Source organism: Erinaceus europaeus, chromosome 15 (assembly GCF_950295315.1).
Source record: "Erinaceus europaeus chromosome 15, mEriEur2.1, whole genome shotgun sequence".
Classification (NCBI taxonomy): Eukaryota; Metazoa; Chordata; class Mammalia; order Eulipotyphla; family Erinaceidae; genus Erinaceus; species Erinaceus europaeus.
The window spans coordinates 39,224,180-39,296,268 of record NC_080176.1 but is presented as its reverse complement, the minus strand read 5'-3'; the positions used below and the strand labels follow the sequence as shown (position 1 = coordinate 39,296,268).

The following is a 72,089-nucleotide window of genomic DNA, read 5'->3' as shown; positions in this document are numbered from 1 at the left end:
GCATGCGTTTTCCCTCAAAATTTCTCTAAACCTGTCTGGGTTCCTGCCCGCCATGTCCGACAATACCCGCAGGATGGCGCTGTTATTCCTGAAGAACAAGAAATACTACAAGAGGACCAGATGCAGGATACATCCAGGACCCATAATACGACATGGCAGAATCTACAAAATCTGGCTTACAGAGACCTCTCTCCTACCCTTTCCCTGTATGTCTTATGTTATAACTGGCCAGTTGTTTTTGTGAGTGAGTGTGTTGAATGACAAAAAAAAAAAATTTTGCATGACCCATCTGCTCGGAGTACTCTAAAAGGTAATTGGCTTTATATAAAAATGCTGGACGCAGCCAAAGTTTCTGGAGACGTCCAGAAACATTCCAATTTTTTTTTTCTTTCTCCCTCTTTTGATTTTTATATATAGTTTTGGTATATATGTAAGTGTTTAGTCTTAAACTGTGTGACTAATGATAGATATAAATTTGTTTTTAAATAATATGTTTTCATAACAAAAGTTCTTTTTCCTCCAGTTTGCTATAACTAAATGTTTATGGGTATGTCTCAAGTTTGGTAACACTAACTTAATGGTCAAAAGTGTAACCCTACAGCTACACTATTACCAGACAAGGTAAAAATTAATTTGTTAAGGTAACTAACTATTTAGGTAAAAGTCTAAATGTTTAACGTGACTATTCATTTCCAAAACTAAACAATATAAATTTTATATACAGGACACCTTTGAAGGGCCCCCAAAGGTGCCCTGTAAACTATCTTGTGGAAATTAATCCACAACAGATCTGGCATCAATCTGGCACTGTAAACGTTATAATCATTGTCACGAATATGCGTTAACTCTCTAAGCAATCAAGATCCTGCGGTAGAGGCTGCTACAGGAGGTCACATTAGATGACCTTTAAATAAAATCATAAAGAGATTTTAAACCAATTATTATCATCGAGGTATCAACTATAACAAACCTATAACTTGTTACAAGTTCAAATTAATCACAAGAAGCAGATTGTTTGTGTTTCTTTCACAGGAATCCCAGAAAAACCATCTGAACCCCTGCACACCCTGACGTCACCCACTAGATGGCACGACTACAGTGGCACACCCCCCGAAACCCTAGATGTCACTCAACGTGATCTGAAGAACCTGATACACAGACTCCAAGGACAGAACTTTCTTAATGCCTGGTTGCCGTACCTGCTTCTGACCTGCCTGTCACGTGTTGGCGGTTCCAGCTGGCTATCTACAGAAAAGCAAAATTCCAGCGGCTGACCTCCCTCATGCAGCATCACATCCCCTGCCAATTCTTCCCCTAGCCATCTACTTCGGACTGAGACTTGTATCGGATTTTCTGACATACCCTATATACATTTTACACAATTTTGAAGCAGCTTATTTCCCTTCACGCTGCTGGCTTTTCATAGACTGATCCTGAGTAATTCATAGACTTTACAGACTGTTGCCTTGAGGACTATACAATGCCAAATAGCCCCTCTGTTTGGTGGGTCATGCCTCCTGCCTCCCCCTCATTATGTACCCTTGCCCTTCCCCCACCCCAAGCAGGGAATGTTCCTTTACACACCAATCCTTCCCTTCACACCACACTGGCTTTTACTACTCCCCTACTTGTCCCTTCCTGTTTTGTTATATCATTTAGGTTTATGCCCAAAAGGTTTCTGCTCCATGATAGTCTTTTACAGACTTTGAACATCTTATGCTATTACTAGATAGAAAGATAGAAAAGATGTAGAGATATTGTGAAGAGATGGTTGATCAGGCTGTGCTTAAAACTATGAGATGAGTCTCTCCAGGTAAGTCTCTCTCTCTAAAGAGGGGTTGAGCAAAGGAGGACGCATAAATCTCACAAGGTTGGCAGCCATTTAAGCCTTCCCTCCTCCACAGAAAGTCCTACATCTTACCACCTGAGCACAGCATTCCTTAAAACATTTAAGCCTGCTCCATTCCATTTTTTTTTTACTGTGCCCATTTAGATATAAAGGGATAGGAGGAGATGTTGCTGAGGAATTATTCTGATGCAGTCTCCGCCCCCAGGTTTTACTACGCCCCACAAAATCCTAGCAGTGCCCCTTCAACCAATCCTGGCCCCACACGTCACCCCTGGTTGTCGCTCAATAAAAAGCCCCCTCACCCCCCCTCTGAGCTCTCAGCTCCCCCTCTCTCAGATCTCACCCCCTTCTCTCCCCCAGTGGTCAGGTAGTGGGGACGGCCATTGCCGGCTGGCTCCACGTGGTCTGAACCAACCCCCCCATCCTATAATAAAGATTTGTGTACCCCTTTGCTCTGGATGTCCACTCTCTTCTCCGCAGTGCAGCCCGACACCAGACCACCACAACAACACAAGATAATGCTGAATTAAATGGAAAATACATTTAATTTTAAAAGCAAACAAGATAGACCATTTGAAAAAGCTACATCATCATCTTCGCTTTGATTATTGTGAACAGAGTATCTCCTATTGTCTATAGAGATTAGACTAGTTTTCAGATAAATTTTTTTTTACATTTTCTTCTTTTCTTTTCTTTTTTTTTTTTTTACATTACCAGGTCCTTTTTAAGGACACACTATTGTTTCATCATACATCAATTTTTACGTTGTTGTTATTAACATGAATTAACAGTTTCTCGGTTTATTTTATGCTAGAGGAAATCAAAGACATAATTGTCATACATATTGATTTTCATACAGCAATTTCCAGTTTTTGAGGTGTTCCATATGTAGGTACTTGCAGTTACTTTCAGGTTTTTTCCGAAGTCATTATTTGGATCCTCCCAATAAGGTTTTTCTCCTACTTGTCAGCAGATAAACACACATTCATCCTTTTTTTTTTGAATTATCTTTTTATTTTTTATTTTTTGTTTATAAAAAGGAAACACTGACGAAACCATAGGATAAGAGGGGTACAACTTTGCACAATTCCCGCCACTAGACCTCCATATACTATCCTCTCCACTGATACCTTTCCTATTCTTTAACCCTCTGGGAGTATGGACCCAAGGTCATTGTGGGATGCAGAAGGTGGAAGGTCTGGCTTCTGTAATTGCTTCCCTGCTGAACAGGTTGATCTATACTCCCAGCCTGCCTCTCTCTTTCCCTAGTGGGGAAGGGCTCTGGGGAGGTGGAGCTCCAAGTCACTTTGGTGGGGTTGTCTGTCCAGGGAAATCTGGTCACATCCTGCTAGCATCTGGAACCTGGTTGCTGAAAAGAATAGTTAACATACAAAGCCAAACAAATTGTTGAACAATCATGCACCTAAAGGCTGGATTAGTGCAGATGAAGTGTTGGGGGGTCCTTCATTTTGTAGATAACTAGTAGGCATATTTTAGCTATATTTCAAAGGGCCTGTAGCCATACTACTGTTGTTTGTTTTTGTTTGTTTGTTTGTTTTGTCTGAAATCTGATATGCAGGTGGATCCTAATTATTGTCTGGGGAGATTATATCATGGCTGGAAAAAGGATAAGAAAGCTGGATCAGGGAAAAGAGTAGCTCCCTAATATGGGAAAGGGGTATAAATATTGTTGACTGTAAACCCATTCTTTCTTAATATGCTTCAGTCCCTCTCACAGGGCCGGGTCAGCCTGTAGGAGGCCCTTGGAAGACCAGGCAGCAAATGCAGGCAAGTGTGCTTCCTCCAGCCCAAGGCTCTTGTTTTCTTTCCTAAAGTCTTTTATTTTATTTTATTTATCTTGAATAGAGGTACAGAGAAGTTGAGGGGGAAGAGGGATAGAGAGAGGGATGGAGATGTACCTACAGCACTGTTTTACCATTTATGAAGCTTCCCCCCAGCAAATGGGAACCAGGGTCTTGGTCCAGGTCCTCATGCATTGTAATGTGTGCACGTACTCAAGTTAGCCAGCACCCAGGTCTCTGATTAACTTTTAGAATGATGGCATTGTCCACAGTTCATTAAATTCACAAGAGAGTATTGGAAGTGACATAGGATCTGTAAGTGTCATAACTGGAACATGGAGGTCAGCACAAAATCCAGCAAAATTAGGAGAATGACAATGCCCAGGCTTTTGTTTAGACCACTAAGAAAAGTCTCTAAAATAATTTACATGCCTTTTATAGCTCAATAAAAGCAATTCTTTTATTTATTTATTATTTATTTATTTATTCCCTTTTGTTGACCTTGTTGTTTTATTGTTATAGTTATTATTGTTGTTGTTATTGATGTCGCTGTTGTTGGTTAGGACAGAGAGAAATGGAGAGAGGAGAGGAAGACAGAGGGGGGAGAGAAAGACACCTGCAGACCTGCTTCACCGCTTGTGAAGCGACTCCCCTGCAGGTAGGGAGCCAGGGGCTCAAACATGGATTCTTGTGCCGGTCATTGCACTTTGTGTACAAAAGCAATTCTTGAGAACATCTCTCTCTGTTCTAACTGTAGGTTCAATCATGTGCTTTTTTTCCACGGTGTCATAATTGTGATGGAAATCTGTGTGCATGTGTTCTAAGGTATCAACATATGGACTATGCAGTATGTGCAAGTATTAGATGTGAATTTTTTAGATTATTTGTTCATGTATAGGTAAAGAAACAAAGTCAAAATCACCTATACAGTGATCCTGCACTACCTTAGAGGGGAAACACTAATAGACTATATTAAATTTTCAGATAACTATAATATGATTTTCTAGTACAGCATAAATCTATATTTTCATGCATTTTTCTATCTGCCCAATGGATTTCTACAGCTCAATTTCTTGTATCACATTAGTTCCATAACACATGGGAGTTTCTATCTTTTTTTAACTCCTGAACAGGCAGAAAAATTGCCTAAAGAATATGAAATTGCCGACAGTTATACATACTGAGGCATCAAGAGGCATTTGACTAAGACTCGTGTGAGCAAAGAAACTCAGAGTTAAGGTTAAAATTCATTACTTAACTCACCTGAGGTGCCCTGCAGAGATCTCAGAGCAGTGGGTGGTCTTTCCTTCCATATGTGCAGAAACACTTAAGCTGTGAAAGCAGAAATGGAGAAGGAGTTTGGGGCTTCATACTGACTAAAAGTAATTTTGAGCAAATGTAGAGCTTCAGGTCAATGCTGAGTTCAAAGGGTGTTGTCAGTGGATGTAACTGCTCCTCTGCTCTCTATCCCTCCCTCCCTCCCTCCCTCCCTCCCCCCTCTCCTTTCCTTTCCTCCTCTTCCTTTCAGTCCTTTCTTCTTTTCTTCTTTCCTTTTTCACCTTTTACATAGTTTAACAAGCTTTTGATTTAGCTTCTGGGAAAACTAATGGAGTTGCCTTAGGGACTTGAACAACACTCCAGTGTATTTCTTTTACCTGTAGGTGAACCAAAAGTTATGTTAAGTGAGAAAGAAAAGGTAACAGCTGCTGAATTCTTTTTTGCTAGCCCAAAGAGACTTCATACTGTAAGTTACAAGCTGATTGGTAAAGTCTTATCCTCCTATGACCTGTAAATATAAGAAGAAAAAAAAATCCTCAGCCTTTTTTTTTTTTCCAGGAATACCATTCGTTACATAGCTGTTGTTATTGTTTTTAAGTGGAAGATGATTTATCAGTATTATTATTATCTATTTATTTGTCAAAAAGAATGGTCTGGTAGTAAAATAATAAATTGAAAAGAACTCAGGTAGAAAAGGCCTGAGTGCTGGGAATGTAATTTTACAAGACTCGTTTCCTTTACTCTGTTTTTCTCCTTGAAGGAGATAACTCGATTTTATACTTTACTGTCTTATTAACAGAATGCATTTTGGAACTCTGCCACTGCTAACAGTATCAGAAGGATTTAGAGCTGCTGAAATACACTGGAAGATTTAATTCTGCTGACTTCAGCTTGGATCTGGAGTAAAATCTAACCATAGATTAAATGTTTAGCACTGTATATTGCCATTGGTGCTCCTGGTCATAAATACTCATGTCTATTTCAGTTTCAGACAGCTCTCCATAGTTTTCCCACTCAGTACGGTACACAATACTTGCTTCCCAAATGAGGTTATTCTCTATAAGGGTAGCCTTTCTATAACTCTTTTTATAGACTCAAGCCTCTGCTCTGTTGTGCAATTCATTATAAACTCCCTCATGCGCTTTGTGATCACAAACACTGAGCTACTGAGAAGAGCCTTCTAGAGAGGGAAGCCTGTATTTCCTTCCAGACAATATTTAATCTCATAGCAGCACTGACTAATAAAAGCAAAAGATCAATACAGAGCTGTATTGCTGGGATGAAAATTTACTAACATAGTCATTCATATCACAGGAACATCTGGTTAAAGCTTCAGGGCTCCCTTACTTTCTTAGTTATGATTTTATGGGTCTCTCCAGACTCTTTTTTAGGATTTTAGCAGGCATTTATAGCAGGCTGGACACTTTAATCTTTTGAATGTGGTTATCTGATCTCCGCTTGGCTTTCTCAAACTGACTGGTCATCTTCTCCACTTCTCGCTATTGCACTTGAATCAAGTTATGATAAGCTCACACTGTAATATCCCCTAGTCCTAAACAGGTCTAACTTCATGTAAGTGGCCTCCTGAGCTGCTGTTTATGGTCATTTCAGTGAGACACTGTCTTTAAAATCTTGGCATTTAGTACCTTCATCCTATCCCCATGACTTGGAATACATAAAGACTATTATAAATCATACAGCAGCCTGTAGATATACTCTTAGCTATACTAGATTTCTGAGGCCTGAGGGGCAAGCCAAATTGTTCTGGTTTATGGCCCTAAACCAGACAGACACATATGAAGTTTTCTGAATGACTTGGGGCCCATGAGAGCCGTCTTCACACATGAACTTCAATATGGTGGCTAAGTAAGGAGTTTATTTCTGATTGAATTTGCTTGTTTGATGTAAATGAATCATAAGTTGGTCTCTTTAGGAGGCACACTGGCCTAAAAGTGGTAAATAGCATGCAAAATACACAAAAGATAATTCAGTGAAATAGCATAAAGGGTAGCAAGTAAATATAAGAGTAATCTTATATCTAATAGTTTAACAAATCAACCACCATGCTATTGAAGAGAAGAAAGGACTAATAACACAACATCACCTATGTACAAGCCCTTTAACAGACTGACGTATTTAATTTTAGTATTATCTGAGGTAGATATTATCTGAACCAGTATTTGGTTACTGAAATATATAATTATAAATCAATCACTGGGTCGGGTACTTAAAATATGATTTCCTTGGTTTTTTGTAACTATCAAGTGGGCTAGGTGGTGTTATTACTGTCATTTGGTAAATGAAAAAAATTGAGTCTTGGATTAAATAACCTAGTTGGGTCTGAAAGCAAATGGCAGGGTAAGAGCTCAAACCAGGTGTGCCTAATTGGCCTGCTTTTCCACCCAATGAGTGGCATGATCTCATCAACTATAAAGCTACATAAACAAGTGCAGACTATCCTCATCTAATTTTACAGAACGTCTTTCTTTTATTGGATAGAGGCAGAAATTGTGAGGGAGGTGGGAAGTAGAAAGAGAGAGAGAGAGAAAGAGAAAAAGAGAGAGAGAGAGACAGAGAGAGAGAGAGGCCTCTATCACTACTTCACAGCTTGTGACGCTTTTCTCCTATAGGTGGGGCCCAGGAGCTTGAACCTATGTCCTTGCATAGTGCAATGTGTACACATAACCAAAGGTACCACCATTCAGTCCCCTCAAAATGTCTTGCTAGTTGTTAATAATGCCAGGTCATCTGCTTCTGTTGAAAGGAAGAACATTAGGCTTGTTTCTGGAGATATGAGTTACCACAGATCTTCAGATAAGATAAATGAAGCAGTAATTCACTTATGCAGATAGGGAAACTGAAATACAGCTTTTAGTTACTTCATTCTCTCTTCCCTAGGCAGGTAGAGTAGTCACATATGCCCTGTACAGATCAGACAGGTCCACATTCTCTCTCTTTCTTCAAGGATGCCTCCTTGGATAGGTTGTAAACACACCTTTCCATTTCCACAGGTCAAGCAGGATAAAGAGACAGGGGGATCTGGACACAGTCCTTTGGTGGTGGGAAGCGTGTTGGTATACACTCCATAAAAAGAGAGAGAGATAAATAAAAATAAAAAAGAGAGAATAATCGCTGCATGTGGGGTAGGTTTGTCATGCATCCTTTCTTAAAATTGACTGCCTGGCACAAAAGATGATTTAAATAAAACTGAAGTAATTTTCAAAACTGAAACTTAAGCAGGTTAGCAATAGGAGCCAAGTCATTTGTCTTGGGCTCCCAGCACTTTCTTGGCGTCCATCAGTAGCTCAGCTACTGATGTAACCAAAGCAGAGCTGAGTTATCCTCAACATGAAGGAGGAAAGAAGGGCATAAGACTCAGCAGTTCAGTCTGTAGTCCATCTCAATACCAAGAGTCACTCCTGGCTTCTGTAGGATTAGGGCTGGTAACCTACCCAGCACACTTGTTTTCCCCCCAGTAGAGTGATGGAGCACTCAATCCTGACAACGTTTTGAGGGCAAAGAAGAAAGAGAAACATACTAGAAACTAGGTAGGCAGAGCTCCTGAACAAAAATGTTGGAGCTGTCAGTGCAAGGAGAGCTCTCGAGAATGGTTCTCTCTGAGATCTAAACTATATCCACCACCACCACAACCACCACCACCACCACCCCTTAGTCACTGTCCAGGCAGTTGAGTGTGACACACTCCCTCAGATCAGTGCCCAATCTTCTCAACAGCTGTCCTCAGAAGACCATCAGCTCTAGGTTCTAGCACCCGTGCAAGCTCCTGTTCAGTGAGTTCTTGCTTTGAAGTGCCTTTGAGTCCACATAGCATAGAGTTTCTAAGTGTCTCGGAAGACTGACTCACAAGGATATGCATATCACAGAGAAGAATTTTCTTCTTATTCAATGGACATAACTGCCCCTATGCCTTTTGTATTTGAAGAAATAAAGAAGAAAAGCTAGCTTTGAGGAGTTTCATTTCAGACTAGGAAGAAGTATTCCACTCAGGTTCCATGGTCTGAAGTCATGCTCAGGAAATCCATCAAGATTATAAAGTTCAGATTAACAATGGTAATGAGAGATGTTCTCTACTCAGCTCTTTATCCTGGAGTGGGGGAGGGGGTCATTGTGGTGGGCAGCATAAGATGAACATCTCTCAGAGGGCTGTACCACTGACCAGTTATAGCAGGCTTTTTCTATAGCAATGCAAGTGATGTATGATAGAATCAAGTCTTGCCAAACCAAAGTTACAAGAGATTTTTCTTATGATTTCTGTTATTTCTCAGGGTTTGGAAGATGGGTTTGGAGTCACAGGGTCTGGATCATAACATTAATGAGGACTTTTGACAGTGAGAATTTTGGCAGCAAGTAAACTGTATTCTCTTAGCTTAAATTGACTCACCTGTGAAATGGGGATACTGGTCAACTCCGTAGGCTTGTCATGCAAAGTTATAAATAATAAAATCTAGGTAACATTCCTAGCATAGGGTATATATTCCCTTGGGAAAGTGGTATACTTAATAAGATTAGGGTTTCTGGGGGAAAAAAACTTACAGCAGTAGACCACACACTTTACTATGAGCAAGGAACCAAAGTTGAGCCCCTGGACACCTCAAGGGTACAGTTCTACAAGAAAAGTTTCTTGAGCACTGATGTGTTGTCTCTCCTTCTCTCCCCATCTCCCATTTATAACTTATTATTATTTATTTATTGTCAGAAATTCAGAGAAAGAAGGAGATAGAGAGGGAGAGAGACAGAGAGACACCTGCGGCCCTGCTTCACCACTCATGAAGCTTTCCCCCAGCAGGTGGGGACCAGGCGCTTGAACCTGGGTTCTTGTGCATTGTAACATGTGTGCTCAACCAGGGTGTGCTACCACCCAGCTCCTCTCCCTGTCTCTCTCCCACTTTGCCTCTCACCTTATATCTAAAAATAAGGAGGAAAGAGAAAGAGGCAGAGAGGGGGGTGTTGTCTGCTGGGACCCTAAGTGAAACACTGGTGGAAAAATAATGAGATTAACACGGTACATTCACAACCATAATCCATTAGAAACTTCTCATCTTATGGGATGATCCCACTCATCAACAGAAGTTGAGTAAGAAGATCTGAAAGGGAAACTAAAAGCAGGACCTGACCAAATTGTAAGTAGGGCACCAAAGTAAAAACCCTGTGGTGAGGGGTAGACATGCAGCTTCCTGGGCCAGTGGGGGGTGGGAGGGATGGGTCACAGTCTTTTGGTGGTGGGAATGGTGTTTATGTACACTCCTAGTAAAATGTAGTCATATAAATCACTGGTTAATTAATATGAGAGGGGGGAAATCAATTGTATGTCTCAAAGTTTTTCAAAACACAAACTGAATCTTCTTAATATATAGGCTGTGTAACTGATAGATATGCAGACTCTCTCAAAAGCCTAGACCAAGTAGATCAGAAGCAACCAATAGCACAGCTATATACAAGATACTGGGTACTGTACAGCAAACCCTAACAAAAGGACTTTTCAAAATTAACCCAATTACCAATTAATGTGATGATAACATTAACTATCGATTGTCTTTTTGAACCCTAAGACAGCAGGAACCTCACATCTCCACTATAGAGCCTCTACTTCCCCCAGTCCTAGAACCATTGTATAGGGCTCACTTTCCCATATGCCTCTCCCAATCCATATCAAATAATATGGCATCTGCCGATCACAACCTTACCAACACAACGATTGCCACCTCAACATGCTTCACTTCAGACTGTATCCAGAGACTTCACATGTGGAATGACAACCCTTCAGCTTCATTACTCGGGTGAGACCTTTCCTTTCATAGTATACTCTAATTCCATCTCAGGTGGTTCACTTTCTAACAAAGTCCCAAAACCTAGATATACACCAGTTTCTGTGTGAGAGAGCATATGTTCACACATATCTGTAAACTACTGCAAAATATATACCTGAAAGCAGAAGTACACTAGAGTTTGCAGTGAGTACCCCCCTAACACTTCCTCTCCACTATTCCAAGCTTTGGGTCCATGATTGCTCAACAATTTGTTTGGCTTTGTATGTTAACTCTCTTTTCAGTCATCAGGTTCCAGATGTCATCAGGATGCTGGCCAGGCTTCCCTGGACTGAAGACCCCACCAATGTGTCCTGGAGCTCCGCTTCCCCAGAGACCCATCCTACTAGGGAAAGAGAGAGGCAGAGTGGGAGTATGGACCGACCAGTCAATGCCCATGTTCAGTGGGGAAGCAATTGCAGAAGCCAGACCTTCTACCTTCTGCAACCCACAATGACCCTGGGTCCATGCTCCCAGAGGGATAGAGAATGGGAAAGCTACCAGGGGAGGGGGTGGGATATGGAGATTGGGTGGTGGGAATTGTGAGGAATTGTACCCCTCCTACCCTATGGTTTTGTTAATTAATCCTTTCTTAAAAAAGAAAAAAAAAAGAAAGAAAGAAACTTCTCATCTTTTCCTACTAAAGGAAAGTTCCTGTTAAGGTGGCCCTGGAAGTCCCTAGTTCTGAGCATCACACTGAAAGGCTCCTTCTCATTTCCCAAACTCCATGGACTCCTAGGTGCCCAGCCAGAAACATCTGGCCCCTTTGTCCTCAGGTGTTCCCTAGGCTATTAAACAAAACCCCCATCATGAGGTTCTTCCTGTTAACCTAAACATTTTTTTTGTTATTATTTACCTTAATACTTCAAAATGATTAGAGTTGAAAGGGCAAGAACCTTTGTGCTTTTTTTTTTTTCTTCAGCAGCTACTTTGATTCCAACAGCACATGGAAAAAAAAAAACCCTCTAATGTTGTGTTTTTACATTAAGAATGAAGAAAGCACTATTTTTTTTAAGTTCTCTTCTCAGTCTGACAGTCAAGAATTTAATATAAGAAGGTGGGTTTCTGGCAATATGTTCTTTGTGAACAAATATGGTTGTTCCTTTGCCTAAAATATACATTATCCCATCAAACTCCCATTCATTAATCATCTTGTTAGAAGAACAGAGAGGTTTGTTGGGAATTCTTGGTGCTCCTGCAAAAGTTTGTTACTTTCTTCCCCACAGACAACCCAGTGGTTCCTCTAAAATAAATTACTTGAGGTAAAATGCTCAGCAAAGAGTTTGCCTGAATAGGGAACCGAAAAACTTCTTGAGCTTTTCTTTTTCTTTTCTTTTTTCTTTTTTTCTTTTTTTTTTTTTTTTTTTTTTTGGTCTATACTATCCTTGGCTGTGGATTAGGCCACTGCTGCTTATTACAAATTCAATCCTATCTATATATTGTTCATGGTTCCTTTGTGTCATCAGGAAATTAAAGTTTGCAGCTGGCCCCTTCATCTTAGCTAATCATGCGGACATAAAGTCCTTAAAGACCCTCATAGTGGCCCCTGCACCCCCCACCCCCCACTCAACACTTCTTTTCGGCAGGACATTGTTCTTCAGCTGTGTTTTCATCCTCTTCCCCCTTTTGGTATTAAGCTCCTGCTGCTTTAAGCCCCAGCATCAGACTGTCATGCATCATTTTATCACAGCCAGGCCACTACTCATAGGAAACTATGTCCTCCTGGTGCTGAGCCCTGCCACCAGCCAGGATTGTTTTCATGGTAGCCAGGGCTTTCTCCGGTGTCTTGGGATGGCACTTTGTCCTGATGATGCACACAGGTAATCAGGTCCCTCACTGCTTGTGCTGGGTGAGGGGTTGCCAGCTTCACTTGCTCAAAGCCCAAAGCTGAGAATCATTTGAACCCATGAAGGAAAGCCAGGGCTACCACAGGGCAGCTGCCAATTTGCCAGCTCCTTGAAAATTGATGTGCCACTAGGAAACCTTAAGTCTTCTCTCAAGGACCTTTTAATATCCGGCAGAGTTTACACCTGGTTTCTGAGATTCCTCCAATTAATTGAATTCTCATTAGAATGCTTCCTGCCGTCCCCTTCCAACCTTAACTGTCTGACCCAAAGTTCACAGTGGAGTGACAGGGCTAACCAAATCAGTGTCCCTGGAGTCTTCGATTTCATTTCCCAATCTGCTGTATGCTTTCCTTCCTCCCAGTGGGAACAACTCTGCCATTCTTAGGAACTTAGAAGACGTCCACTCACCTCTTTTCTGGAAATTACATTTATCACATTTTGAGAGAGAGAAGGGGGGGAGGGAGAGGGAGAGGGAGAGAGAGAAGGAGGGAGAGCTATTTTGCACAGGGTGTGGAGTCTAATGTTTTTTATTTTCTTTTGCATATTTAGTAATACATTTTGCTTTCTTTTCCAATGATTTCACTTTCCTATGACATCTCACTGATCTTGAAACCCTGTCACCTTTATTTTTCACTTATTATTTTTTATAGGAACAGAAAGGCAGAAAGACAGAGAGAAAGAGACTGCTATACCAAAGCTTCCTTCAGTGTTATGGGGACAAGGCTTGAGCATGGGGCTGCACATGGCCAAGCAGCACACTATCCAAGTGAGCTACTTTGCTGCCCCCCTCCCCACCCATCCTGTAACCTTTTTATACACTGAAGTTGTGGCTACATTCAAGTTGCCCATTGTCAGGAGCATTCATTGTCCAGGAAACCATAAGATGTTAGGCTTTTAAAAGCCAGTTCCAAACATATGCATCTTACATTTGTAACCCTAGCCACTATACATCCATTTACAGATACTATCTTTCCATATGTTTAGCATCTGGGATAGTTAAGAATGATGTAAACCATTTTACATATCTCCCATAGAATTGTAACTATTTTATTATGTTGAGATTAATTTGTTCTTCTTCAAGAGATCTCATTTCAGTTCTGATCTGCCTTGGAACCTACCCCACTTACGGCAGATATATTCTCATATTGACACCACTCATGCTAGTAAATGGAAGGAGGGAGGTTTATAGCAAAATAATACTGTAGTGACATGAGGGGCCTTTAACAGATCCCTCTCGCCACTGTCATTGTGTCATTGGTCATCTCCATCAGGAACAACATAATGGACCCCTTTATGGGCCCCTATATGACCTTTCCCTTAATGTGGATCAATAATGGTAGGGAATATTCCACTCTCTGAATAGAGGTTGGATAACATACTCTACCTATCACCTGAGGATGATGGGTCCTGAAATTAGTGTAGCCTGGAATGTTCCTAGTTGTGACCACAGACCGCGAGCTCAGACCTGCAGAGATGTAGAGGTTACATGGGCTCCTTTCCTGAATATGGGCCCTAGATCAAACTGGTGGGGTTTACAGTTAATAATATTTTTATACTTTCCCCATATTTGGTAGATACTCTCTTCCCTGATGCAGATTTCTACTCCTTTTTCCAACTGTAACACCATCTCCCCAGACAATAACCTAGGTCCACGTGAATATTAGATGTCAGGCTCAGGCAAAAACTAGTAAAGTCATGGGCCCTCTGGAATATACCTAAAACAGACCTACTAGCTTTATCCAAAATGGAGATCCCAATTTTCATCTACAATATTCAGTCTTTATGTTCATGATTAGTCAACAATTTGTTCTGCATTATGTCTTTTTATTCTCACTCTTTTTAAAAAAATTTTATTTACAAAAAGGAAACACTGACAAAAAACATAGGATAAGAGGGGTACAACTCCACACAATTCCCACTATTATAAATCCATATCCCACCCTTGATAGCTTTCCTATTCTTTATCCCTCTGGGAGTATGGACCCAGAGTCATTATGAGATGCAGAAGGTGGTAGTTCTGGCTTCTGTAATTGCTTCCCCGCTGAACATGGAAGTTGACAGGTTGATCCATACTCCCAGCCTGTCTCTCTCTTTCCCTAGTGAAGCAGAGCTCTGGGGAGGTGGGACTCCAGGACACATTGGTGGGGTCATCTGCCCAGGGAAGTCCCACTGGCATCATGTTTGCATCTGGAACCTGGTGGCTGAAAGAAGAGTAAACATATAAAGCCAAAGATTGTTTACTAATTATGAATCTAAGGGCTGGAATAGTGCAGAAGAAGATTTGGGAGTCTCCATTTTGTACATAGATAATAAGCCTACTTTAGTTATATTCCAAAGGGCCCATTACTATACTATTTTTTTTCCTGAACCTGACATCTGATATGCAGGTGAACCCAAGTTATTGTCTGGTGAGATGATGTCATGGCTGGAAAAAGGGCTAGAAAGCTGGATCAGGGAAGACAGTAGCTCCCAAATATTGGAAAGGTGTATTAATATTGTTGATTGTAAACCCTATTGATTTGATATCTTAACTCTTTTTCATCCACCAGGTTCCAGATGATACCATGATGCCAACCCAACTTCCTTTGGCAGAGGAACTCACCATGTGTCTTGGTGTCCCACCTCCCAGATTCCTGCCCAACTAGGGAAAGAGAAAGACAGGCTGGGAGTATGGACCAAACTGCCAACACCCATGTTGAGTGGAGAATAAATTATAGAAGCCAGACCTTCCACCTTCTGCACCCCAAAATGATCCTGGGCCTATACTCCCAGAGGGATAAAAAATAGTAAAGCTATCAAGGGAAGGGGTTGGAGATGGAGCTCTGGGGGTGGGCAATGTGTGTAAATGTACCCCTTTTATCCTACAGTCTTGTCAATGTTTCCATTTTGTAAAATAATAAATAAATATTTAAGGTATTAAAAAATAATACTGTAGTATATAATCAGCAAAATGGCTAAGGATTCAGGAATTGAAATACTAAAAATGGACATAAGATTTTTTTTTAACCAAGGTTATTGGTGGGGTTAAAACAAATCCAGTAGCCATCTTTTCCATTTTTTTCTCCTATTTTTATTGGATAGAACACAGAGAAATTGAAAAGGGAGGGGGAAATACAGAGGGAGAGTAAAGAGACTGCTGATTTGAAATATAAACTCAAGCCAGAGAGATATTTTGCTAAGTAGGGTACATGCATTGCTTTCTTCCTTGTTATTAGACCTCTGTTTTTTACACACTTGGAGGCAATCTGCCCTGTTGGAAGATGCCCTATTGGAAGACTGAGGTCTTTCCAATCCAATGGAGTAAATTTCAGATGAGCTAAATCCTTTGGGGTTTATAGTAAACAACTGTGATGAAATCTCTCTGAAGATCTATTAGGTTTTCTGAAAAAGGAATATAAGAGAAGTTCCCATTTTTAGTTCTGGCATTGTCATATATGAAACCTATGGCAGTTATGATGGACTCATGAGAAAAACTCTCTAAGAAGGAAAGCATAATTGTGCTGAGGATGGCAGAAGAGAATGAAGGAGTCTGGAAGGGTTTTATTTGTTTTGTTTTGTTTTGTTTTTTTTGTTTTCAGTCTAGAAATTTGATCTGGAAGGGTTTTGTTTGTTTTGTTTTGTTTTTTGTTTTCAGTCTAGAAGTTTGAACTGATCAACCCTGAATGTATGTTGCATCTGATCTTCTAATTTATTGATTCTATGTCTACTTGATTTATCTAGTGCTTATACATTAGAGATATGGTATGAGAAGCCATCTGGTACAACCTTTCTATTTTAAAGAAACTGAGATCCCAAGGGGTGGGAATAAGATCTATCATTGGCCCTAGCAATAGAGCCACAAATAGAATTCTTGAACTTTATGTCCAGACTGTATTTCACCTCATTATGCCATGTCTAATTCTGTGATGGGTGGTTGTTGCTTTTTTAGGTCTCTGAGGAAAAAAAAATATCCACAAGGACTGATGGCAATCCACTAAATTTATGACAAAGAAACAAGATAAGATCACAGGAAAGATAATTTTCAGATAATTCAGCTATCTATCAATAGTATATGGAAATGTTTATTTGCCTACTTTTTTAGAATTATTAGTGACTTAATGGTGATTAACCTTATAAGATAATAGATGTGTAATTCCATACTTTTTCCACCACCAGATTTCTATGACCCCATACCCCTCCAGCAGAAACTGCAATAGTTCCCCTAGGTCATAGATATGGGTTGACTTTATCTCTATCTCTATCTATATCTATATCTTTTGTTCATTTTTTCCCCAGTGGTCCTGCCTTTGCTTCCTTTCTAAGTCATAGCTATACCTATTACTACTTCTGAGTGTTCTTCCTTTTTTCTTCTTCTCTCTCAGATAAATGAGAGTGCCTGACTTCATCTGATGGTTTCCAGATTCACTCCCTTTTCAGTGATGGAGTAAAAACAAAAGGTCTTGGTCCCAGTGGAATTGGGGTCCAGTGTCCTCTGGTCATTTTCCCATTACTTTTCCCTACTCTGGGAGTGTGGATCAAAATTATTTTGGGGATGCAGAAGAAGGAGTTCTGGCTTCTGTAATTGCTTCTCCACTGGACATGGGCATTGGCATATCTGCCTACTCTTTAGGTGATAAATTTATCTCCTAACACTGTTCTGCTCAGCACTAGAGATAACAATAGGTGAAAACAAACTTTATTTTGGCATCATAAACCTAAATTTAAAACATCACCATATTCTTCCTGTGGAAGTTGAACTCCTGTGTAGTTGAACCTTCCTCCCATCAAGTGGGTGGGAGTTCAAGATCAGTAAGCTGAAATAAAGGAGGGGAAAAACAACAGCTAAGGAATGGGGACAAAATCTATTTGATATGAACCAGAAAGTTGAGTGGCTAGAGAGTTTCCCCCTGTGATGTGGCTTTGTCCCCAAGGGATCACATAAAGAGGGGATTTGAAAGTTGTCTTTCCTGGCTAGGGTTTGTTTGTTCCTCTGAGACACAGAAAATTTGACTAAATTATTTGTTTTGAACAGTTTGGGAAATATTGCAATTTTAATCATAGCTGCAAAGCTACATGCCCAAAACCTTAGAAGAGGAGAATAGTATGAGGGTCAGTGGCAGAATCCCAAAGGAGACTATTGTAATAGTTTCCAAGTTTAAGGTAAACAAGTTGGAACTTGTATTTGGAAACTGATTCCCTTGAGATTTCAAATTGCCTTGGTTGGAATGTATTCTAAAGCATCTGAGAAACTCAGACCCCATTTTCTCTACTAGTCTAGTGGACTGAGTACTACCAGAACACAGCTTGAGAGCAGCTAAGTTTCAAGATCAATCAAAAAAAATTTAAATGTCTCTTTTTGAAAATGACAGTGTTTTCTTTGGACTGAGACTTATTACAGTTTTCTTAGACTCCTCTACCGAGAAATAAGAGGAGATATCTACCCAGTAACATATTGTTTCAGTTCCAATATGCTGTAAAAGCAATATACAGAACTTTCTGGTCCTAAGGTAACATTTTAATGATGATGATAATAATACAATACACCTATTTTATGGATCAAATGAAAGCAGTTAGATATGTATGGCACCATGACATATTACAGAGATACAGAGTGCATGTTCTGGGAGCAGAATACTAGGGCATTGACCAAGTTTGTGACCCAAAGATGGTCTATAATATCAGTATCTTTCAGTTTCATCACCTCTAATGATGTGTGAAGATTAACTCTGTCTCATAGACAAGCTATGAGGATTAAGTGAGTTAGCACACAAGTACTTAAACAATGCCAGGCACAGCATAAGAATATCATAACTATTAGTGTTAAGGAATAATATCTGGATGTCAATCAGCAGATGATCATCTCTTTTTACTGCTGTCTCTCTAAGTCAATTTCCTTCTGAGGCAATGTGCAGATCTCCCTTCAGAAGAGTGGGATCCAGAACTCACTTCAAGTTACTGCTATCTCCAACAGCTTTGGTCTGGTCTCTGGAGAAGACAGTGTCAGTCAGTTTGGAAGCAGCAATCTTCCTGACCCCTCAGAGGTACTCAGTACATATTTGCTGAGTAAATCCAGGCACCACGCTGAAGAAATAATACTGGGAATTGCTGAAACTATAACCACAAAAGAAAAATGACTTGAAGCTTATATCTTGAAAGTCAAGATAACTGATGATCTTCCTCAAAACTTTCAAAGTCATAGCTATAATTTATTCACTTACAAAAAGACCTAACGGGAGAATGATAAGCAGAGTAGAGGAGCAAGGCCAAGATCATCTAAGAACACCTAATATAGTGTTCTTATCATTGAATGCCCATCATGGGCTAGGCAGTGTGTTAAACATATATTGCTTTATTGTATGATGATTATGACGATGATTATTATTGTATGATTATATGATGATTATGTCTGCAGTGATGGAGGAATCACATGTGTGTGATTTCATGCCAGCCTTTTCATTATTTTTTATTTGGGGGGGGTGCTTTCGGTTAGAAAGGAGACAGGGAATCATCACATCTCAGCTTCACCAGTTGTGAAGTTTCTTCCAAGTCATGGTGCTCTGAAATGGTGTTGGGTAGTTTAAACCTCTTGCATGGTAAATAAAGCTCACACTTTACTGGGTGGCACTATCGTCCACCTCACATTTTACTTAATTCTGACACCAATCCTAGTAGGTAAGCATTATTGTCCACACTGTATAGAAGTTAAATATATATCTAAAGTCACTTTTGGGTGAGCTGTAGACTTCACCTGTGTGTTAGACTTCAAAGTCTTTCAACATTTCACTGTAACTTGCAAATAATCTTCTCTCGATTCTTCAGTATAAGCAGGAGTATTGAATGGAGGTTCTGAATGTTAAGCAGCTACAACGAATGGCCCTTTTCCTTAAATGATGAACCAATACATATTCTAACTTTGGTTTTCAAGCACCAATTTCTACAAACATTTCTACAAACATTTCAAATATACAAAAAAATTCTACTTCTCAGCCTTTAGAAATCCACATGCTCCCATTCAACTAGTGGTGCTGGTAATTATGCTCCTATAACTTGTGAGAAAAACAAACACTGAGAAGAGCCCTAAAAGGTGTCACTGAGTTCCAAGGTGTGTTCATAATTTCCTCTGGATTGTGATAGCCTTATCATAACTGTTGATGAATACCATCACCCTTCCTTGTACCATGATTTCACCCTCCACAGTGCTACTGAACAGAAAACTGGGGTAAACTTAAAAATCTAGTTTATCTTTTTTTTTTTTTTTTTTTTTTTTTTGCCAAGAAATGCCATGTCAGTTAGGAAGGGTAAAATTTCCTGAAAATACAGTAATTGGACTTTTTTTTTTTTGCCTCCAGGTTTATTGCTGGGATTCTGTGCCTGCACTATGAATCTACTGCTCCTGGAGGTTATTTTTCCCTTTTGTTGCCTTTGTTGTTTATCGTGGCTGTCACTGTTGTTGGATAAGAGAGAAGTGGAGAGAGGATGGGAAGACAGAGAGGGGGAGAGAAAGACAGACACCTGCAGACCTGCCTCACGGCTTGTGAACCAACCCCCCTGCAGGTGGGGAGCTGGGTGCTGCTTAACCAGGCGCATTACCCCCCCACATACACACTCTCATTTCTTTTTAAAGAATGAGAGAGACAGATAAAATGAGGATTTTGATTTTATGTCAGAAGGCAAGGTTCAGTATTTCTACCATGTGATGAGATTACTTAACAGTCCAAGTATTAGGGGCTGGGCGGTAGCACACAGGGTGATGGCATGAAGAGCAAGGACTGGTGTAAGGATCCCAGTTAGAGCCCCTGGCTCCCCACCTGCCAGGCGGTCACTTCACAAGCTGTGAGACAGGTCTGTATGTGTCTGTCTTTCTCTCCCCCTCTCTATCTCCCTCTCCTCTCTCCATTTCTCTCTGTTATATATAATAAAAAATAGAGAAAAATGGATTCCAGGAGAAGTGGATTCTTAGAGCTTGCACTGAGCCCCAGTGATAATCCTGGAAACAAAAAAAAAAAGTCATTGGTCATTTAGAAGTCTTTCTTTTGAAATCTCCTAAATGCTGTTCAGATATCAAGTGACCTAAAACCCTATATGAACAAGTGCTGTCCTTGGGCATACAAGTCCCTTGTCTGAGATAAGTTTGCTACACAAAAATGACAGAGGCATCACCCACACTGTAAGCAGCAGCATGACCTTGAAAAGCTTCCCTACCACCTGCTTTATGTACTAATGGACCTTATCTTGCCTTCCTATTGCAATCCGTGTATGTGAACTAGGTATGTAAATGAAAATGCCATGTCAACTTCATGTGTTGGGTATGGAGTAATTTGGTCAATCTATTTTCAGGTTCAAATTGTTCTGCCTGTATGATCCCTATAGTAAAAATATTGCAATCACTGTTTGCCTGTGTGTGTTTTTCAATCTCATAACACAGTAATGAACATGGTACTCTGTCTCTCACCACGAGTCACAGTAAACATCCAGCAATGGCATCTGCCTGGATCTCTTGTTCTGTATATCACCACCAGACTTCTGAATGCCAGATTCCATGTTATTCACATCTATGTTCTTTTTCTTTCTTTCTCTTTTCCTCAAGGGTTAACGCTGGGGTTCAGTGCTGGCACTAAGACTCCTCTGCTTCTGGAGGCCTTTTTTCCCCCCAATTTATTGAATAGGACAGATAGAAATCGAGAGAGAAGGGGAGGGGAGATAGGATAGGGATAAGGAAAGACAAGCACCTGCAGATCTTCACCATATACTGAGGAGTCCCGCCTCCCAGCCTGGCAGGTAGAGAGCTAGGGGGGGGGGGGGTTGAACCCACATCTTTGCTTCTGTCTTTGTGCTTTTGTATTATGTGCCCTTAACCTGGTTCGCCACCTCCCGGCTCCCAACCACCACCCCGCCCCTGCCCACACTGAAGTTTCTCCATCTCATTTCCTCACTTCTTTCTATTTTTCCAAGCACATGCTTATACTGCCTTTGTGGGAGTGTTTCAGTGTAATATGTAGAATGCTGCAGCATCAAGAACTGTGCTGGCAACTCTACATAGTGTGGAGAAAATTTATCCTATTACATCAAAATTGTGGTTATTTTACACACTGTCAACACCAATGTTTGATTTCTAATGGGGGCTTTTCTCCATTCAAGCTGGGATAAACTCTCCAAAATTCTCATGGGGGAACCATCCCTTTCCTTTCCCTTCCTTTTATAGACTCTCCTGCTTCACTTTGGGGCTGATAGCAGAAAAAGACTCATCTCCTCATTTTAGATCACTGCATAATGCCCTTTACATTTTATCTTTTCTTTTCTTTCCTTTTTTTTCCTTTTTACAAGTTCAGCCTAAGAGTGTCACCCCACAACAAAGCCATGACAGGCTACCTTTCTATTGCTTCCCAAGCAAAGGCTATTGAATTTGGCCTTGTGTGGTATCTCTTCACTTTTGCCCTTGGCATCTAGACAGCTCTTCGATTCTCAGGATGCTTGCTGCTGAACTTCCTGTCTATATAAATGCACTTGGGGAGTCTCTTGCTCTTCTAGCCTGCTTCTTCCTCCTCCCAGAGCTTCCCATTCCCTTTGCATGCCGAGCAATTATTCTTATTAATTATTCCAGCTAGCAGTAATTATCAGCAGTACATGCCCCAAGCCACATTAATAACAGAAATCTCTAGGACGCTGAGGAATCAGCTGGGAGGCCCTCTCCATCTTTTGATTTTCCAGCCCCTGCAAGTTATGCTTTCTGCTACTACCCAAGCCCCTCCTACCATGCTGCTATTTTTCTCTACCAGTCCCCAGTTGCTATGTTCTCCAGCCCTGTTTGATAGAGTGATAAAACAAGGGCAGCATAATCTGGGCCTAAAGAATACAAACTACATGTAACTACAGTGGCATATGAGGTATCTGAACTCTGACCCAGTTGAAAGCTATTCTTAAGCAGCTTTCAAAGTCTAACCCTGGACATTCTATTAATCCTCTGACCCTTATTTGCAATAGATTTTAATTTGTATGTGTACTTACCCTTCACTCATTTGTCTTGACTGTCATATATAAATAGTTTAAGATCTCAACAGCATGACATTGGTGTATTTAAAGTAATGTTCTTGTTTTATGGGAACATAAAGAAAATTTCACCTAGTTTGTATAAAAACCCAGGAAAACTAGAAGATTAAGAAAGCACTTTCATTTCTACATAGAAAGATACATTAACGATACCATTCTGAAAACTAGTGAACTGGTCCAATTCACAGGATATTTTGAAATAAAAATAAATGAATGGGGGAGTCGGGCGGTAGCACAGCGGGTTAAGCGCATGGCAAGGACCAGCATAAGGATCCTGGTTCAAGCCCCCTGCTCTCCACCTGCAGGGGAGTCGCTTCATAGGTGGTGAAGCAGGTCTGCAGGTTTCTATATTTCTCTCCCCCTCTCTGTCTTCCCCTCCTCTCTCCATTTCTCTCTGTCCTAACAACAACGACATCAATTACAACAATGATGAAAAAACAAGGGCAACAAATGGGAAAATAAATAAGTAAATATAAAAAAAATTGAAAATGAAAAGGAGAAAAAGAGGCAGAGAGAAAAGGAGTCAGAATTAATAGTGCATATTCCCTCCCACAGTAACTTTGTATACTAGGATGAAGACATGTGCTTGAGAAATAAAGTCTATGTTTTTCTAACATAGCTCCTAACAGTGAGCTGGAAACCATCTGCCCATTGGAGCCTTCTTTTTTTAGTCGAAAACTACAAAGTTTGAAACACTTGGTTATGGTGTCAATGCTGACTTACTACAATTGCAAACCATCAGCAAGTTTCCAGAGAGGTTGCAATGCAAGGTGCTAATTTGCAGATGTTATAAGCAAAGATCTTATTACTAAACCACCATAGACCACATGTGGAAATGGTAAGAATCAGGTGGAGAAGAGAAAATTTCAGGATTGTCAAAGCAGCTTCCACGAGTTGTTGCCAAGAAAACGCAAAAGAGATAAGCTGAGAGGAGTATTTGTCCTTTTTTTGTTTTTCCTTTCTTTTTCTCTTTTTTTAACACATATGTTTTACCAGGTGTGCCACTGCCTGGTTCCCTGTTTTTTTGACAGGGCAGAACAAGGAAGGAGTATGTGAAGCTACCTGGAAAAGATAAAATTTTGAACGATGTTATTTCACTTAAAGATGCTTTGAAGTGTTTGTTTCATTCTGACAGGGTTCCTACTTTCAGCACAAAATAGCGATGCATAATTGTAGAGGCCAGTGGTAAAAATTCAGTCCTTTGCAAATTTATTTAATTTAAATAAGCTTCCCCAACATTGGGGGAATATGTTCTCTCAGTGTGCTTCATTAGTGTAGCTTACACCACAAAACTAGCTGTATTGAGAAAGATTGCACCATTATCAAATAATTAGGAATGCCTTAGCAGGTGCATACACTTACCTTAGTAATTAAACCCTTGTTAAAACACCAAAATCCAGAGACTTTAAATGGTTACGGCTTCCCAAAGGAGGTAGCCCAGAAAGTGATTCTATAAGGTAGTGTCATTTGGGAACAGAGATATTGAGCAGAGTCTCTTTTCCTCTTGGGATGCTTACCAAGCACATCTGTGCACATCATGAGATGCAATAAAAATTGCAACGACGATGCTAGACAAACATCTACTGCACAAGACACTGGGCAGAACCAATGCCATTCTACTCGGAAGCAGATACTATGTAAGTGGGCTCCGGGCTGCCATTGTTTCAAGCAAGGATCATGAGACAAAGAGGAAATAAAAATTTGAATCTCTAAAATGCTCATCTTACTTCCTTCACTTTAGGGGAAAAGGGGGCAGCTGAAAAAATTTCTCATTAAAGGCCTTCCTAAAGCTCAATTCTGGAATTCTTCTTTGACGAAATGCAAAGATTGGAGAGATTTTCTCTCCCCGTCAGCTTTTGAGGTATGGACCCATGTCAATATGACAAGCAGCCACCAGATAAGTCAACATTTAAAAGCAGTTTCCTAAGATCTTGCTGCCGGCAGTGTTAGAGTTATCCACATAGCTACAAATTAGATCTATTTACTGGAGTCTGGCTGCCTATGCAAGCTCTTACCTCCCATATATAAATATAATTGTGATAAATCTGGACTCAACAGCCATGGGGCATTCTGAAGATGATATCTATGGGTTGCCATGACAACTACCTAGAATTCCTGCTGTCTTTTCATGGTGGAGTTCTTGGGTAAAGCCTGGAAGGTATCTGAAATAAATCATCAAAAGGTAGGACAGCTGGAATTGGTCCATGGAAGAAATCCAAGAATACAAGTCCATAAGTCCTTTGGTAAGGAGGTTGTCACTTGAGGACAAATTTGAAGGGATTTAGGCTGAGTATCTAGCAATAGAATTTTTATGAAGCTGAGTGTTCCTGACACTTGAGTACTTATTGTATGGATACCAATAGTCTCAGTGAACCATAGATGTAGAACTTTGTAAGTGGGTTCAAAACTTTCTATATTCCTCAGGTATGCACACACCTCAGGAGCTCTGTGAACCCAGTGCTGTGGCAAAGGGTGTTGTCAAGCCCACAAATGACCATCTTATGACTGGTCTGGAAGCTCTTAAGACACCAGCAAAAGGGTTAGAATGATATCTATCTTGCTAGTTCTCTGAGTTTTATGGAGCTCTGAGACTTTGCAAAAGTGATTATAGTCATTTTCCCAGATTTATACAAAGGGGATAAAATCCCAAATTAAATATTTAATTGTGAGATTTTACTAACATAACTAACATAACACAATGAACACAAACATTCAACAGTAAGTTTCTGTTCTTTTATTCCTCCCACTCAAATAATGAAACAGAATACAAACGTAAGATACAATGCACCATAACTCAGTTCTAGAATATTCAGACTAACAGGTATTTCGTTGAGACCTGATTATTTGAGCAGGTCAGAAGTCCCATTCCAATTTACACTGCTCATACCAACACATTTCAAAGGGTCAGAGGAAGTGGCAGTTATTTTATCAGTATTTTCAGCAGACACAGAGTACTCATGTGATATTCTAAATGATAAACAGCTGAGAGGACCAGATTATTTTACTCACCCCATTTTCATGCTATAAATTTTAGTTGTGTTCTTTACCCTAAAGTAAAGTTCAAAGTAACAAAAAGGAGGTTTCACTTTTTGAAACCATGTCCTAAGTCCGGACATGCAGCAGATATTCTAATGTTACTCAGTCAACCAAAACATTACTTTTATCCATAAAATAACACATTTACTAGAGCAAACAAACTTGTCTTGAATATATTCTAAAAGAGCATAAGTCAGAAGTATATAGATAGATGAGTTTTCACAGATACTAATGATATTATATTCCAATGTCATTTAGATATGTTCTGTTATTTATAATGTGACAATATAATTTGCCTTTGTTATAAAAAAAATCTTAGAATTTTGTCTATTTTTTCCTTTTTTAATATTTGAAGTAGACATAGCAATATGGAACTTTTTAGTGTGCCACTCTACAATTTTTTAACATATACATGAATATGCACAACTGCTACCACAATCAGGGAAGATGTGAAAAAGTTCCATCTCATTAAGTACTTCCTCAGTACAACCTCTTCGTTGCTGGCTGCTGTCAAGAGTTAAACTATTATCTGTCTTTGGATTGTCTTTTCTTTCTTTTTAAAAAAATAGTTATTTACTTATTTATTTTCCCTTTTTTGTTGTCCTTGTTGTTTAATATTTCTGTGGTTATTGATGTTGTTGTTGTTGGATAGGACAGAGAGAAATGGAGAGAGGAGGGGAAGACAGAGAGGGGGAGAGAAAGACAGACACTTGCAGACCTGCTTCACTGGCTCCTCCCTGCAGGTGGGGAGACAGGAGCTCGAACCGGGATGCTTACCTGGGTCCTTGCTTGCGCCACGTGTGCTTAACCCGCTGCGCCACCACCCAGCTCCCTGGATTGTCTTTTCAAGAATGTCAAACTATAAACAGAATGGTGTAGCATGTAACATTTTAAGTCTGACTCTTTTTCACTTTTGTTTTAGTTATCTTTTCATTTTTATTTTAATGTCAGTTTTATTAGTGATTTAATAATAATTTGTAAGATTGTAAGATAATAGGGATATCATTCTCTATATTCCACAAGTGAATAAAATCATCCCATAGCTGTCCTTCTCTTTCTTGCCTATTTCACTAAGCATAATCACTGCCAGTTCCACTCATTTTGTCCCAAGGGACATAATATGGTCTTCTTAACTGCTGTTAACTGAGTGTATGTCCCATCACTTTTTTTTTTTTTTTTTGCATTTATGAGAATCAAATGACTGGTTTCTATTCCATTGTTAAAGGAATTTTTCCCTGATAAATCTACCTAATTATTTTTCATAGGGTTCTTTTCTTTTCCTCCCAATACTTTACTTTTATTTTTTCCTTCAGGGTTATCGCCAGTGCTCAGTGCTGGCACTATGAATCCTCAGCTCCCAGTAGGCATTTTTTCCCCTTTTTTATTGGATAAGGCAGAGATAAATTGAGAGAGGAGGGGAAGGTAGATAGAAAAGGAAGGAGGAGCGAGAGAGAAAGACCTGCTTCATCATTTGTGAAGTTCCCAACCCCACCCCCCACAGGTAGGGACTGGGGTTGGAACCTAGGTCCTTGCACTTACTACTATGTGTGCTTAACTGGGTGTACCACCTTCCAGCCCCAATATTTCATACTTTTAATAAAGCAGATGAAAAGGCACTTACCAGAGAAGCGTATATACCATTTTAAAATGCACCTACTCCTGTTAAATTTCGAAGTGCCTCTCTTTTATATTTTTTCCTCTCAGGTAATGGAGATAGGTCCTAATTTCTTCAGATGTTCTCAAATTCTCTTCCCTTCCAGTGACAGGGGGGAAAAAGAGGACCAGGAGCAGTCCTGGTCACAAAATTTCTGGATCCCTGTGACTCTGAGGAACAGAAACCTTTGGTCATCTTCCCTAAAGTTACCCACCTCTGAACATATGGACCCAAATTATTTTAGGGGTGCAGAAGGAAGGAGTTCTGACTTTTGTAATTACTCCTCCACTGGTTATGGATATAGGCTAGTCAATCCATACCACCAGAATGTCTCCTTCCCCAGTAGAGTTGAGTTCCAGTGAGTTAAAGCTCCAGGACATGTTGGCCAGGAAGATCAGATTGGGATAATAGAATGTAGGATCAGATTGGATAAACTAGAACATGGTGGCTGAAAGGCCTTCTTTTACCTTGTACAATGATTTTGCAATTCACCTGTCTAACTGCATGTATAACTTTTGTTTTTTGAGTAGTGCACCATTGCATGAGACTTATATAGTCCTTTTTTTTTATTTCATCTATGAAATGACTCTTGTGATGTAGCTACTTAGCAATAACTATAAAGAAAGTAAACATTTGTGTGCATGACTGTTTAACCTTGTGGAATTTTATTCTGATGTGTAGTTTTTTTTTAATTGATGTAGTCCCATTTATTTAGTATTATTTTAGATTATTTGGGCTTAGCCTCCAAATAAATCTTCAACTATTTTTTAATTTGCTTTGATATATGGCAAGTATTTGGGGGATGTTCTTGTTTATAAGAGGTCTTTTAGAACCTCTTTCAGGGCAATCTTGCTGATAGTTGCCTCCTTTAACTGTTGCTTGTCTGAGAAGGTTTTTATCCCTCCATCTAGACTGAATGAAAGTATAGCAGGTTTATCATCCTTGATTGAAACCCTTTTTCATTGAGGGCTCGATAGATATCTTGCTATTCTCTTCTGGCTTTTAGAGTTTGAGTGGAGAAGTCTGCTGATAGTCTTATGGGTTTTCCCCTATATGTGACTTTTTGTTTTTCTCTTGCAGCCTTAAGGATCCTTTCTTTATCCTTACTTCTTTTCTTGTAACTATGATGTGTCTTGGTGTCTTCAGGTCTGGGTTGATTCTGTTTGGGACTCTCTGGGCCTCTTGAATCTTAATGTCCTTTTTAGGTCTGGGACGTTTTCTTCTATTATTTCCTCTAGAATGTCTACTTCCCCTTCCTCTCTTTCTTCCTCTGGTAGGCCAATTATACAAATGTTAGTTCTTCTGAGATCATTCCGTATGTCTCTGTTGTTTTCAGGGTCTCTCAATCCCTTTTTTTAGCTCTTTTACCTCCTTCTTAATTTTCTCTAGTTCATCCTCTGTCTGGCTAATTCTGTTTCCTGTTTCTGTTAATCTGCTTTCCCTTCCCTCAGCTTCCTTATTCAGTTCATCTATTTTTTACCTTGCTCAGTTACAGTATTAGCTTGTTCTACTAACTGTCCTTTTAGCTCAGCTATTTCAGCTTTCAGTTCTCTAATTACCTCAAGGTAGCTAATATTTTCCTTGAGGGTCTCATCTGTTGTTTCCCTATTTCTGATAGCCTTTTCCTCAATAGCTAGCCTTATTTCTGTGACTAGTAGGTCAATTATTGTTTGGATATCTTCTTTATTTATAGTTCCTTCTGGCTTACTTGGAATTTTTTCTGAGCTTCTGTCCTGATTCATTGCCATAGTTGATGTAGCTGCTTTCGATTTGACCATATTTTTTATTGGTGTGTTTTGTATTTTTGTGCCTTGGCTATTTACATTCAGCTGTGTTGAGTGAGGAAAGGCCTCACTAAGCTGAAGGCTTCTTTCAGCTGAGGTTACAAACCTCAGAAAATACAGCAATAACAACTAAAGCAATGGTTAATTCAGTTCAACCAAAGCCTGTTAGCTACAGAAATTCTCCCCACCAAAGATAAAATAAACCAAAAGAAAAAATAAAACAACAATATCAGCAGAAAAAAATACAAAGCAAAAACAGACTATTACAAATATCGACTGTCAAGCACAAATTTAAGAGATTGTGGAGAGGGAGCAATAATAACAGAAGTGAGAGAGGGGGTTAAAAAAGACAAAAGACTTTCTACATCACACTTCTTACACAAGATAGATTAAAAAATAAGCATAAGTGAATACAGCATATACAAGAGTAAAAATTAAGATTTTTCAAATCAGAGAGGAGGAAAGAAAACAAGAAAGGAGACAAGAAAAAAATCAAAACAAACAGACAAAAAAGAAGAAAATATACAAGCAAACACCTTCCTAAACAATTTTAAAAAAACAAACATTAACTAAACATTAACTAAAGAGCAAGAGGGAGGCAAAAAAGAAAGCTAGAGTGGTAGAGACAGATACTGGTCAAGGAAGTTGACCAGTAAGAGATAGTTCCCACCCTCCTAAAGAGAAAAAAAAGAAGAAGAAGAAGCACCTCCTACTAATGACTCCCTATGGATCTAGGAATCAGCTCCCTTTGTAATTTGTTCCCTTACCCCTCTGCTGGTTGGTGGGGGGGTGGCACAGTACAAAGTGGGAGTTGTAATTCACAGGGCTCTGGCTTTGTGGCTCAGTATCTCGTATGTGCTATATCCTTTCTGTAGCCTGTCCCAGCTTATATGTGATCTGTGTCTTTCCTTTTTGGCTCAGCTTTGACTCTTCCTATATGCTTCCTCAACCACGGGCCTGGAAATCCTTTCCTCGCTCTATATCCCCAGCATTTGAGCAGCTGCTTTGCAGAGAGAAAATCAGGCTCTGCCCTTCCAAATACATCTTCAATGATAAGGTTCTGAAATATTTTAATGACTTTTTAAAATATATTTTATAGTTTCAGGTCTAATATCCATGTCTTTGATCCATTTTGAGTTAATTTTGGTGTGTCATGTTAAGTGGTGGTCTATTTAGTTTTCTACATGTGACTGTCCAGTTCTCTTAGCAACATTTGTTAAAGAGACTTTCTTTTCCCTGCTGGTCATTGTTGGACTCCTTGTTGTGTATTAGGTGTCTATATTTTTTGAGGTTTATGTATGGATTCTCTGTCCTAGTCAGTTGGTCCAAGTGACCATTTTTGTTCCAGATCAACACTGTTTTAGATACTTTCGTTTTGTTGTGTAAACTGAAGCCTCCCCACCCAGCTTGTTAATTTAAATGTTCTTCTATACATTTAAACTAAAGTTTACAGCATTACTGTGCAACATCCCCACCCCATTTTGGCATCTTGTAAAATCTTTAAATTCTCTAACTACTATACCATTATGCAATCCAAGAAACAGGGAGTCAGGCTGTAGTGCAGTGGGTTAAGCGTAGGTGGCACAAAGCGCAAGGATCCCTGCAGGGGAGTTGCTTCACAGGTCTGTAGGTGTCTCTCTTTCTCTCACCCCTCTGTCTTCCTCTCCTCTCTCCATTTCTCTTTGTCCTATGCAACAACAAGGACATCAATAACAATAACAATAATAACTACAACAATAAAACAACAAGGGCAACAAAAGGGAATAAATAAATATTTTTTAAAAAAGAAATCCAAGAAACATAAACTAGATTTAAGGTGTTTTAATTTTTTTCTTTCATTTTAATATTTTATTCTGCTCCTCTTATTTGCCTTGTTTATGAGAAAAAAGCCAGGTGTAATTCTTACCTTGCTACTCAAGGAAAGGCATTTTTTCCCTTTGGATCCTTTCTTTTAAAGACCTTTGGTTTCCTGTAGTTTGAAAATGACATGCCTAGGAAAGTTACTGGCCATTTACCACACTTTCCATGCTTCCTGAACTTGTGGTTGGTGTTTAATATTAATTGGGAGAAATTCCCAGCCAATAATCTTCAAATATTTCTTCTATTCTTTCCTCTCTTCTTCTGATATCCTCATACTATGGTAAAGACCTTTTGTTGTCTCACAGTTGCTGAGTATTTTGTTTTGTTGTTTGTTTTTGTAATCTTTGTTCTCTTTGTTTCTAAGGTTTTTGATGATTCTGTCAATATATTCTTGACCTGAAAGATTACTTCCTCAAAGGAAGGAAATTAAATTTGGAAGCAGCAATAGGTGTGGATATGACTTAAAAAGGAAAAGAAGGCAGGACCATAGAAAAAATTGGGGATATATATATATATATATATATATATATATATATATATATACATATATAGTTATAAAATAGTAGTCAAGTCTTATCTGTGACCTTGTGAGACTATTGCAGTTTCCAACTGAGAGGAAGGGGACACAGAACTCTGGTGGTGGGAACAGTGTGAAATTATATCTCCATTATCTCATAATTTTGTAAATCACTAACAAATTTTAAAAAGTAAAAATGAAAAAAAGAAAGATTGTTTCCTCAACTCTGTCCACTCTACTAATCAGCACACCAAAGGTATTCTTCATTTTTATCTCAGCATTTTTTATAGCTAGCTCTTTCCTAAAATTATGCTTAGAATTTCCACATTCTGCTTACATTTTCCATCTGTTCTTGTATGCTTTCTACTTTATCAATTTGCCATATGAATTAGAGTTGTTTTAAATCACATATTTGACAATGCCAATATCCTAGCCATAGGTTTAGTTTTTATACCCACTCCATCTCTTTAACTGTGTTTTTTTTTTTTTTGCTTTTTTAACATATCTTACACATTTTTCTCGATAGCTAGACATGATTAGTGGATTAGAGAAGCTTCTGTACATGGGCCTTTTGTAGTATAGTGATGTAGGGTGGGGACAGAGATTAAAATCAAAATCCACCATACTGTAGAATATTTTATGTCCTAGGTTTATTTTATGTTCAGACCTATATTAAGAATAAAGTGACATTGTATATTTTCTATTGTAATCACACAAGGAGGAATATACTGATCAATTTGTCCTTGCAAAATTCTGCACTTGATGTCTACAAGTGCTCTCAATTTTAAAAACGTATTTCCATGGTTCTTAGGTACTGTGTAGTGATATGTAAATCTATCTGAGTATTTTGTTCCCCTACAGCCATTCATTCAGTGGCTTAGGACCCTTTGGTGCCTGTCTAAAGTTTCTTATTGCACTAGGTATTCTAACTTCTTCTTCTAGCGTTTGCCCTTCTTCTAACTAATGACTCTTTAATTATATCACTCTTCTATATTTATTGTAAAGAATAACTTTTCCCTTATTTCTCTCCCCATTCCCTTCATATCACTATTAATGTTTTGAATCGGTTTTATTTACTTATTAAATAATCCTTTTGTTGCTCTAACTGGCTTTGACTTAGTCAAAGATTATGCCAAACCAGTTCCCATGGTCTCCTGAATCCTTTTAACATGATTTCATTAATCCTTGAGGACTTGGTTGCTTTCTGGCATTAAACACCTCCCAAGCCCACTTTCTAATTTCTCTGGCCCAATTTGGAATCAGTCAAGATCAGAATACTATTTAGAAATCAAATTTGGGGGCACATTTTTGGACTTAGTCATTAGATAGTTTGTTTTACAACTCTCTTAGATGAAGTGTTTTGTTTTTTTTTAAAAAAAGATTTATTTGTGAGAGAAAGGAGGAAGAGAGAGAGAGAAGCAGAGCATTGCTCTGGCACAGGTGATGCTAAAGATGACACTGAAGATTTCATCCTTAAGAGTTCAATACTGGGTAGTCGGGCTGTAGCGCAGCGGGTTAAGCGCAGGTGGAGCAAAGCACAAGGACCGGCATAAGGATCCTGGTTTGAACCCCGGCTCCCCACCTGCAGGGGAGTCCTTTCACAGGCGGTGAAGCAGGTCTGCAGGTGTCTGTCTTTCTCTCCTCCTCTCTGTCTTCCCCTCCTCTCTCCATTTCTCTCTGTCCTATCCAACAATGACAACAACAATAATAACTACAACAATAAAACAAGGGCAACAAAAGGGAATAAAAAAAATAAATATTAAAAAAAAAAGAGTTCAATACTGGGAGACGGGCAGTAGCACTGCGGGTTAAGCACACATGGCGCAAAGCACGAGGACCTGTGTGAGGATCCTGGTTCTAGCCCCCGGCTCCACACCTGCAGGGGAGTCGCTTCACAGGCGGTGAAGCAGGTCTGCAGGTGTCTGTCTTTCTCTCCCCCTCTCTGTCTTCCCCTCCTCTCTCCATTTCTCTCTGTCCTATCCAACAATGATGATATCAACAACAACAATAATAATAACTACAACAATAAAACAAGGGCAACACAAGGGAGTAAATAAATACTTTTTTTAAAAAAAGAGTTCAATACTGTATCTACTGTGTCACCTTCAAGACTGCTCTAAGGTGAAGTCATTCATGTCCATTCTAGCTAAGGTAAGATTCCCATACTACCTCTATCTATGTCTCTCTATTCCTACTGTCATCATACATTTCTCCTCTTAGGTCTGGTTTCTGAAGGTACTGGAGGGAAGTATTTTAGGTCTTCTCTTTTACAGTCTTTTAACCTTCTTCTGCAGTGTGGCATTGGGAAAAGTCACAGTGTTTTAATCCCAACTCTACTACCCTACCAACATGGCCTTCGGTAAATTAGTAAACGTTTCTAAACCTCAGTTTCCTCAACCAAAAACTGGAGATAATGGTACTTTACCTCACAGGAAGTGAGAATTGAAGATAAGATGTTCATCAGTTTCATCTATGATGTCCAGTTGAAAGTTTCAGTCTCTAAGATATATACTGCTCTGCCCATAAATGTGAAAGGAAAAGCAATATATATATATATATATAGGGCCTCCCCAGTGAATTACAATGCATTAGTTGTGGAGTGGGTGAAATGAGAAGTTTGTATTAAAATAGTCTCTGACCTTCTTTATTTTCTTTCTCTCTCTCTCTCTCTCTCTCTCTCTCTCTCTCTCTCTCCTCTCTCCTTGCTTTCTTCCTAGTACATTGTTCGGTTCTGGTGATAGGGATTAAACCTGGGACCTTTGGCACCTCAGTCATGGAAGCCATTTTGCATAACCATTATGTTATTTCTCCAGAAAGAAGTTTGTATTTGAGAAAGGGATAGAAGAAGAGACAAAAGGCTTACTGAAGTCAGTTTGTATTCATCAATGAAACTAAAATGTTAAAATACATAATTGGTGCTAGCTGGTTAAGATTAGTTCACAAAAGAAGTTGCTCCATGAAGAGAGACAATTGAAGACAACAGTGTGTCCTGCTTCTCTTCCTCCCTTTCAAGGACTTGCACTCTTTAATTATCTCTCTACAACATATTGACCTCTTTTTCCTGTTAACTCTAACATCTATGCTCAAAATCACATTTGCCATTTCTACTTCTTTGAAAGACTTCTTTCCTGAATTCTGGATTATTTCCAGCCTCGATTCTACATTTCTCTATCCCTCCTAGTTAAGGCATTTATAAGGTACACTCCATAGTTTTTGTCTGTTTTGTTTCATATACAGACAGAGAGTCAGAGAGAGAATATAAAAGACTACAACACCAAAGCTCCCTTCAGTACACTGGGGGCAAGGCTTGAACCTGGGTCATGCACATGGCAAAATAGCACTCTATACAAGTGAGCTATTTCAGCTGCCAAGCCCTATAGTTTTTACTGACATTTTCTACAACTCCGTAGAACTTTTTCCTGCTAAAGTTATTGCTTATTTCTATAAAGTTACAACTTTCATTATTCTATTATTTCACTTGGCATTTTCTTTATTTTCCTCCTCTATTTCTGACAGTCTTTCTTAATTTATCTTACGTTTCTTTCCTTCTCTATTCAGTTCTAAAATGTCAATATGTCCCAAGGATGTGCCCTTTGGTGACCTGTGTCTAGTCTTCTCACACTGCCCCTGGGTGACCTTCTCTACACCGTTGGCCTCAAGTTACCACCTTTAGATTAATAACTCCCACATCTGCATCTCAGACCCACAACTCTGCTGATCTGCTGACCCTTATTTCCACTTCATCTGCACATATTCTTCATTTGGACGACCCTCAATAAGTCAGTCACTGTGTCCGAACTCAAGTTACCATCTCTTGTTGAAAATCTGCTTCCTGTAATCTCACCCACCCTCTTCCATTTTCTCAGAAATTCACTTAGCACTTTTGCCAGGAAAGCATAAATAACCTTTTCTCTGTTTACAAACATTGAAAACATGTTGAAGATTATACTTCATTTATTTTCTTTTTTTAGTCACCAGGATTGTAACTATGAGTAAAGGTGTATACTATTCCATCACTCTGGGAGGCCATTATTTCTTTATTTTATTTTATTTATAAAAAGGAAACACTGACAAAACCATAGGATAAGAGGTGTACAACTCCAGACAATTCCTACCACCAGAACTCTGAATCCCATCTCCTCCCTTGATAGATTTCCTATTCTTTAACTCTCTGGGAGTATGGACCCAAGGTTATTGTGGGATGTAGAAGGTGGCAGGTCTGGCTTCTACAATTGCTTCCCTGCTGAACATGGGCATTGACTGGTCAATCCATACTCCCAGCTTGCCTCTCTCTTTCCCTAGTGGGGCAGGGTCTGGGGAAGCAGAGTTCCAGGACACATTGGTGAGGTTGTCTGTCCAGGGAAGTTTGGTTGGCATCATGTTAGTGTCTGGAACCTGGTGGCTGAAAAGAGAGTTAACATATAAAGCCAAACAAGTTGTTGACTAATCATGAACCTAAAGGCTGGAGTAGTGCAGATGAGAAGTTGGGGGGGGCTCCATTTTGTAGATAGCTAGTAGGCATATTTTAGCTATATTCCAAAAGGCCTGTGGTTATGTCATGAAGTATGAGAGAAAACAGGGAGGCCAGATCACTAATGGTCAACATGATGAACTAATTCGACTCCAAGTAATATACTAATTGAGCACATATACATATAAGGCAATCTTCTCTTCAACTTAAATCCTGGGCTGTGGTGAGAAATTCCAGAAATGAGAAAGAGGAACTGGAAATAACAAACACTTTGAAGGAAAATGGTTTCCAGTGGAGATAGAAGAAATGGAGGTATACAAATACAACACAAATAGGAAGACTAGAAGAGAGTCTAGGAACAAAATAGGGTCTTACAAAAAAGACCTTTTGTAATCATCTAATGAATGAATAGGTACGTGGGTAGGTAGATAAATGGATGATAAGTGGCATAAGAAGGTGAAGATACTCAGCACTTCTTCATTACCTCCTTGTACTGGGTAATTGGAGAGGGACAAGATACCAGGTTTTTTTCCCCCTTTTTGTTGTCTTTGTTGTTTTGTTGTAGTTGTTATGTATGTTGTCTTTGTTGGGTAGGACAGAGAGAAATGGAGAGAGGAGGGGAAGACAGAGGGGGGAGAGAAAGACAGACACCTGAAGACTTGCTTCACCACCTGTGAATGGACTCCCCTGCAGGTGGGGAGCCAGGGGCTCAAACTGGGATCCTTATGCCAGTCCTTGCACTTTGTGCCACCTGCGCTACCACCCGACTCCCAAGATACCAGTTCTTGACACTTTGTTTAAAGATTTCTTTATTTTTGCAGAGACAGAGAAAGAACCAGAGCTTTGCTCTGGCATGTCAGTACTAAATATCAAACTCCAAACCTCCTGTTTTCAAGTTCATTATCCCAATCTTTTCACCTCTCCCTGGACTACTTCTTAATACACTATCTCCCACTAAAAAATGTTAGATTCTTCCTCCTAGAACCTTATATCATGACTGGCCTCTGAATTTTGGATGAATAGTTGATTGACTGCTTTAACTGTCATTTCTATCATCCCCAAATTGACTGCTCTTTCATGCATCTGTTACTCTCCAATGGCAACACTGAAGGCCTCACATTTCACCCATGCTCCATCCCTGATTCTTTCCTCCTTCACTGACAAATTTTGCTGTATACTCATTGATTTAATCTCCTAGGTACTGGGACCAGACTATCAAAATCAGAAACATAACCAATATCAGAGTAAAAGGTAGCCATGTAGAACCTATCAGTAGAAACTATCTAAAGTACACAGATTACTAGGACAGAATCAACATCAAACTTACTGGAGGTTGTAGCAGCGGCACATAGTTGGGTCAAATTGTGGTTCATTAAGCTAGCTTTTATCAAAGTAACTCCTGTTAGTACTGCTATAGTTAAGGGTCTGTCAGTTTTCCCATTATAACATCCTATTTCCAATGTTTATAGCTGCCCTGGAAATTCACTGCTGCCTGAAGCTTGACACATTAGAGTACTTGCAGCCTTTGGGTATATTTTGAAAATAAGAACAAAATAAAAATGACTGAGTTGTTTCATTGAGATATGTGGCCTCAGCTTGCTAGTCAATGAGGATTCTGTAATAAGGCAGCCTTGGTGAGGCAATGAACAGTGAGCTAGCATGATAGAAATATTTTAGCATTTTCCTCTTTGGCATTACCTCCACCTTGTCAGTCATCTTGGTCAAGGGCATTCACTGTCATGATAGACAATAATGTCCCACTGCAGTTATCACTGCCCATCACAGCCCACTCTGCAGAAGTTCCCATATATCCTATATAAAGTCACTGTGTAAGAGGTGGTAGAAATGTTTCTGATGGAGCAGAGGTCCAGTCAGATGCCTCCCTGATCAATTCTGTGGGTGGCTCTAAGATTTGAAGGTGCTGTATTCCGCGGGGGGGGGGGGGAGTAGGAGGGAGACCGCAGAGGGGTAGAATTGAGCCTATATTGACAGTAATGAACTCAATGTTAGGTATTTTCTTGCAATTACAATCTTCTGCCAGCAGCTAACCTGTGATACTTAAGTTAGTGCCATGTTTCAGACAAAAGGTCTCCAGTTAGAAGAGGACACCAGTGGATATAATGATCACATTCTTGATATAATGTTCAATTCTTAACCCTAACCTGAAATAAAGATTGATAAATATTTCCAATAAGAATCGCTAGAGTAAGATATTAAGAAATGAACAACTAGACACCTGTGACTTGGTGCCTATATAAAGTAACACAACTCAACTCACTATGAACCTTTCTGGCATCCCAACCAAATCATCTACTAGACACTGTTCTATCCTAATAGTTTATTGGATCATATATATATATATATATATATATATATATATAGTTTGTTTATTTATTTAACTTCAGTGAGAGATACAGATGGAAAAATATAGAGAATGTAAGAGACCAGAACACTGTTCAGCTCTGGCTTATGGTGATGCTAGGGATTCATCCTGGGACCTGGGAGCCTCAGGCATGAAAGTTCTTTTGGATAATAATTATCGTATATCTCCAGCCCAGAAAATGAGTTCTGACTTCAGCTATTAGGGCTTACAATTTTTCAATCACCTATCCTCCAGCTCTGTGACTACAGTAGGCAGTCTTCTGAGATGATGAAAGTCAATGGTCCTATTTTATAAGCTCTAAAATCAGAAAGATAGTATCTTCTACCTTACAGAGTTGTTACTAAAATTAAGAAAGTATATATACATCAAGGCATTATCGCATCTATCACAACCTCTGATAGCATTCCTTAGAAATAAAAAAATGTAAACACGCATATCTTAATATATGTATATTGAATATTTTTACATTTTGTAGGTTAAGTCAGGGGCCACTAAACCAACATATCATCTATATTATAAAACATATAAAAAGTAAATTTTTAATTTTTAAATAATGTCATTAACTATATTTAAATAATATTTTAAATACTTTAAAATATATTTATTCCCCATCATCAATAATACAAAGCACTTTTTGTATTCAAAGTTATTACAATATTTATATAGGACTTCGTGCTATTATATTAAGCTAAGTAGTTTTGTAAGGACAAAGTGACTTAAATGACTTTTTTTTTAAAGAAAATTGTTTTTTGAGACAGTGATATGCTTTATTGATCTAGAGATTTGTTTCTACTTTGTTATAGTAGTCATCACAGCTCAAAATATATTTCACCATGATTTAACTATCCAAATGAAAATCAGTAAGTTTCTGGGTACATTTATTTAATTTGCAAACTAGCGATTTAGAAAGACTGGGTGAAATTCAATTAATAAATATCCATCTTCTCTGGTTTAAGTTAATGTTTTTTTCAGTTGAGGAAATTTTACTTGCTGTCACAGAGTTCAGTTCATATCTCTTGAAAGTAGGTGTGTCAGTACACTTGACAACCAAAATGTCATCTCTCTCCAGCATAGGACACTAGAGCACCAATTCTTGCCTACTTGTCTCTTCTTTGAATATTTGAGACTATTGACATATCACAATTTACTAATTACTTGCCCTGTATTTTCCTTGCTAAGTTTCCACATTGTGCCCTGCTCTACAAGTGAGATCATTCAGTGGCTTAGATTATTTTTGCAATAATCAGAAATCATTATATTTTACTAAACATGCTAAAGCCTTGTGAAATTCTACATTTAAAAAAATATCCTTACTTTTTCTGGACTTAGTTACTAGAATTTAATATTGGGACAGATAACAGCATTTTAAGATATATATATATATATATATATGATGAACTATTTCTCTGTTTTCAAATGTGTTTCCTCCAGAAAATTTTTTGGCAAAACACCTCCTTTATTTCACATTTTCATCATGCCTATTTAGAGTATACAAATAAAATATTCTGTTTTTGAAGGACACTGAGAAGTAGTAATAGGTGTAGGTGTGACTTAGAAAGGAAGAGGAAGCAGGACTGTAGAAAAAATGGGCAAATACATATAAATATAGATAGTTATAAGAATAATAGTCAATCCATATCTTTGACCTTCGGAGATCTACTGCAGTTTCCAATTAAGGGAGTGGGGACACACAGCTCTGGTGGTAGAAATGATGTGAAATATTCCTTATAACTTTGTAAATCAATAATAACTAATAAAATAAAACTAAAAAAAAAGAAATTTCTTGTATTTACTTTGCATTTTCCCCTTTTTGTAGATTTGTTGTTATTGTTGTTATTGATGTCGTTGTTGGATAGGACAGAGAGAAATGGAGAGATTAGGGAAAAGAGAAAGATAGACACCTGCAGACCTGCTTCACCACCTACTCCCCTGCAGGTGGGTAGCCGGGGTCTAGAACTCGGATCCTAAGTGGTCCTTGTGGTCCTCACCCTTTGCACCATGAGCGCTTAACCCACTGCGCTACCGCCCGGCCCCCTATACATTGTATTTTTAAGTCTCCTGTTATATTTCTTGCATTTTATTTTAGATGTTTTCTTGACTTTAACATTTTCTATCAAATTTTCTGTTTTTCAGTTACTTGCATCTTTTGGAATGAGATTAGCTATGAAATATAAAAAATATTTAAATAACAAAATATATATATATGCGTGTGTGTGTGTGTGTGTGTGTGTGTGTGTGTGTGTGTGTGTGTGTGTGTGTGTGTGTGGTGTCCGGGCCTCATGCATATGGAATTTAACTGTTCCAGGATGCTCTTTCATTCAGATAGACATTAGTACAACCTATCTGTGAGCTATCTCGCTGGTCACCTTTTTCTCCAACAAGAGTAAAATCAGATTAAAAAAAAAAAATGACAGTCATGTTTGATCACAGAAAATAAGACCCAGCAATTTTGGGAACAAACATTTTTGTTTTAAAATGTGTAATTCATTTCTATGTTGAATAGCTGTTATGATGATACATTTCTAGGACATAGTCCGAGAACCTCTATGTGGTACCATTCTCACAATCACACCTGTTTATGGACAAAATAAACCTGTAAGTCCACTTATCTTGATTCATGTAAACTACTATGTTCTGACAAATATGTCATGATAAAAATGAATAAACAAATAATAAGAACATATTGCAGAACTCCCATTCCTCTTTGACATCTTTGATCTACCTTTTGTATTGAGAAAATGTACTGATTTCAATCCACAAATTAAATGTAAGTCATGCTCATTTTTTTTTGTCACAATAAGCATGAATATTAATAGAAGTTCAATATTTTCTTCCTGTATTTCAGTGATTTAACTTGCTGATCCTTGGGCTATGCCTACTCTACTTTGGAGGCTACTGGCTTAGAATGTTTCTGGGACACATATAGCAGTCAATAATTGTCAAGTGCCTCTATTACCTTTCTAATACACCTCAATTTTTTTATTTTTATTGATTTAATAATGATCGACAAGTCCGTTGGATGAGAGGGGTACAATTTCACATAGTTCTCACCATTAGAGCTCCCATCTCATCCCCTCCATGGAAGCTTTCTTATTCTTTATCCTTCTGGAAACAGGGACCCAGGATCATTATGGGTGCAGAAGGTGGTAGGTCTGGCTTCTCTAATTGCTTCTCCTCTGGACATGGGCATTGGCAGGTTGATCCAATCTATCTTTCCTGTTTCTATCTTTTCCTAGTGGGACAGGTCTCTGGAGAGGTGGGTTCCAGGACACACTGGTGAGGTTCTCTGCCCAGGAAAGTCAGGCTGACATTATAGTAGCATCTGCAACTTGGTGGCTGAAAAAGCATTAAGACATAAAACAGAACAAATTGCTTAATAATCAGGAACCTAAAGGTAAGAGTATAGCAGATGAGATTTGGGGTCATTATGTTGGAAAAAGCTAGGAAGTCTATTTTAGACATATTCCAAGGGAGCATGACTTTATAAGAAAGACTGAAACAAATATAAACCAGTGGGGCTACATCAAATTGAAAAGCAAAAGATATCATCACCCAAACAAAGAGACTCCTCACAGAATGGGTGAAAATCTTTACTTGCCATACGTCAGACAAGAGACTAATAACCAAAGTATATAAAGAGCTCACCAAACTTAGCAACAAGAAAGCAAATGACCCAATTCAAAAGTAGGAAGAGGATATGAACAGACTATTCACTACAGAAGATATACAAAAGGCCGGCAGACATATGATTGTCAGAGAAATGCAAAAATGCCTCAATCTTTACTGGAAAGAAGTGTTCTTACTCTTTCAGAGATGGTTTCACACTCTGGAGAACTTGGTCAAAGTTAAGTATTCTCCCTCCAAACCCCCCTTAAGTCTATGTAGACTTGCCAATTTCCACAGAACTAGCAAATCTAAACCTGAACCTGAAAGGGTCTTGCATAAGACCCTTTCCTAGTAATCAGATGAGCTATTTGAAGGCTTCCATTACTGAGGGGTTTAGCACTGATAAAGATTAAACTCCTTGTAGGTGACTTGTCTGTCTAAAGCCTTCTACCTTTTTCTATTATATGTTTATCTAGATAGACCCACAAAGCTAGATTAGGGGATTCCACCACCCCTTCCAGTCCCTCTCTGTGTTTGCATAGAAACAGATATCACTGCATTTGTCACTAAATATAAAGCAACATTAACTAGGTGAATGCTTACCTTAAATCGGATGATAATGGTTTCTTGGATGTTTGAGGAAATGTCTCCAAGTGATCTCAGCCCAACAGAGATGGAGCGATCATATTTTGCTTAATTAACTTAGATGTGAAATTTAAATTTATTCTTAATCCACAGGAGCATAAATCTGGTTCAAAAGCAGCTTTCTAAAAGTTTGCCTGCTGGGAGATTAAATACTGTCCAGTGGGAAATAGCCACTGGATGATAACTTTTAAACAACATTTAAATAAAGGCCTTAAGAATTTTAAATTGAAAGTGAAAGTTTCAGATACTATCTAAATTGGTATCTGAAATTTTTTTCAAAAATCTTAAAGCTCTCTTCTTTCTCATTTGTCTTATTCCTTTCTATAGAATAATTTCTCATTCAAACTAGCATCTTTAAAACAAGAAATGGGTATAGTAAATAGGCTTGTTTCCTGGATCAGTGTGTGTGTGTGTGTGTGTGTGTGTGTGTGTGTGTGTGTGTGTGTGTGTGCAAACACATACATTCGAATTTATATATGTATGTACAACTGTAAGCTAACTGATTTTTGGGAAATGGTATTAGATTTCACATTTCTATGAAATTGCAAAATGCCATTTATATTCCTACTTTGTCTCTTTATAATGTCTCCTGATCTTTCTCCTTACAAAAAATACTAGATAGGGCTTCACTGAATCCCTCTTAAAAAAAGAAAAGAAAAGAAAAGAAAAGAAAGAAACCCAATGATCATTTTTCAATGCGTCTCAGTACCAAATTCCAATAATGCATTTTTTAATGAAGGGGCATGCAAGAAATCCTATATCAATACATGTCTAAGAGGGTTAATTGGTTTTTAAATACTCTTTACCTTTTCAAATACAGGATTTAAAATCAATCAGATGCCCATCTTCCTAGAGGTAGATGAGAACACTTATTGGAGGGATATAAAAGAAAAGATCTAGGTAATAATTTGGTTTTTAAAATTCAAAGTCAAAAAAACCCTCATAAGTCAGACTGTTGTACTGAGATCAGACTGCCTAAATTACCTTGTCTCCCAATGTCAGGTGAGTCTGCTCCACAGTGGTAAGAAATTATGACATAGGAAAAATTAAAATCAAAATTAACTCTTTTTGTAGCTTGTGGTATTATACATGAAAGGGGTAAGGGAAGGATAGAGGCCCCAACCTCATCACCTGGATATATTTCCTATGCACATATGAATTGTGATGTGAGTTAAACTTTGCAACTCAGAGACTTCACTCCCACCAAATGGGGAGCTATAGAAGCCGAGGTACAGGCCAATGATTGTTTGAATAATAAACATTAGTAAAAAAAAAAAAAAGCTTCAACCACCTATTAGTAATTTGGATATAGAAAAACTAACATGGGCAGAGGGTAGATAGCATAATGGTTGTGCAAAGAGACTCTCATGCCTGAGGCTCCAAAGCCCCAGGTTCAATTCCCTGCACCATCATAAACCAGAGCTGAGTGCTCTGGGAAAAAAAAAGAAAGAAAGAACGAAAGAAAGAAAGAAAGAAAGAAAGAAAGAAAGAAAGAAAGAAAGAAAGAAGGAAAGAAAGGAAGGAAGGAAGGAAGGAAGGAAGGAAGGAAGGAAGGAAGGAAGAAAAGCTAATGGTCCCCTTAAGATGACTGATAGACCCAGAATTTATTTCAATTTTGATACTACGTATATATACTGACTCACAGAGATACCTCTTGATTGATACCAAAAGCTTTGAGTTAACATTCTATTTAAGCTATTCAGTCACTTTGAAAACTGGAACATTGCTCTTGTCCCAATCTGTACTATAGCATTCTTCCCATCTCACAAAAATAGCTGAGAGCATCATGAGTTTCCACCTGACAGAGTAGGCTAAAACCCCACTGTTGAGGACAAGGAACTAAAGAGGACCAAGATCTGGAGTAAACAGGCAAACATAAAGTTTGTCACTGTCACTGTTAAGATTCTCAACCCCTTAATGTTTTAGCATGAATTATTCACTAGGATTAGAGATAGCCATAGAGTTGTGCTAATAAGCTTTAATGGCAAATAGCCAAAACATCAAGCCTCTCCCCTTGCATGTTACCTGAAGGGATTCTCAGTAGCTCCTTCCTATCCTATCTGCAGTGAAAAAAAAAAAAAAAAAAACACTATTAACCCTTCAGACCCCATGAAGACTGGTCTGTGATTCACCATGCCCAAAAATGTTTCCCAAACAGAAAAGAAAGGAAGAGTAAGAGATGCCTAAATACTGGAGATAAATGGGAAAGAAATGACAAGACACAGAAGAGTCATGACTCTGTTTATACAAGCCTCATATACATGTTTTCTTGTGAAGGAACATGGGAAAAACTAAAGACTACAGATAAGGTCTTGGAAACACAGCAAAGCTAAGGTTTATAACAAGAATTTTTTCTCTAAACTTTTAAAATTAAAAATTCTGTATGCAAAATATATCTATTGTTTAATATTTCTACTTGCAACTTAGTACAACTTTTCAGGAATACATGTAGAAACTTGGGGCATAAGGTACAGATACTTTCTGAAACATTGAATTTAAAGCATAAAGCTAGAGATGCCTTTTGTAGGAAGCTATAGACCTCAATTAGTAATTAACATATGTTTCATTTATTATGTCCCTGCCCACCATCACACAATTATCCAAGCTATCAACTAGCATCGAAAGCACAGGAACTGTGTCCACATACTCTAGTCTTTCTTTGCCTCGCTATCTCCCTGTAACAATGTAAAAAGTGGCAAAACACATTAACTTCTGCAAGCCTATCACAACTTTTTACAGTACATTGCCTATAAAGTAGTACTTAGTCCCCAAAAGTTTAGATGAATCTGAATGTTTCTCCAATAGTCAGATTGCTTTCTGAAAATGACTTGAGCACTGGGGAGAACTAAATGCCTATGTGATTATATTTGGGCAGACTGAACAGGGAAAGCTTAGCAGAAAACAGATATGGAGAAGGACTAGTTATTCTTTCTCTGTCTTGTTTTATTATGTAACTGGCAGAAAGTAAATAAGCAGAAGTTGCTCTACAACTGTAAGGACAGAAATGAGGGAGAGACCAATTTAAAAATAACTCTGGATTTTCCTGGATCAGTAAAAGCATGCACAAAGAGAACTTTGAGTGCTAGGCACAATACTAAAGAGATAGACACTCTTCCAGTTGCCAGATGTCTGGCTATATAACTTTCTGGCACTTTTTATAATGTAGAGACAGATCTATGGATTGGATCTATAAACATTACAGTTACCATCTGACAACTGTTCAGTGGCCTGGGTCCAGTTTCTAGTGGACAGGTGTTTGGATTTAAAAATAAAATGCCCTCACAATTTGAACTACTAATTGATATGCTGACTGGAAGACCCAAAAACAAAGCCAACAAATATATGAATGTATAGGCAGAAGCATTCTCCCTTCATACCAATCTTTCCCATGTAAATTGCAGGCGTTCGAGAATTTTGCCTGACTGCTGTGATTAAATGATACTGGCTTGCCCTTGTTTTGCATATGAGGCATTTCTAGGTCCTTAATTACCTTTAAAAATTATTAAAGATTACAAAGTTCCTTTGTTTTTCTACCTTGTTCAGCTTTGACAGTTACTAGAGTGGTTTGCAAACTGGCAATGATACACAATCTCTGTTTTGTTAGCAACTCAAAATAGACTTATCATTGTTGATCCTCTAAGAGCAATGGCACAGAAGGACAGCTTTAGCCATGAAGAACCAGGAGACTGTGGGCATCCTTGAGTTATCTCTGCTCCCTTAAATGCCAGAGACAGAACGCTGGGTCTAACAGGCCATTGTCAGATCAGAGAGAATGCATGAAGATGCCAAACATTTAATGGTATATGAACACATTTGAATTTCTAAAACTCTATATTTACTTTCACTAGAAGTTGTGAGTAAAGTGGGAAGCTATTTGTATCATTCTGTAATATGCACTTCATTTATCAATCAAACTTTAAAGAACAAAGAGGGACCACCAGTCTTTGAAATATGAGCTCTGTAAGACTGAGTCCTATTTTTCCGTTTTTTAATGTATTTCTTCCTCTCAAGTTTCTAATTCAATATACCCCTGAATCAGTCAATAAAGAATATAATGCTGGTTAATAGCACTGGCATAAGAACACTTCTGTCTTTGGTAGAGCTCCTATTAGTCTGACGATTTTGAAGTTGATATTAATAGTGGCAAATGAGAAATCTAAAGTTGAGGAATTCATCACCAGTTTTCCATAAATGCAGCAGTTGGAGAGGAACTGCAGTGCTTTTTTTTTTTTTTAACAAACTAGCAATTTAAATTACTGACAATAACAATGTTTGCTCTAAAAACAAATTGCATCATAGAGCTATGTTTCAGTAATCTAGCAACATTTCTGAATGCCTGAGTGATAACAGATGTGTCTGTTTGTTAAGCACTTAATAAACTGACCAGCCAATTCTGCCAAATTACCAACTTCAGTGAATTTTACACTTTACTGAATTGATGGATAATAGAGTAGATTTCAACCAGTTAGCTCTCTGGAAACTGTGGGATTAGTTGTGCTTGGAGGCTGAACCAGAAGTGTACGCCATGTGCTTTCCTGTTTGTTTTCCTATTTCTTTACATGTTGACCATAAACTCTGAGAGCTGAAGAAAGCAATGGTGTCAAGTCCTCAGTCCTCAGCACTCATGACACACAGGTAGAACGTCATCTATGGCAGAATGTGCTATTAAATGTATGTAAATAGATACTTGTATATTTTATAAATAGTTTAGTATGCATGTACATATATTAGATCCATATATATTTGAATTAGCATTTTATTGAGATGTAAGTAACATTTAAGATCAAATACTTTAAATTCCAAAAGTAAATTGCTGTACTGAACCTTGGGGGGAGTGCCTTTTAATTATTTTTTATTAAAGAAAATATAAAAATATGCAGCTGGAGAAAAGTATATTATAATAAACTTCCTATGAGCTTACTCCCAACATCTGCACTTATCAACTCACATTTAATTATTTTATTCCACTGCTATTTCAATGTTATTATTTCTTTTTCTTTTTCTTTCCTCCTTTGTTCCTTCCTTTAATTTTTTTAAATTTTCTTTATTTTTCTTTTTAAATTAATTTTTAATATATTTTTTTTTTGCCTTCTGTTTATCATTGGGGCTCAGTGCCTACACTACAAATCCACTGCTCCTGGAGGCCTTTTTTTTTTTTTTCATTTTGTTGGCTAGGACAGAGAGAAATAGAGAGAGGAGAGGAAGACAGAGAGAGGGAGAGAAAGACAGACACCTGCAGACCTGCCTCACCACTTGTGAAGAGACACCCCCCCCCCTTCCAGCAGGTGGGAAGCCGGGACCCAAACCGGGATCCTTATGCTGGTCCTTGCCATGTGCACTGCCGCCTGGCCACGCCTTTTTTTTTTGTTTTTTTTTTTTTGTTTTTTTTTTTTTGCATAGCTGAGATCTCAAACAGCATTTCAACACTCAGGCCACTTATACATATGGGGGGGGGGTCGCAGACAGACAGACAGACAGACTACAGCACTGAAGCTTCTCTGGATTCCATAATATTCCCATGTAGAGCTAGAGCTCAAACTTGGATCCTGGGGATGGTGAGACACATGCCATATCTAGTGAGCTCTCTCTCTCTGTTCTCTATCACTATTCTTACCCTCCCAGACTATTTCTGAAGCAAGTATCATTTCTTCTGAAGATAAGAGTATGTAGCTCTGAGGAAAAAATAGTTTAAAACATAGCCATAAAACATGAACACACAAGTTAAAAAATATATAATAGTGCTTCAACATATTCTAATGCCAAGTCAGTGGTCATATTTTCCTATATTACAAATATTTTTTTTAATTTGAGACCCACATAGACTCACTCAAGAATTGCCACTATTTGATAACATCTTTTCAACTATAGGTTCTTGCCCTCACATTTCCCATTTTCTTACATTTTTTGTTTTGAATATAAGAAAATTGTGTTTTGCCTACAGAGCTCCCCACAGTTTGGATTTTGCTAGTGTTAACAAAATTTTCTATAGTTTGGTTTGATCAGATACAAATTTGAATTTTCTGGAACTCCAGCTCTGTGGTAAATGTTGGATATCTGCATCAGGAAGTCGATCATATCTAGTTGTCTCCTTTGTGATGACATCAGACAGTAAAGGCACATTAAAATGGAATCAACTGATTGGGGCACTTTTCATATGGCTGTTGCCTCTTTGGATCTCTTCTTTGGTGACTATTCTATTCATATACTCTCCCCACTTTTAGGTGGGGTCGTTTTTTGCTGTTGTTGTAGCTGAGTTTGTTAAACTGTTTATATATTTTGGTCATTAGCCTTTTGTCTGATGTGTGGCATGTAGAGATCTTCTCCCATTCTGTAAGAAGTCTCTTTGTGTGTGTGGTGATTTACTTTGCTGTGCAGAAACTTTTCAGTTTGATATAGTCCTTCTGGTTTATTTTTGTCTTGGTGTCCCTTGCCACTGGATTTATATCATTGAAGATGCCTACACAATTTAGATAGAAAAGAGCACTGCCAATATTTTCCTCTAATCATTTGATAGTTTCTGGTCTAACATTCAGGCTCTAGATCCATTTGGAATTTATTTCTGTGTGTGATGAATTATAGTTCAGTTTCATTCTTCTGCAACTTTCAACCCAACAATGAGATACCACTTCACCCCTGTGAGAGTATATCAGAAAAGGTAGCAACCCATATTTGGGAGCTACTCTCTTCCCTGATCCAGCTTTCTAATACTATTTCCAACTCAACACCATCTCCCCAGACAATACTTTTGGCCCACATGCATGTTAGCTGTTGGGCTCAGGCAAAAATTAGTAAAATCATGGGCCCCTTGTAATATGCCTTAAATAGAACTACTAGCTTTTTCCAAAATGGAGAACCCAAGTCTCATCTGCTAAATTTTTGCCTTTTGTTCCTGATTATTAACAACTTGTTATACTTTATGTCATAATGCTTTTTCAGCCACCAAGTTGCAGATGGTACCATGATGCCAACCTGACTTCCCTGGACAGACAACCTTATCAATGTGTCCTGTAAGCTCACCTCTCCAGAGCCCTGTCCCACTTGGGAAAGAGAAAAGCTAGGAGTATGGATCAACCTGCCAATGCCCATGTTCAGCAGAGAAGCAATTACAGAAACCAGACCTTCCACCTTCTGCGCTCCATAGTAATCCTGGGTCCATGCTCCCAGAAGGATAAAGATTAGGAAAGGTTCCAATGGAGGGGGTGGGATATGGAGTTCTGGTGGTGGGAATTGTGTGGAATTGCACCCCTTTAGCCTATGGTCTTGTCGGTCACTATTGAATCAAGAAAGAGAGAGACAGAGAGAGAGAGGGAGAGGGAGAAGGAGAGGGAGAAGGAGAGGAGAGAAAAAAAAGGAAGAAAAGCAACAACACATGCTAGAGAGGTTTTGGGGACAAAGGAACCCCTGAACTGATGGTGGGAATGTAAATTGGTCCAACCTCTGTGGAGAACAGTCTGGAAAACTCTCAGAAGGCTAGAAGTAGACCTATCCTAAGACCAAGCAGTTCTTCTCCTGGGGACATATCTTCGAAGGAATAGAACATATCCACCTTTGCATACTTATGTTCACAGCAGCACAATTTGTAATAATAGTCAAAACCTGGAAGCAACCTAGGTATCAAACAACAGATGAGTAGCTGAGAAAGTTGTGATATATATACACAATGAAGTTTTACTCAGCTATGAAAAATAATTAATTCACTTTCTTCAGCTCATCTTGGATGGAACTTAAAGGAATCATTTAAGTGAGATAAGCCAGAAAGAGAAGGGTGAACATGGAGTGATTTCACTTATAGACAAAGTTGAGAGAAAAAAGAAAAAAAAACGAAGGGGAACACCAAGCAGAACTTGTACTGGGTTTGATGTATTGCACCAAAGTAAAGGACTCTGGAGGTGGGGGGTGGGGGCTTTTAGGTCCTTGTGCATGATGGCGGATGAAGACCTAGGTGGGGGGTTAGAATGTCTTGCAGAAAATTGAGAATTTTTTTTAATTTTTAAATTTTAAATATTTTTATTTTATTATTCATTATTATATAGAGACGCAGAGGGGGTAGAGAAGGAAACAGAAGGATTCACTGCTTCTTTACTCATGAAGCCTTTCCCCTGCAGATTCAGTCAGGGAGCTTGAACCCACGTCCTTGTGCACTGTAATGTGAGCATTTAACTACGTGCACCACTGCCTGGTCTCCCCCAAATGAGAAATTTTACACATGTAACAACAACTGTATTTACTGTTTATTGTAAACCATTAATCCCCCCAGTAAAACTTAAAAAAAACTGAATCCAACTGATTTTGGGAGGTTTCAAAACCATGCTGCTCTACTGCGTCACTCCTGTTTATTTATTTGATTAAAGATTGTAAAGGAAAACTTCCCCTCAGCAACTACTGGGTTATGCTTGCATGAAAGGAAGCATTCATGTTCTAGTATTTCCCTTCATCTACCATTTCTATTTAAATAAGGATTAATTTTTTTAGCATCTTTTAATTGTGACTAGTGAATTCTTTTAAAAAATTATCTTTATTTATTTATTGGATAGAAACAGTCATCGAGAGGGAAGGGGATGTTAGAAAGAGAGAGAGAGAGAGAGAAAGAGAGAGAGAGAATAGAGAGAGAGACCTGTAGCCCTGCTTCACCACTCGCAAAGCTTTCCTCCTGCAGGTGAGGACCAGGGGCTCGAACATGGGTCCTTGGGCATTGTAACGTGCACTTAACCGTTGGCCACCACCCAGCCCTACCAGTGATTTTTTTGAAAGATAATTACTATGAAATTATTTACTTAAAATGCCTTGTGTTTTTCTCTGCATTTTCTCATTATTGGTACTTCTGTCAAATTGTCCAATCTTTGGTCAGTGATTTAACTGTTCAGCTTGGCTCTTGGGTGCTCTTGATACATCCTCTGTTGTCTTTGATAGCTGCTTTGGATAGTTCCAATATTATATTGCATATCCTCTGCCTAGACCTTATAATCAACCATTCCTCCTAAACTCATTTCTCTTTATACTGCACTTTTCAGTTATCAAAATATCGAACAATAACTCCACAGCTAAATATAGATGTATTTTCATTCACTTTTATAGTTTATAATAGTTTGTTGCATACAGCTCATTCAAATAGTTCCCTAATAATTGTATTACTAATTGTATAACTGTATTACAATAACACTGCATTTGCAAGTCCTATGACTATAGCTTAATATTTTCAATGTATCTCTAAGTTAAATTCCTAGAAATAGCATTATTAGGTCAAAGAGCCAATGCATATGCAGTTTTACTAGGTATTTCCAAATTCACTTCCATTGGGTTGTACCATTTTCTATTCTTTCAACAATATATGAGCAGGCTTTATTCCCCCAGAGTCTTGCCTACAGAGTTGGTTGTATAACTGTTGGACTTGTACCAACATCTTAAGGATGAAACATCTCCGTATAGTTTTATTTAGTATAAGATTATCATTAGTAAAATTGAGAGTATTTTCCCTTTGTTTCAAAGCTATGTGAATTTCATTTTCTATACACTGTTCATAATTCTAGCCCACCTAATGATTGCTGCTTTCTGTGCTCTATTTTTGGCAGCATTTTTATGTTAGAGATATTGATGGAAATAGCATTTTATCTGTAAAAAGTGCAAAATATTTTCCAAGTGTAATTTGCCTTCCACTCAACATGCTGTGTGTGCACGCAAATACTTTCTTTTACTTTATATAACCAGGTACACCTTTTTTTTTTTGTCTTATTGATTATAGATTAAGGGTCATGGAAAGTTTCCTTCATTTCCAAGCTATAGAGGTGTTCACTTGCACTTCCTTTCCATACTCTGTGATTTAATTAGTTGGTATTTAGATCTGGATTCAGTTGGAATGTATTCTGGTAGGTGCTGTTAGGAAAGAACTAATTTCATCTTTTTCCATATAGTTCTCTTGTTATCCCATTAAATAGCCCATCTTTTCAACCTGTGCTTTGAAAGTCTGCCTTTTAAAATTGTATATATTGACTAGTTTTACTATAAGATTCAGTTATGTGTAGATTTGTTTCTAGATTTTTCCATCCTGTACTATTAATAGTACTAATCTCAAAATGTTTAATATCTGTGATGTTACCTTCCTCCTTGCTACTCTTACTTTTCATCATAGTCCTAGTTTTTTTTTTTTTTGCTTGTCCTTCTAAATGAGCATTATAACAGCTTCCCTATAAATAGGAAGAAAAACCTGATGCTGTTCTTGTTAATATTTTAAGTTCATTTAAATTAAAAGAGAACTTTATGGTATTGAATCTTCTTATTCAAGTATAAAGTATTCAGTTGACCACATTTATTTTTTTTTTTTTCTCTTTAGAAGTGTTGTTTAAGCTTTAGGATGTAGATTTGAGGGATTCCTTGCTTTTTTTTTTTTTAATCTAGATACTGTATTTTCATTCCACTTCACTGCAAATCATTTTACATGTATAAAGGCTATTTTATGTTAATATAATAGTCTGCTAAGGATAATTATGCATCCTTGTGAGTATTTATTATTATTTGTAGTTGTATTTCACTGAATCTTTTCGATCTTTATTAAGGCAAATGTAAGATTTATTGTCTGCGGGTACAGATAGTTTTACTGTGTTTTCATTTTTTATTCCTTTCTCTTGCTTAACTTTATGAGAAGTATTTAATACCTCCAAATCAATATAAAACAATGTAGTTCACTCCTCTATGCCTCTCACTTCCGTCTCTATCTATCTACTTTCTACCTCAGCATCTCCTAGTATTTATAATTTGTCTACTTACATTTAACTTTTTAATTCATATGGAATCTGATACTGACAAAAGGTGTGAAGTATTCTAATTTTATTTATTTATTTATTCCATATGGTATCCAGTTTACTGAAAACGGTCAATTGATTTACAAGGGTTTTTTAAAATCTTACTGAAGTTAAAAATGCACATAATTAATTTTAGATCAAAGTATTTTGTGTTGTGGGTCCCTGTTAGCAGTCAGCCTAGGAGAAGTATGAGTACCCAGCCTGTTCTGCTTCTGTTCCCTCTCCCTCTGCACTTCAGCTCAGACTTGCTGACTGTAATCTCCAAATGGGGACTCAGTCATTGTAACAGTGGACAACTTGGTGAGTGGCTTCAGTGCAGGCTTTTTTTTTTTTTTCTCTCTTGGAGAAAAAAATATGCAAGTAGAGATTAAGCTCTTCTTATACATTTTCTGGTTACAGTATCTGACTGGCAGAGTGCTTGCTTTAGGATGGGAAAAAGATTTCTCCCTTACATGTTAGTAATGATTTAACATCTTTTAGTTTTTTGCCTCTTAAAGCACAAAGACTAAAACATTACCTGGCCCTTGATAGTAAATCTTTGCTGATGATTTATTTTTGAATGGAAGTTATTAGTGAGCTTAATGACAAGTATATTTTGTCATCAGTAGCCATTTCCTTAATTTGTTCTAAGAATATAAAGGTTTGTTTTGTTGTTGTTGTTGTTATTTTTACCAGAGCACTGCTCATCTCTGGTGTTGTGGGGATTGAAGCTGGGACACTGGAGCCTCAGAAATGAGAGTCTCTTTGCATAACCATTCTGCTTGTCTACCACTGCCCTCATTTTGTTGAGGGGTAAACTTTTTGAGAACTGAATTGTTTTTTTTACTCACTATTTGTTGTAGATTTCCCTTGAGCAAAAAGATTCCTTTCTTGTTGACCTCACATGATACTCCTCCTTGGCACAGCCATTGTCACCTCTTATTGATTAAGGGCTTCAGTCTTTAATACCTTGTTCAGTCCCTGGCTTTCTTCTCCTCACACTTATAATTATTTCACTCCCACCTGCAGGTCTAGCAGCTTTACAACCTGCCTTAATCTTTTCCTAGAAAGATGTGTGTTATAAATTATAAATACAGGAAAATATGAATATAAAATGAATGTCATTTTCATTTTTAATTATGGAGACATATAACTTTATAATAAATTAATTTATAGCACAAAGGAACAATGTATTTTTGTACTTGAAAACTGAAGAATTTTCTAATACTTCAAGTATATTGATATTAAAAAAATTTACCCTTATCAGTCAAGTATTCCCTCTCCACCCTAGCTCCACCCCCTACCACAATATCTAGTATGGGTCTAGGAACCATTTGATGGAAAGATTTGTACCATCTGAGAGGCTGAGGGTCCCAAATCTGGAGAAAGCTTAGAGATCCTCTTGTGCAACCTTTTATTTCTTCCTCTTTCTTTCTTTTTCTTTTTTTTTTTTACATGAGCACCAGAGAAACTACACTGATTTCTGAAGGTTGCAGATTAATGATCGCAGAAGAGGAGTCTCTTCCCAGGTTCCTGCCTTCCTGATACAGTCGTCCTATTCCACTATACACCACAGTTAGTTTTTGTTTTTTCTTACATTATCTAATATTAAATTTACATAAGCACAATCCATTCGATCCTAGAAAAGCTGAGGTCAATTCACTTGAGTCATACCTTTGCAGACAGAATGTTGATCAAAATGAACTTTAAATTCTGAATAAAAGCTACCCATACAGAGATGGTTGTGGAGTTTCTTTCCTAAAATATGGCAGGGAGGAAGCATGGTTGCAGTTCACATTGTTCTGGCAGTGAAAGGCTCATGTTTTGGGACCATCATCAGTCTAGCTAATCCAAGCATATATACCCATTGATGGTGGGGCAAACTCATGTTAGACACTGGCTCTTTATCATTATGTGATGAAGCTTAGGATCTATGCTAATCATCTGCAAAAGCATTGGAATTAGATATTGTATCTTCAGATCACTAGTGTGGCACTTAGAGAAGTGAAACTATTTGATTTCAGTACTACATATCTTTTATATATGCCATTTATGTAGAGGTCAGTACACAAGGCTTATTTTTTATGCACTTGACTTAATTTTTGTTTTGAAATATGTGTCTCCATAATTTCATATTAGGATCTTTGGCAGGGTTATCCAAAGCATTGGAATGTTATACCTACTGCTTTAATTTGGGAATGAATAGTTTAAATTGTTTAAATAAACCAACAAGTCTCTCATGATGCTCTTAATCAAGATGAAATAGACAAAAGTTATGTTTCCAACAATTATCTTAAAATGAGTTGAAACTGACAGACCAATTATCTAGGAGTGATCATTCTTAAGGTTGTAAACTAGATTATCCAGAACACAAGGATACTTTGAAATAGAAAATTTAAATTAAAATTGTTTTTAAGATTAAAAGAATGGCAGAAAAAGAAATGCAGTAAAGACATATGGGGGGGCTCTTCGTTAGATTAACTTCAATATTGGGTCCAGATACTTAGCATTAAAATTAGTCTTTGTAGAAAGCACAGTTTTTGAACATATCTGAAGTATACTGCATTTCACATAGCAAGAGCTGAGAAGGTTCAAATGCCATTTGAATTTTAAATTTTGCTATGTTAAGAAAGTAGGAGTAGGGAGTCGGGCGGTAGCGCAGCGGGTTAAGTGCAGGTGGCACAAAGCACAAGGACTGGTCTAAGGATCCCAGTTTGAGCCCCCGGCTCCCCACCTGCAGGGGGAGTCGCTTCACAGGTGGTGAAGCAGGTCTGCAGGTGTCTGTCTTTCTCTCCCCCTTTCTGTCTTCCCCCTCCTCTCTCCATTTCTCTCTGTCCTGTCCAACAATGACGACATTAATGACTACAACAATAAAAACAACAAGGGCAACAAAAGGGAATAAATAAATTTAAAAATAAAATATTAAAAAAAAAGAAAATAGGAGTAGTGATCCGAGAGGTGGTGGTAAAGCTTTGGACTCTCAAACATGGGTCCTGAGTTTGATCCCTGGTAGCACATGTGCCAGAGTGATGTCTGGTTCTTTCTCTCTCCTCCTATCTTTCTCATAAATAAATAAAAAAGGAAAGAAAATAGGAGTAGATCTTAAGGATGGGAAAACTCTAACTTAAAGAGATATATTGCTGCCTTATATTTCTAGTTGCATTATTCATAATAGCCAAGGTATGAAAGCAGCCTAAATGCCCATCAATTAACTACTGGATAAAGAAGTTATGAGATGTAGATTCAATGGAATACTTTTCAATCTTGAAAAGATGATATCGTGTCCTTCTGTGCAAAATAGATGGAACTGGAGGTTTATGCTTAGTGAAATAAGGAATGAAAACAGCAACCACATGGTTTCAATTACATGTAGAATTGAGATAATTAAAGTGTATGCAATTTTTAAAAGTTAAAAAAGAAAGCAGGAATATTAGCAAGCTAATTGTAAAGTGAGTTCTTATTGCAGATACAAGTAAATCTCTATATTGAAGTCTCACATTTATGCAGCTAAGGAATGATACACTTTAGAGAATATAGTGATAGCCAGTAAAGACTGTGTGGAGCAATATTTACAGTGGAGCTTGCAAGTATCTAAGCTATAGTGACAGTCTGTTACTTTGAATGTTTTCTTGTTGTTGAACTATGAGCATTCCTTAGGAGGTCATATGGAGGTAAAACAAAAGAGGGGCGGGGTTTGTAATCATAGTTGCTATACTGAGCAGTTACTTCTTTTGTGAATTAGCACTTACAGAGTTTAGTTCAACTGTATCATTTATCTCTATGACACTCTGTGGTCTGTTTGAGATTGATCATTTGTTTGACATAATCAGCACTCTTTTAATAGTATCTCCAGCCTGTCCACATCAAAATGCAAAAAAATTAAAAAAGAGGCCAGGCGGGGACAAACCCTGTTGAGTAGTTACTTTACCATGTCCAAGGACCTGACCTGGGTTCAAGCCTCAGCTCTCCACCTGCAGCGGAGGATGCTTCACAAGTGGTAAATCAATTCTACAGGTGTTTCTCTCTTTCCCTTTTCCCTCTCAGTGTCTCTCTGTCCTATCAAATAAAAGTGGGAAGGAAAAAATTCAAAGTAATAAGGAAAGCTGAGAAAGTTAAAAGAGTGAAGAACAAAGACGAATTAAGAATGAGGCACATGGAAAAGTCTAGGAAACTAGAATTTGTGTCATTGGTACCAAGACACGAAACCCTTAGGAGGCTAACATTAGTAAAGACAGAGAAGAATCATTTTGCTCATTCTCCCAAGAGTTGTCTGGTTTAAGTTGTGGATTGCAGCTATTAGTAGGACAGTTGAGTGACATCTGTGAGAAAGGGGTAAGAGTATTGGTTCCATACAGCTTTTAGAATCTATTTTAGAATCTCCTATTTTCTCACTCTTGTCAGAATGTGCTAATTGGTGGGTGAGAGTGTTTCTGATAATAGATTATCCATGGAGATAATCTGCTTCAGAAACACCTAGAATAATCATTTAAAATAAAGGTTCTCAGGCCTGGGTGGTAGCACAGTGGGTTAAGCACACATGGCATGAAGAGCAAGAACCGGCTCAAGGATCCATGTTTGAGCCCCCAGTTCCCCACTTGCAGGGGGGGTGTCACTTCACAAGCACTGAGGCAGGTCTGCAGGAGTCTGTCTTTCTCTCCCCCTCTCTGTTTTCCCCTCCTCTCTCAATTTCTCTCTGTTCTATTCAACAACAATGGCAGCAATAATAACAATAACAATCATAACAACAAGGGCAACAAAAATGGGAAAAAGAGCCTCCAGTAGCAGTGGATTTGTGTGTAGGCACTGAGTTCCTGGAGGCTAAATAAAATAAAATAAAACAAAATAAAATAAAATAAAGGTTCTGGTGTTTTCTTATTCCAGATCTCCTGAATCGGAATCTCTGGGAATGAGTCACAGAATCTAAAATAACATTTCCTAAGTGTATACTTGGCATTTGAAAATCACTGGAGCTATTAATGTTTGTACCTTATGACTTTCTTCCTTACAGTATCTACTGAAATATACACAGCACTTTGATTTCATGAAGCACACTATCATCATCATCTGATCCTCAAAATAATCATCATCCTATCCCCAAAACAACTGAGGCATTATCATATCAACAAATAAGTAAATTAAGGCTTAAAATATTTAAGTGACTGCCAGCAGCCCACATCCATGTAGTGACCATGAGTCTTAAAACAGAGCCCAAGAGTTTTAAATCCAATGCTCTTGCCATCAGCTTATGCTCATTCCCTCTACACATTTACTTTAGCATAGGGGAAAGTGTCACCAGATGAATGTGTTTGACTTTGTCCAGGCTTTGGGGTTTGTGTTTACCATAAAGGCAGGCCAGTTTTACAAAAGAAAATACATACACAGCCTATGGAACACAGGTCTTGACAGTTCAAATCTATAAATATTAACATGATAGTAGATATTACTCCTATAAGACATACAGTGGAATGGGTCTTTGCTCCATGAAAGCAAATTACACAATGATCACAGGAACTGGTGCAAATTCAGCCCAGTCATCTGTCAACCTTTCAAGGGTGGCTACTCAATAATATGGGTTGCATTGGATCGACCTTCTCGTGGTGCATCCCGTGAGTACCCATTCATTGGGGAAACTGACGATCCTTCCTAGCCGACTGAATCCACATGGATCCCAGTCACTTTCAAAGCCAGCAACAAGCAGCTCCTGACAGCTTTGCTGTTGACTGGCTACGGAAGAAGGGCAAACGCTAGAAGAAGAAGAACTCAATAATATGAACAACTCTTTATTTGTATTTGTCTTTTTTACTCTTTTGTTTCTTCTGTCCTCCTTTAAGTCATTTTGTATGCATTTATACCTCCATGCCTTCAGATGCTAGGAGAGGGGTAAGAAAAGAAATAAAGCTGAATGAATATTTATGGTTGTTAGCAACTTGGTGAAAATGAAGAAAGAAAGAAGGAAAGAAAGAAAGAAAGAAAGAGAAAGAAAGAAAGAGAGGGAGAACGGAAGGAAGGAAGGAAGGAAGGAAGAAAAAAAAACTTGAAACTATTACCTTATGTCAGGTTTTGGAATTATTTGTGTGTTTCAATTATCCATGTTATCTGCACCCCATGTTATCCAAGGTGGGAACTACACTGAGGTATTAACACAGTCTCATGGAAAGTGTGTTGCTACTTGCTCAGTGCAATTGGCTGTAGCAATTCATGACTTTTTAAGACAAACACAGCTTGAATGATCTCAAATCAACTCTCAGTTATTCAAGGGTTAATGATCCAATGTGTGAGTTTTACAGGCACTTTGCTCCTTCCCTGTCTCCCTCCTGTTCTCTAGCTTGAGGTCATTTGGTTGCTTATTAGCATCTCCACCAGAGAATATTTAAGTTAAATTAAACTCACACTAATCTTTTTCATTGTGGTAGTGGCTCTTGATGAAAGCCACTGTAACGGCTATAATGAGAGAGGGAAGTCAAATATATGTACTGTGTTTTTAGCTTTTCTGTAAAATTCTTCTTTTACCTTTTTCTTCCTTTAACACAAAACTTAGAGTTAACTTTCATTCTTTCATGGAAATCAGTATTCAGGTTTTGTCATTTGCAAGCATATGTCATTGGAATGCTAGATAAATTGAACAAAACTGTTTTAGTTTTTTGAAAATATATGCAATACAAACTTCACTGAAAGAACAAATGACTTGGATAAATCTCTAAATTTTCCAATAATGTATCCAAGCAATATAATATGATATAAATTAACACCCAAGATAGATAGACTGGAGTCTCATCTTTTCTCCCTTTCTTTGCTCTTCCTCTGTCAGAAGTGCTAATGAACAGTGAAACGGTCAAAAGGTAGGCAGTAGCAGGAAGACAGAGAAATGTGCTAATTACCTTCCAAACAAGGGAGAAGTAGCCGAACATGCTTTTGCTTTCTCCCAGGCTCCTGAGAAACTTCCCTTCCTCTCCATCTGTACTGGGCTGAGGTGTTTACTGAGGACTCTGCCTGACTCAATTTACTGCTAATAGACTGGAGTTACCTCAGAGCAAGGATGACAACTAACTACTGGTCCCTATGTCTTTTCAGACCAAAGGTAAATGTCTATGCTCTTCCAAAAGAGACCTCTGACCCTGAACATCATCAAGCAGTGGAGAACTTCATGTAGTGGAGGAATTTTTTTTTTTTTTTGGAAAAGTAAAGCTATTTTATTCACAGATGGAAGAGAGAAACAGAGAGAGAGAGAACGAGTATGAAAAAGCAAACAACAAACCCTTACTTAATCTTTCCTTACTCAATGAAAAAAAAAATTCCAGTGATTTAACAGTCAAAAAGATGAAACAATGTATGAAACACCAGGTCAAATACTTGAACAATCACTGTATACAAATTGTTAGGAGCATATTTAAAAGTACTCATCAGGAATATGCAAATTTAAAGCCACAACAAGCTATCATTTAATATTAACTAGAATGGTTTTAATTGAGTGTTCATGGGGATGTGAAACTGGAACCTATGTACATTGTTGTCCAAAACAATCTTAAGAAAAAGAAACAGAAATGCAGGCATCACACTCCCAGATCTCAAACTATAGTATAAGGCCATCATAATGAAAACTGCCTGGTACTGGAAGAAAAATAGGTACACAGACCAGTGGAACAGAATCTATAACCCAGAAACAAATCCCCACACCAATGAACATCACTAATCATTAAGAAAATGTAAATAAGTCAAAACCACAATTATCTTACACCTTTTAGAATGGCTGTTATTAAAAAGACAAGAGATAAAACGTGTTAACGTTGGGTGGAGGGACAGTTGTGTGCACTTGTTACAATGTGTAAGGACCCAGGCTTAATCCCCACCTGTAGAAGAAAGTTTCACCAGCAGTGAAGCAGGTCTGCAGGTGTCTATTTTTCTCTATCTGTACCTCCACTCTCTCAAATCCTCTCTGTCTAGTCAAGTATAATACAAAGGAAAAAAGAAAAAAGAAAAAAAGGGTCATCATTAGGAACAGTGGGTTCATATTGCTGCCTCCAAGCAGAATAACAACACTAATGTTGACATACAAGGGTGGCAACACTGGTGGCAACAAAAAATTGAAGTAAAATTGCAGGGCTAGCGTGGGGGTGCCTATTCTCAGGTGTGTACTCTCTGGGTTGGAGAGAACCCGACCAGAGCCCCCTTGGGCTGCTACTTACTCAGTGACGCTAGAGAGATGACTCAGAAACAAACTTGTGGCGGTGAGGCAATTCGATTCCGTAGTGGAGCATCTTATTCAGTCAAGGCCCTATAGCATGTTGTGGAAACATATAAATAGCAAAGAGTTAGCTGTCATGCAGACAGAGTGCATTTTCTAATAGAGGTTCTTGGGTTACACCTTGTTTAAACACTTGCTCCACTTTCTAGGAACTGAACTGAAGGATCTAGAACAAAGTAGAGGTCCATCATCTGGGGATGTATTCACAACTTCTGTTGAAGAAGTAAAGGTGAAAACCAACTATGGTTAAGCTCTTAAAGTGTGATAGAAGACAAAGGGTAATCGATAATGGGCACTTGCTACATAGAGAACGCTATACAGGTTTAGAAAAATCAGAAAATCTGGGACCAGGTGGTGGTGCACCCAGATGAGCGCACATGTTACAATGTGCAAGGACCCATGTTCAAGCCCCTGGTACTCATCTACAGGAGGAAAGCTTGACAAGTGGTGAAGTACTGCTGCAGAAGTCTCTCTGTCTCCATTTCTATGTCCCCTTTCTTCTAGATTTCTGGCTATCTCTATCAAATAAATAAAGATAATAAAAAATTTTAAAGGAAAAATATTTGCCAAATTAACATGTTTTTCCTTGAGAAAGAGATCAAAGCACCATTCACAGAACTCCACTTGTTTTGTCTTAATTTTTCTCTCCTGTAGAGCTGAGGATCAAACTCAAGACCCTTAGCACACAAGGCATGTGCTCTATTGTTGACTTGAGTAATAGTTCCTTTTCTTTAAAAAAAATGTATGAACATCAGGGAGTCAGTGCTTGCATAACAGAATCACTGCTCCTTGTCCTTTCTTTCTTCCTTCCCTCCCTCCTTCCTTCCTTCCTTCCTTCTTCCTTCCTTCTTTCCTTCCTTCCTTTCAATTGACAGGACAAGAGAAACTGAGAAGGGAGAGGGAGATAGAAAGGAAGTGAGAAAGAGAGACATCTGCAACAGCTTCACTGCTCATGGAATTTCCCCTCTGCGGGTGAAGGCTGGGGCCTAGAACTTGGGCCCTTGTGCATGGTAACATGCATGCTCCACTGGGTGTGCCAGTGTTCAATCCCCATCTCTGAGTAATAGTTCAGATTTGTTCTGACTTTATGTTTCAAGCAAAAGAATTATAGGCCATTTTTGAATTTTTGCAAACTTAAAATTCATTAACCGTATCGTATTCTATATTATTCAAGACAGTATATTTACATTGAAAAGATAAAATGAGAAATGTACCAGAAAATTAAAGTTCTATCACTACATGACTTATAATTAGCTTCAGATCAACTTAGGTTCCTGTTTACTTGGAAGAAAAAAAAAAGCTATGCTTATAAGATGGTATAAGATGGTAAACTTTAGTCTGAGTGGCAGAACACCCAGCTGAGAGAAAACACAGATCCTTGTTGGAACACCTATTCCCCACCTGCAGGGGGGAACTTCACCAGTGATGAAGCAGGTCTGTTGTCTTTCTTTTTCTATCACTATCTCCCCTTTCCCTTTCAATTTCTCTCTGTCCTTTCAAATAAAGTAGAAAGAAAATAAAGAGAAAAAAAGAAAGAAGAAGAAAATGGACATTGGAAGTAGTGAATTCATAGTACTGGCACCAACTTCCAGCAATAATTCTGGTGCAAATAAAAAAAAAATTTCTCTCAGATTTTAAAAATTGTAATGTCTTAGCTGGTGTGTATGTGTGTGTTAAATTCTTCCTTCTCTCCTCAATAATGTATATTGTTCTCCTTATTTTATTTTTTTTCTGCGTCACCTCCTGGACCACTATGAATTTTTTTTTTTTTTTTTTGTCACTCCTGGTGTCGTACAAGATTTAAACGTAAGTCTCCAATCTAAACTGCCTGAGGACAGCCCCGGACCCATCAACTGGTTTCCTTTATTCACACATGGTGCCCATGCTCCTAAGAGTGAAGTGAAGGAAGAGAATCCTTAGGAGCCTCATGGGCTCCAGGTCTTCCATGCACTGGTGTCTACCCTTACTCCATTGAGGCCAGTCCTTTCTGGATCTCCATTTTCTCCTTCACTCAGTTCAGATACTTTGTTCCCTCTTGCCCTCCAACTCCAGACTGCTGAGGAGTCTCCTGTCACTACTAAAAATTACAAATTCATTTGTTTTCAGTTTTCCTAAATGGAATTATTCAGGACATAACCAGTGAACTTTCCTTTTTCTTTTATTTTTTAAATTTTACTTTTATTATTTATTTATTTATCTTACCAAATACCTGGTCAGGTCTGGGTTTGGTGGTATGGGAATTGAACCCTCTCTCCTTGTTTTATTAATCTACAGAATGGGGCAATAATTGCTGAAGCACTTGGCCAAGTAATGTAAACATTATAATAGTGAAGGATTCATGTCTCAGGGGTAACATGAGAGTGAATAATAAAGCATTCAGCTCAGTATAAGAAAAATAATATTGTGTGGACTTTACACTGCATGACTTTATTAAATCTAGACTTCGTGTCTCCATGGCAAGTGGATCCCCAAAGCCCAGGCAGTGGAAACGTTAGTGCTTCCTCTGAAAATAAAGTTAACAATATCTAAAAAGCATACCATTTAATCCACTGTCATTGTTTTTACAGAATTGAGTTGTGGTGTGTTAGGGGAGAAAAGTCTGGGGGGGGTTGTTTGTTTTTGTTTTTGTTTTTTAAGGTATGCTATCCATCTTCTTCAGGTCCAGAAATTACATCCTAAATAATTAAAATATCAATGCACCTGCACTGAGACTCCAACTAAACTGTCTTAAAAGTGGGAAATTGAACAGTCCATCGAAGGGAATGACGGCAGGACAGAATTAACCTTCATTTTACATAGAAGACTGCTGAGCTTGGAGTCATTTTCTTTCATTTTTTTTCCCTAATGATCCCAAAGGAAAAACATCCCCAAGAACCCTGCCCTAAAATTTTCATTCCTGGCACCATACAAGATAAGATAAGGTGGTGATAAGCCTCCCTGACCTCCCAGTCAACTTCTAGCAGTTAAAATTCTGTTCCTATAGCAGGAATTTTAATTTACTCTTCACATCACAGATGCAAATGTGTCAGATATTAAACTAGGGAGGATTACCCTGATGCCCTGCATTGCAGGCTTCCTTTGAAGACTCCAGGGGATAGAAAGGCATTTAGCTGTTTCCTTTTCTTTCCCTCTAGAGGCATCTGGCTAAGTCAGGTGGAGCACATTCCACTGGCTCCTGTTTATTACAGGCTCTCTTCCTGTACTTTTTTCCCCCCTTCCCACTACTCTATCTTTCTTGGCCTTCCCCAACATCTTTATCCAGAAGGAAACATTATGCTTGTCTCTGGAATTTCCATCAGGATAAAGACAAGGAACAGATTCATGTCAGAGACACTCCCTGGAAATCAGAAAGTCTATAATTTGAGCACAAACACACATACAGATCTAATAGTCATGGTCACTTTTCCTTGTACACGTTCGCTTGCATTATGAAAGCCAATTTTGTTAAAGGCCTTTGTTTTGTTTTGTTTTGTTTTGTTTTGTTCAAGGAATGTAACTTAGCTAGCTGTCTTCCAAGTATAAATCACATTTTCCTGTCTAGAAGACAGTCAACTTGCCTTTCAAGGATCTCATAAAGAAGAAAATAGATCTAGTTTAAGAAATAGGAAAACACTTGCTGTGCTGATAAGTTCAGGTTGTCGACGTGACTCAAGTGAACACACAAAGCAGAACACCAGGCAAGTCCATGAAAATGCTCTTCAGAATGCTGTTTTCTTTTTGCCTGTCACCTGTATGTATTCTCGGTCAACCTGTGGGAAATGGAAGAAAGAGCATATTTTCTCTGTGGGTTGTGGGGACAATTAGACAGAGTAAGGCAAGATCAAATGGCTGAGGGTCAAGTGCTCCAGTACAGACCTATCCTGTTACACATCTGTGAGCTCTCTATTCTAGTCTACAATTTGCGTTCTAATTAGCCTCCTCTCTCCATCCTCCCTCCCCCACCCCTGCAGGTTCCTTGCTGGCATCTGCATGGTAACCCATGATGACCAGGAGCCAGAGAGGGAAGGGAGCCCATCAGCTCTCTGAAAAGCCCAGTGGCAGGCCATCTTCTTGCAAACTGAAGCTTCAGGAGCACACTGAGAGCATAGGGGGTCTACTGAGAAATATTATTTTCTCTCTTCTTTCCACATAGTTTTATCTCCCTATTAATGTGCTTCTAGAGGACAGTGAGAAGTTCTAGGCACCAGAATCTAGCTCTCATAAAAAATTAGATGTTTTCTTCTCTACTGAAAATACGAATTATTGGAATTGTCATAATGATATTTTCAGGAAAGATACATCCCAAAGTTACGTTAAAAAAAGAAAAGAAAGATCAAGAAGGATGAAGGAATAGTCAGTGAAAAGAACCCAGTTCCATTCCCCTCCTCTGAAACAATTGCTGCAACAACCCAGTCTTGCTTATCCTTCCAGAAAGTCTTCATGTGTGCACAAGCAAGAATTTCCTTGAGTAAGACAATAGATGTGACTGAGAGGAAATAAGGCAGAGGTATATTCCCTTATTAAGTCTTTGATAGAGTAGGGCAATCAGCTTCTTCTTCTAGCGTTTGCCCTTCTTCCGTAGCCAGTCAACAGCGTCAGGTTGAGCCTGATGTAAAGTTTCGAGACCTCCTTTGAATCTGGAGAGGTGGCAGTCGTTGATTATGTGGGTCATAGTCTGTCTGGAGCCGCAGGGGCAGTTGAGGTCGTCTCTGGCTCCCCAGTGATGGAACATAGCGGCGCACCGGCCATGGCCTGTACGATAGATTGAGGAGAACCCAATCATAACGTGCTAGGTCAAAGCCGGGTTGACGCTTGCAGGGGTCTGTGATGAGGTGTTTGTTCTTTACCTCAGCTGACTGCCAACTCTGTTGCCAAGAGTCTAGAACAGAGAAGTTCAGTGTAGGCGTAGGAGACCAGATTGGATGATGAGATGTCAAGCGTTGGACAGGGTGGACGAAGATATCCGCGTATATTGGCAGGTCCGGTCGAGCATAGACGTGGAAATGAACTTAGATGATGCCGCATCCCGACGAATATCTGGCGGGGCGATGTTGCTAAGAACTGGCAGCCATGGAACCAGGGTGGAATGGATGGTTCCAGAAATTATCCTCATGGAGGAATATAATTTGGAATCGACCAAGTGGACATGGGGGCTACGGAACCATACTGGGGCACAGTATTCTGCAGTGGAATAGCATAATGCCAGAGATGATGATCGTAGTGTCACAGGGGAACACATTGCCCTGGGCCTACACCCTCCTAAGGCGAGAACTATTTAACAACTATAGAGCTGGTAACAGAAGCCGGCATATATATTATTCATCTTGTTTTTGTAAAATACATATGTGTATGTTTTTTCATTTGTAAATTGATTTTAACGGGTGGTATCAGCTAGATGTAGTAGACAAGTGCATTGTTTCCTGCTCACATTCCTCTCTAAAGAGAATTTGTCCTCTGGTTTTATTCCATGTCAATGGGACACAAGATTCTACCTTGGCAAATGCAACATGTTCTGATTTCACTACCTGCAAACATCATCACCAAGGAAAATGAGAAACTGCAAGACATCTTCATCCTGCAGATGCAGGTGGAGCAAAGGTGAAATTCTTGGCCAAGGATGGGCCAGACCATCTTCCATATCACAGTACATGACTTGCAAACAGAAAAAAATACTTCTAGATGGTTGGTATTAGAAGTGAGTTCCAGGGTCCCAGACATTTCATCAATATCCCTTTATTTTGCCTACCACTTGGCTAGAGTGGTTCTCTGCCATAGGACTGTGATCACAGAAGCCCTGTAACTTTGCCTTCGGTAGTCTGTCCATAGTCTTGGATTTCCCTTATCTTCATTCTTAACAGTATGAGACCAATGAACTTTAAAAGCTGACTGGCTGGTAGTCAGATCTGAAGACTAATGATGCATGACTTAGGGTGAAAGCAGTGGAGGGATTGAGGCTCCGTCTCTACTATGACTATCTCTGGATACACTTATTTTAGGCAGCAAAGTTGTCCTTGGAGCTCAGCACCCGTATAGACTCCATTGCTCCTACTAGCCATTCTCCCAGTTCCTAGTGTTTTCCCTTTAGATGGAGGATAGAGACAGGGAGAGGGAAAGAGACACAGAGAAGAAGACATATCTATAGCACTGCTCTAACACTTGTGAAACTCCCCTCCCAACCACCAGGTAGGAACTGGAATTTTGAATCCAGAGCCTTACACATGGTAATGTGTATGCTCTACTGAGCTAACTACCACTGGGACAGGGCTGGATACCTTTGACCTCAGGATCTCCATAGGCATATGCATACAACCTGGGATGGTCTCCCAGGGTTGTATCAGGATTAAATGAGATGATATTAGTAACTTAATAAGAATAATATGAAGGTGCCAAGTGGTGGTACACCTAATTGAGTATACTTTTCCCTGTACAAGGACCCAGGTTGAAGCCCCCAGCCCCCACCTTCAGGACAGAAACTTCATAAATGGTGAAGCAGTGCTTCAAATATCTCTCTGTTTCTTCCCCTTTCTGTTTCCCTATTCCTCTCAATTTCTCTGTGTCTATCCAAAAATAAACAAGTAAATAAATAAATAAAATTAAGAAAGAATAATATTAAGTAATCTCAGTCTCTTAAGAGATGGAACATTTTTACAGTTGGACAATATTATTTAACTATGAATTGTTTATTTATATGAAAGAAAATTTATATTCCTGTGCCAGGAATTGAAGCTGGGATCTTATACACAGAAGTCCTATACTCTACAACTGAGTTAACTCCCTGGCCTGAATTAGGTAGCCTCAAATTACTAGAGTTTGACTGAAATAAAAAATTTTTTTTAATATTTATTTTATTTATTTATTCCCTTTTGTTGCCCTTGTTGTTTTATTGTTGTAGTCATTATTGTTGTTGTCATTGTTGGATAGGACAGAGAGAAATGGAGAGAGGAGGGGAAGAAAGACAGAGAGGAGGAGAGAAAGATAGACACCTGCAGACCTGCTTCACCGCCTGTGAAGCGACTCCCCTGCGGGTGGGGAGCCGGGTTCGAACTGGGATCCTTATGCCGGTCCTTGTGCTTTGTGCCACCTGCGCTTAACCCACTGCGCTACAGCCCTACTCCCGACTGAAATAATTTTTTTTAATATTTATTTATTCCCTTTTTGGTCCTTGCTGTTTTATTGTTGTAGTTATTATTGTTGTTGTTATTGATGTCATTGTTGTTGGATAGGACAGAGAGAAATGGAGAGAGGAGGAGAAGACAGAGAGGGGAAAGAGAAAGACACCTGCAGACCTGCTTCACCACTTGTAAAGCGAATCCCCTGCAGGTGGGGAGCTGGGAGCTCGAAGCGGGATCCTTAAGCCGGTCCTTGCGCTTTGCGCCATGTGCGTTTAACCCGCTGGGCTACCGCCCGACTCCTTGAAATAAATATTTTAAAGATGATTATTACCCCCTGGATATTTCTGGGAGCCTTTTAACTTTTCCAGTATATTCATGTGCAATCCAGACTCAACTCTTGGGGCCTTTGAACCAACTCAGGGGATGCCGGTATGAAATATGTGTCGTGAGGCAGCACAACAGTGTTTAAATTCAAACAGGACTTGTGACAGGATTGTGAGCACTCCTTGTACCTCATTGGGTTGCTGAGAAGTACTTTGACTGCGTATACCTTGGGGGTGAATGACACCTTAAACCAGTCAGTATTCTTTTCTGGCTCAGTATCCTCATGTAAAAACTAGACAGCAATTCCTGCTTCTTCAGAGTTGTGAGTGCTCAACATAAAATCGATACACAGTCATGTGTTACTTAACGATAGAGATACAGTCTGGGGGCAGAGTGGTAGGTCTCCTGGTAGAGTGTATGTTTTACTAAGCACTAGCACCCAAGTTTAAGTCCCTGGTACCCACCTGAAGGAGGAAGCTCCAAGAACAGTGAAGCACTGCTGCAGTTATCTCTCTCTTCCTCTCTCCATTTCTCTTTCTCTCACCTCTTTTCCTCGCCCTCTCTCATTCCTCTTTCTCTCATCCTCAACAGAAACAACATAAAGCCACAGGGAATGGTGAGTCACGCTCCAGTGATAACTCTAGTGACAAAATAATAATAATAAAATAATAATAGAGATACATTTTGAGAACTGCATGCTTGGGTCATTTTTTAAAAACTGATTTTTTGACAGGACAGAGGAATTGTGAGGGGAAGAGGATACAAATAGAGAAGAAGAGAGACCTGCAGCACTGCTTACCCCTCATGAAGCCTCCCCCTCCAGATGGGGACCACGAACTCAACCAGGTCTCTCACCACCTGGCCCCTTTTACACCATTTTTACCACGTACAAATGGCAGAAACAATAGCTGCAGGAGCCTAGATGGGATGGCCTTCAGCACACAGACTACATGGTGGCTGCTCTAGGATCAGCCATTGTGTGTGCAGTCTGTCATTGACTGTTATGACATGAAACAAGGCATGGCTGTGTCTAGACATCACCACAAAACTTGTATGCATTCACACAGACTTTCAGAAGCAAGTTCCAGACAAAACGTGTATGCACTGACACACAGACTTTCAGAAGTTGAAGGAGTAAAAAGGAGAATACTTAATAAATGGCCCCCACCACCATGTCACTTCTACCTTTTGTTTTGTAGATGGGAATGGAGGCCATAGCCCCCCCAAAAAAAAGGTGAGCAGGGCTGAATGGACAGCATATTTATGCTAAAGACTCTCATGTCTGAAGCTCTGAGGTGTTGGGTTCAGTCCCCAGCAACACTATAAGCTAGTGCTCTTAGAAAAGCTGAGCATTTGGACAAATGTTGTGTAGCCATTTGGCTGTAGTCAAGGCTCAAGACTGGAATCCAGGGGTTCAGTTGCCTGGGTCTGGTTCACTTGGTGCAGTTTGCTTACTGCATGGCCCTGAATGGATGCTCACCTTTTTAATTTTTTTTTTTTATGATGACTGGTGCTTCTGTTTGAAATTTTAGGCAATCAATAGATGTCTTGGAAAGTTATAACTCCAGGGCAAGCATGAAATTCTGTTTTACATCCCAAGGTTTTAACTGATTGTTTTTAAATTCATTTTCTTTCTATAGCCTTTTCCTTCCCTAAGAAAATGGTTATGCCCTCCCTCCTCACTGTCCTTATTTTTTTAAGCCACAGTCTGTAGTGAAAACCTTCTCTCAAGTGAAATGAAGTAGCTGGCACCTTTAGGGCTCTCGTATTATCATTATTATCATATAACATTTATAAGTGCTCACAGTATGCCAGACACTATAACATACAGTAGTGAAGAGCTTGCTATCTAAATTAGACACAGATAGATCCACATAAAAGAGAAAAATAGAGGCAGGGGGTGAGTGGGAAGTGGATGAGGCTAGGAAAAAAGTCAAGGCCACTGCCACAACACTTCAAACTCTTGCTGAGCCCATGGTTGTGGAAGACATAGGAAGACATATCCAGTTTTTAACAAAATGATATAAAATTACCCCTAAAGTTATTGTGTGAAATACCAAGGTGGTTTTTTTTGTTTCTTTTTGTCTTTGTTTTAATTTTATTTCTGCCAGAGAGTTTTGGGAAAGCACCTTCTTATGAATGGAATTGTTCTAAATCTGCTCTGTGCTTACTCTTTCCACCAACTTGTCCTCATCCTCCCCTCCCAGTGGCCCCCTCCCCATGCACTTTTGGTTTGAACTCCAAGAGCAGCAGGGAGGCAAGGGAATAAAGTGTGGGGCAGACGGCATGTCTAATTCCATAACAGACATGTGGTGAATCTAAAGGCCACCCCTGGAAGCATCTTTGATCTCTGCAGCCCTCCATGCATTCTATTTCCCTCCATGGGGGTCGTGCACATGGTCAGGCCCCAGCAGCCCAAGCTCCCCTCCCCCAGAGGTGAGCCTCCCTCTTCTAAGTCTGATTTTGACCCCAAAGATAATTTGTTCCTGGGACTTACTATTGTCCTCAAAACATGCGGCTCTTCAGTCTGTTTATTGTCATTCATATATCTATATGCATATATCCCTGTCTATATTTATGGATAAAGATATATATTTGGAGAGAGAGAATGTAAAACTTAAGAATGGAAAGTGACACACTCCAGAGCTACTGAGAAATATGTGAGCATTAAGTCAAATTGAGTCATCACAATTAGAGCAGAATCAGTAATTGAACAATTTAATGAAATAAGGCAGAAATTACAGTGGAACTGGAAATGCTGTGAATAACCCCATGTTCATAAAGGTTATTCTTAGGCTGTTTGGATGAACCCTGTCAATAGAAGAAATGAGCCCAATAAATAAATAGCTACCCAGATTCTTGTCCTCTCCATTTTAATGGACCACTTGATCCACTCTCTCTAGCAAGCAGCAAATAAAAACCCTCTCCAATTGGAGCTAAGAGGACCAACAAAACAGCAAATCTGCATCCTCATGGTTCAGAAATCTCTCATATACAACCTAGAATCTTTTTCACTGAAGATATAATTTAAAGTCTCTGCCCAGGTTAAAAGGAGGCAAGTGCTGCAGGACTGT

General features: G+C 38.7%; 1 long non-coding RNA gene across 1 annotated transcript; it reads right to left on the bottom strand.

Annotated features, from left to right (window-relative positions):
- Positions 1 to 41,310: 41,310 nt before the first annotated feature.
- Positions 41,311 to 61,645, bottom strand: LOC132532998 (uncharacterized). The gene is made up of 3 exons (XR_009544893.1): positions 61,542 to 61,645; positions 42,542 to 42,717; positions 41,311 to 41,668 (listed from the first exon to the last, which is right to left on the bottom strand). It is a non-coding gene; the product is annotated as an uncharacterized LOC132532998 (long non-coding RNA).
- Positions 61,646 to 72,089: the final 10,444 nt, after the last annotated feature.